Below are 66,590 nucleotides of genomic sequence, written 5' to 3' on the forward strand. Positions count from 1 at the left end.
CAGTTACCGGGTGCTTTCACACAGAGGTGTAATAGCTGAGCGCATCCTGCTCCAGGGAGGAAGGGTGGCAGGTTTGGGAGTTTCCTGAGGGTGCTTATGTTACAACAAGGGCAGAAGTGCTACTGTCCTCCCAGCTGGGCGTGCAAGGGCAGCATGGAAATGTCCGCTATGACAGGAACCGCAGGAACCAGAACAGGTGCCGTAAACCTGTTTCCCATTAAGCTGCATATGCTTGTTGCTTCTGAACTCATGTAGCAGGCAGCCTCAGCTGGACAACCCTTCTGCATGACCTGAGAGGCCGTTCCTCTAGTTGGGGTCTGCAGAAAAGAGGTAGCAATAGGCCGTTTCCCTTTTGGCACTTTTAAAGGCAGAGCTGGCCAAACCAGCGTACTTTTCTTGGAGCCTGATAGGTGCTTTTTATCCAAATAATGTTGTCTGCTTCATCACACACACGGGCTGTTGTGACAAAGTCAAAGCTGGGACCTTGCACCGAATCTCAGCTTCTGTACGCGAGGACTTTCTCTGGCTGCAGCGTAACCTTTCGTATCCCCCATCCCTAGCAGCAGACAGTGCATTCATTTCAAGCACAAGCACTGGTTCCTGCTGCTGCTTTTCCTTTCCCTGGTAATTCTTTTTTCTTCCTGTAAGTGTTTTCTTAAGCTGTGGATTTGTACTGCCTTGGGACTTATTGAACAGCAACAATAGCAGCTGCAGAAGCGGCAGTTCGTGGCCGGGTGAGACCGCACGGCGAGTCAGCAGGCTCGCTGCCTTGTTTGTGGGGCAGGTGATTCAAAGAAACGTGAGCCAGGAGGAAAAGCAGGAAGGAGAGAACTGCAAACTCCCAAATCCTACCAAATAATCCTACTTCCTTCTGCCTTCCTTTTCCCCCTACTGCTTCCCTGCTACTATATAGTTTGTCTGCACAACTGGAGTTAGAGTTTTTTTCCCCATCTTCAAAGCTTCCAGTGTTTCTGTGCTTCCTCTCTCTCTAGGCGGTAGCGCACACTGGTGCTTCCCAGGGTCCGATTACGTATTTCCACTCACTTGGTCTCAGTCTGCTTACCTGATAGAAGCTTTATATCTTCTAGGATGATTGCAGGTCTTAGAAATGTTTCAGGAGTGGCTTACCCCTTCTTGAAACAGCAACAACTTGTATTTAAATAAGCCTCTGGTCACTACTTGGTTAAAATGAGATCCTGTTTTCTCAAGGGAACGTTTTTGATCACATTCAGAAGTTCAGCATGTTCCTCTAGGTCCTAACTGCAGCTCCACTTAGCTCTGCTTGGAAATAACATTGCTCTTGTCAACTCTCTGTTGGCATCCTTCAGCTGAATCACTGCCGTCCCTGGAAAACCAAAGGAACGGATGTGATGAGGATTCCAGGGCCACATTGGGGCAAAGGCTCAGCTGTCCTGGACAATACCTGGGAGCAGATATTCTTGCACGTGGGCCGAGGTCAGGTAACTTTTACAGCCCTTCCAGGTATTTGCTAAGCAAGTGAGCACGTGCCCCTGGCTTAGCATTCTGCATGAAATAAATTTGGACAAGAGAAGGCTGGCAGCTCTCTGATTTCAGTCCTTCAAAAATGCAGGAGAAAAGCAACAGGAAAAGTCCGACCCGGAGCCTTTCAGCTGAGGGTGATGGCTGCTCTGTAAGGCTTAGCCTTCGCTGAGTCCTTTCTGCTACAGGAAAAAATACAGGTCACGAGAGAGAGTGGTGTAACTTAGCTGTCAGCCACACTTTCATTTTCTAAAATGGGGACCTTGTGTTTCTGGTCCTGGCAAATATTCATTTCTTTTGGTGGGAGAAATACACATTATGGAGCATTTGCTCCGAGAAGGTGAGGAGTCCTATACTGGGGTCTAGTATCACTATAAGTGTTTGTCCTGTGACATGTAAGGAGAGAATAAGTAGCTGAGAGAGAAAGCATCTTTCTCGGAGAAGTGTATCTCTGGTCACTTTAAATATTTGGAAAAGACCACCTGTTTTGCAGCTGGTTTGCTGAGCAGCTTCCTACAGCTTTGCAAAGGTAGACCTTGGGGTTCAAGCAGGATTCAATATTGCTTTTCCAGAAGGCATCTTGCCAACCAGTCTCTTCTCAGGAGAGAGAAGTAAAAAGTTGCCTCAACCTTGTCCAATTCTGTCATTGCATGGTCTGGGCTTTCTGCACGTGAAGTCCTGCTTCTAGCCACCCCTTCCTTTCGCCTCTTTCCCAGAATCAAGGCAGGGAGTGAAAGTGTTTCCAAGCAGCACAGTTTCTCTTCCATGGAAACTTTTTTACAAGAACAGTGCAGACTGGTTTGTTTTTCATAAGACCTTGTTTTTTTTATTAAGCACTTATCTATATTTAAACTTTTCTACTTGTAAAAGGATGGTGGAGATAGGAGGGGAGAAGTGGTTGATGCCAGGAGAAAATTGCTCTCCTTCTGAAGGCACTTTAATTTGCCATGCTTGTTTTCAGAGTGCAGCTGCTTAAATGCACGTCTGAAAAGCTTGGTGGCATGGTCCCAGCTGGGAGGGGAAGATGAATGGCTCTGAAATGAGGATTTCTCTCCGGAGTATTTTACGTGATTTTTAGGTAGGAACAATGTCTCTGCTCCTGTGCCATCGCCGTCAGGCTGAGCGGTGCCACAGTCTGCAGGAGCAGCGGCAGCGCTGTTTGCTTGCTGTCTCGCCAGGGGACAGTATGCTCAGACCAAAGTCGTCTTCCGCACGCAGGTACGTGTAGGGGACAACCTGGCTGTGGCAGGAAGGGTGGCACCAAGGGCTCTTTGTGGTGGCCAGTCGATGTAGCACGTTCCAGCTGCATGGTGGTATCCTGTTGCCCCAAAGCCTCCTTTCGCACAGATTGCTATGTAGCCAGGCTCAGTATTGACTTTGGCCAAAAGCCAATTTTCTCCTCCTGTTTCCTCTGGCTGGGTCAGGCACGGTGACCTGGGAGTTGAAAGGAAAAGGAAGAGGGCAGTGATAGTTCCTGGGCACCCATACACCCTGCAGGGAAGGACTCAAATGTGGTCAGCACAGCCCCTTCCTCTGCTGTTTAAATATTTTGTGAGATCTGCCTTCTCTTGTGTGGGAGCAGGGGGGCTGATGGAAAAACAGGTATTCGATCAGCTCCATCAGCCTCCACCCTCCCACATAACTCCTCACCCTCTCCCCTCCCATGGTCTTGCAGGAACAAAGAGGATTTGATGGATAAGGATGCTGCCACAGGCAGAAGAACTGTTGAACCTTGGGGTGGAGGAAGTAAAAGCTGGATGGGAGCCTGAGGTCATCTGCTGTGCAAGTAACTGTCCCCTTTTCAGTGCTACAGTGTTGTCCCCAGCCTCATTTGCCTCATGCAAAGTTGGTTACTGCATGTCTAAAGAGGAAGTAAATGCACAAATAAAAAGGCCTAATTGCGTAGGGATAATGCAGCAGATGATGATCTTTGTGCTTCTAATAATCCCAAATTCAACACAGCTCTAAACTGTGTTGCCAAAAAAGGCAACTCTTGCTCCAGGAGGACAAGTTAGCGTGTCTTGAGATTGCACGCTTAACAAATCCATGCACTCTGGCATCAACGAGGGTTACGGCAGCCTTAAAGTTGGGCTAAAACTGGAAATTCCAGAAGCAAAAACATCTGGGGCTTTGAAAATGTGGCCTTTGAGGAAAGCTTGAAAGAACAGGGCTTGTTTAGTCCAGAAAAGAGATGATGATGTCATCCCAGGCACCAAATGCAGAATGTTTATGAAAATAAGCCCTTCTTACGTCTTTCCTCATCATCAGGACAGGAACAGCTTAATTTTCAGTAAAGGAGACTAGCGTGGTGATAGAAAGAAAGACAGCAGGGAGAGATGCCAAGGGCAGTCTACTGCTTCTGTTCCAGCACAGCATGTCTGCTCTTACTATAACTGCTCGTAGCCTGACTTTGTGTTTTTCCCCAAGCACCTGTCTCATGTCATGCCTTTCAGCCCAGCTACTGGAGCAGGACTGCAGCACACGTGTGTGTGCTAGGTCCTCGTGAACTGAGCTGTGTGCTTCTCGGGGTGTTCTCCAGTTGATGCGCAAAGTACATCTGTGGCCAAGAGTTTCTTTCTTGGCGACATCTCATGTTTTGCTGTTAGCTCCCAGCCTAAAGCCAGGCTCTCTCAGCTCTTGGCATTCTCCAGAGCTACTGCCTTCTCCATCCCTGCCTCAGTGGTAGCTACAGTTCATCACTGACTGCAGCAGCTCCTGAAAACACGGACATGGGGAAGGAGATGGGCACAGCATGGAGTCCAGCAGCTGGGGCTTGGGGCCAAGGCTGCTTTGTGAACAGTCGGACAGGCTGGAGGCTCATGAAGGACACGACCAGGGGAGGCTGATCTTGTGATGATCTGTGGGAGCTGATGTATGAAAGGTTTTTCCCCAGGAGGAAGGGGAGGGGGGAAGGATGTGGGGACCACATGTTCCTGCTCGACTCCGTTGGTGAGACGAGAACATGCTGACTGCATTTCAAGCACCCAGGATACGTAAATCCACAGATCAGTAGTCTGCCTTCCCTGTAACTCAAGCCTTGTGTGCCGCAGATGCTATCCTAATCTCTGAGTCAGGGCCTGAGGAAAAGAGTTTGATCTCTGAGCAAGTGTTTTTAATGATAGCATGTACTGCCCATGGAAAGGAGTTTGGAAGAGATTATCCATTCCCATTACATTGGTTCCAAGTTGAGCAGAGCTAAGGAGCAAACCCTTAGCCACAGCAAGCGCCATAAAACACCAGCACATGCAAGTGCTTTGGTTAAACCCCTCCTGGGATATGTACAGAGGGGAAGAGGAAATTCAGTTAATAGTATGCTGGCATCATCTTACTCACTAGAACAACATACTGTCTTCAATGCTGGGCATCTTATCTCAACAGTTATCTAAAATAAAGATAGCAGAGCTGAGGGATGGAAACTGTTTGGCATGTGGAAGAAAAACCTCACACAGCAATCAATATATAAAACTCAGGATTGTTTGCTTTAGCAAGATGTTGCTCATGGGGCTTGATAAAGCTCTCCAAAGGAATGCATGCGGTTGGTTTGCCCTTCAGCAGAAAGCAAAAACCAAAGAGCAAATTGAAAACATCTCTCATTTGATAGGATGCGTAGTTAAGTGTTGGCACTAGTCCCGAGATATAATGGATGTCGGAAGCATGGCCAAATTTGGAAAAGCTCAGGCCATGGACGTGGATACCAGCTGCCAAAGAGATGGTAAATATTTAGGTAGTGCTTTGGAAGAAACCCAGATTGCAGCTGCAGCCGGTGATTCCCCCCCACCACCACCACCTTGGGGACCAGGCAGCCATGATGTGGCCACAGCATGCTGCAACGCTGCTCAGCAAGGAGGGAATCTGCAGCCTGGTGGGGAGGAAAGGTGTTGTGGGGTTGAAGGAAAGAGCATATTATTGCAGTAATCCTTCCTTTTGCTCTCTGCTGTTGTACCTCTATTTGATGCAGGTGCTATCGCCACCAGAGAAGAGGCCCTGGGATACAGGGATGGCTGTTTTGGGATGGGTTTTTCATGGTCATGGTTCTGGACAGGAATGTTGTAGAAAGTTTGGATAAAGTCTATCACACCTTTTGCTGTCCTTTTCCATCCTTTGGTGCTCCCATGGTCCAAATGTTGCTACTTATCAAGCAGCATTGCAGATTGCATTTTGCAGGTGCATGGAAGCCTGTGTCCAGGCAATGGAGAGCTGGTAGGCCATGGTTTGGCATGGGGACAACAGATCCTAGCAAGCGATGCTGGGAAGAGACCAGCTCTGGACTAGTCAGTGCTGGTTGTGACCACTCTCAAAGGCTCAAGAAGGCAGCAGCAAAGTCAGTTCACCTTCCAAAGCGTGACAATGCAGCCGCTTTCTGGAGCACTTTCCTTCTGCTCTGGTCAGGCAAGCTCAGGGGCCCAACAGACAGGAAAAAGGCTTTCCCAGAGCTGTTTAAAGTAGAGACTTCCTAATCTGTCCAAAAGATGACGCATTTCAAAAGCAAGAAGCAAAACAAGCCCCGGTGTTCCAGAAGCTCCGGTTTCTCCTGCCTGAGAGCACCCCAGGCAGCAGCTCTGCTGAAGCCCACGTCAAACAGCATGCTCCCGACCGGAGCCCACTGTGTGCGTCCCACCTCCTGCTCAGCTGATTTGGGGGACCGCGAGGCAGGGCAGGGTACAGAGCAGGTCTTCTGCCCTGCTGTGACAGAGCACCTCTGACTAGATGGGTGAATCACCCAGATGCAATCCAAAGCTGCTGGTCTGCAGAGAGGGTTGGTTGAACCCACCTCAACTGCGGCAGCTCCTAGCTGGGTCTGATTTTCTATAGAGGTAGGGCTGGCTCCTCTCTGCATTGAGACAGCAAGGAGGAATCCTGCCCTGGCTCCGTCCTTATTTCCCGGTGCGGAATCGCATTGCAAAGTCTTAGTGTGTTGCCCCTGTTTGCTGTTGCTCTCCCATGGGTGCGATACTCTGCTGCCCAAATGAGAGCAAGGAGATGCAGCACAGGGAGGCCTCAGCAGGAGAACTGCTCTGGTAAAACGTGCAGTGCTCAGGACAGCAGCATGAAATCTCTTCTGGCACTAGCGTAAGAAGAGCAGGTGCTCCGGAGGCTTTTGGGAGCCCAAGGGCCAGAGAAACCTCTGAGGCTGCTGGTCCTGCAGCTCTGTTTGCGCACACCACCAACGCCCCAGCGTTAGAGAGCCAAAAGCAGAGGCCTACAGGGACGTGAATGTGGCAGTCTCTCCCTGCTGCAAGTGGGTAACAAGTGTTTTCTCTTGGAGAGATGTAGGGATTGCAAGGCTAAGCTGACCTTCAGAGCAAGCACCCCATCTCCCAACGCCTGCGGCAAGGACCCCACAGCCCCGCAGAGCTTGGCACGTAGCAGGGGTATCAACAAAGCCACGTGTTGAGATGCTGAGCAATGACATTCATATGTTTTATTGTCACTGTTTTGATTCCTCTTAAATCTTGGCCGGCATTTCTATTTCGCAAATGAAGCCACTAAAGGGTGGAGAGAGCTGTGGTTCCATCCCTGACGGACCCAGCTAGGGAAGAGCGAACGCGTTGCTCTGGTGGAGGAGTCGGCTGGCTCCAGCGATGGACTCTGGCCAGGGTGACCTGGCAGCTTGAGCAGATGAAATGTGGTCTTTTGAAACCTTTTCCCAACTCCCTTGTTGCAGACACCGCTATGTCATCTTCCCATCCCATTTCAATCATGTGTTTCTTTTCCCCGGCCCACCCTTTCTTTTTGTTGGTTGCTTTGACCAAGAGGAAAGGATATTTAGAAATAAAGGAGCTGGAAATTAAAGCAGGAGAGCTCCTTGCCCCATGGCCTCCCCACCTTCAGTGCCCAGAGCTACGTGGTCCTCTGCAGGCAAAGCGAGCTGCAGCCGGGCAGCGTTGGTGCGTCCAGCCCTCGCGTTGGCAGAGAAAAGCACCACGTGCTGTTAGGCTCAAGGTTTTGTAATAGGCAAAAGGGCAGAAAGGGCCAAGAGTTTCTTACGAGCATAATCTGGACAGTCCAGTCAAAGATGCACCGTTAATTCAGATCTAGTTATTAAGGAAAAGAAGAGAAATGAAACAAAGCCTATTGCGCAGAGGAAGTAGTTTCGTGCCTTGGGGTTTCTGGCGTCAGCCCGTGCCCCGGTGCTGCTCTGCACCGGGGCTGGTGGCCCCCCTTCCGGAGGCCTCTGCTGCCCTCCCAGGCCTGCGTTGCTCCAGGCCACAGCTTTATAAGCGGGTCAGAAACCCGCTCGTTCTGTGCGCAAAATCTAGCATCGGTTGATGCTATTTCTACTCCACTTCGGTGGCGCCAAGCAAAGATGAGGGAAAGGGAAACAAATCAAGCATTGGCACCTGCTCAGTAGAAAAACCTCCTTGGCGGCGAAGCCAAGCGCAAGCGAAGCCGCGAGGCGGGCCCGAACAAACTCGGACAGCGCCGCCGGCCTGGCGAGCCTCCGTCCCGAGGCTCTGCAAACTCGGTACGTAGCTTGCGGCCCGATACCGGCCGCGGCCTGCGACAGGCCTGCAAGCGCGGCAGCGAAATGAAACCTCCCCAGGTTCAGTAGTCGTGCCACGACGCCCGGCGGCTCCCGCCGAGCCTGGCACGCCGGGGTATCCCGGCGAGCCCCGAGCGTGCTGCGCCAAGGCCACCGGTGCTGGCAGAGGGGCACCGGGTCCTCCGGCAGGGGCACCGTCCCCGGGGCCAGCCGGGACGGTCCGTCGGAGCCGGGGGCGGCGCGGCGAAGTCGGCAGCGGCGGCGGGAGGGCCGCGGCCGGGCAGCAGGCGTCCCTTGCCGAGCGCGGCAGCGGTGCCCTGCTGCCGCGGGGCGATGCGGGGTCCGTCCCCGGGCGCCGGCGGGGCGGCTGCGCCGGCCGCTAGCAGCTCCCGCCGGTGCACAAGAAGATGCCCGTGGCCATGCCCACCAGGGCGAAAGCTCCCAAGGTCAGGCCCAGCACCAGCGGGGTGTGCGACCGGCTGCTCTGCTTTCCTGCGGGAGAAAAACACTGCTGGGGGCGAGGCCACAGGGCCGGGAAGGCCCCCGCGACCCTCCCGTCCCCCCTGCCCTCGGCGTGCAGCGGCGGCCGCCCCACGCCCGGCGTCGTACGAACCCGTGCTGACGCTCTGAGCCCTGAGGACATCCACGCAGGAGGTATTAAGGAAGTGCTGGAGGTCCTTGGTGGTCTCGGGGTACTTCATGAGCTCCTTGCGGGCGAAGGCGGCCACCATGTCCCGCCGGGGCCAGAGCTGCTTCCAGGTGGCGGTGGGCACGTGGAAGCTGAGGAAGTCCGTGCCGTTGAGGGTCACCTCGTAGAAGCTGTGGGCCGTGCCGTTGGGGAAGAGGAGGCAGCCCAGGTGGCAGCGCAGGCTCTGGGTGTCTGTGGCGAGGCGGAGAGGGAAGGCAGGTCAGGCACAGGCCGGGAAGGGCTGGCTCTGCCGCACACGGATCAGATCGGACCGGACCGGCTGGCCTGGAGGAGAGCGCTCCCTCCCGCTGCTCCCTCCCCCCGGTAGCCCTGGAGCCCCCTGAACCCGGACCACCGTCCCCAACGTCAGGCCACAAGCTACGTACCGAGTTTGCAAGGCCTCGGGACGGAGGCTTGCCAGGCTTGAACTGAAATCGCAACGGTTCTGCGATTAAAACACCCAGGCTTCGATCATACCGCCACGAAGCTCCCGTCTCGGTACGTGGGGCACGTTTCCATGCCGCCACCCGCTCCCCCCGCTCGGGAGCGGGGTGCCCGGCCACCCGCCCGGCCCCGCGCCCCCAGCCTCTCCCGCGTCCCCGCGCCGGCGGGGCCTCGCTACGCCCGGCACTCGCTCACAGTTGATGGGCCTCTCCATGCTGATGAGCCGCACCATGCTGGTAAAGTAGTGCAGGTAGGTGGCCACGTCCTCCTTCCTCCTGGCCCAGGCGGCCGGCGGCTCCAGCGGCAGCACCTGGCTGAGGTTGAGCCCCTCCAGGCGGTGGCTCAGCCGCCCGTCGAGCGTGGCGTTGCCCCAGAAGTCGGAGCGGCCGTCGGAGACGCGCGTCAGCTGCAGCATGGTGAAGGCCAGCGGGGCTGCGGGAGAGGCGAGCAGTCACCCGGCGCCGCTGCCCTCCCCACCGCCGCCCGCCCCCCCGGCTCCGAGGCCGGGAGCCGGGGCCCGCGGGGCGCCGGGGACCCCCCTTACCCGCCTGGTCGGCCCCGCAGGCCAGGGCGCCGCAGAGGAGCAGGAGGCAGAGCATCCCGCGCGGCCAGGGGCCTGGCTGCGGATGGGACTGGGACAGCAGTGGTGGCCCGGTGGCCTGGCGGGCACTTAAGCGCTCCCATGCCGGAGGTGGGGCTCCGGGAGGCGGAGGGTGGGAGTCCGGCCAGGTCTCTCCCATTTCCTCAGCCGGAGCCACCCGCACCCCTTCCCTGCCGGACGCGGCCCGGGGGCCGGCGGCAGAGCCCGCGCCCGTCCCCGAGGCCGGGGCCGTCGCCTGCCCGGGCCATCCGGCGGCGTGTGCAGGGCGAAGCAGCCGGACGAGGGTCCCGAGGCGCTGCGAGCCCGGCGGGCACCGCGGGCCGGGCAGCAGCGCGGAGCCCAGCGGCTCCTGCCTCAGTTTCCCCTCCCGGGGCCGGCCAGCCTGGGGGGCGGGGCCTGGGGGCGGGGGCGGGTGCCGGGCCGTGGGGCGGGGCCGGGTGCCGGGGGCGGGGCCTCGGGGCGGGGAAGGGGAAGGGGCGGGGCGGCGCCGGGGGCGGGGCGGCGCCGGCGGCCGGAGCCGGGGAAGCGCAGCGATGGCGGCGGCGGCGCTGGACCTGGAGAAGCTGCGCATGGCGGGGGCCGGCATGGCCATCGCCGTCCTCACGAGCGGCGGCGACGCGCAAGGTGGGACCGCGACCCTCCCCCTGCACGCCACCCCCCAACTCCCCCCCCGCCTCGGCCTGGCCCCCGCGACCCCCTTCCTTCCTCCCCCCCGACCCCCGTCCCGGTCCCGTCCGTGCCGCTGCCCGCGGCGGTGTCCCCGGGCCCCACGCGTGCGCGGCCCACGCGTGCTGCATCGCCTGCGCCTGTGTCCCGCGCGGCCCGGAGCTCTTCTGCAGAACCCTGCAGCAGCCGCACGCGTGGACGGACACACGGACGGACAGACGGACGGACGGGCCGACCCCTTTGCAGCCCGGCCTCGAGGGCGCCCACGCGGCCCGGGCCGCCGCCGCTGGAGCCCGGCGCCCGCCGCGGCGCTTGCGGCCGAGGCAGAGCGCCCCGCGGCCCGGCCGCCCGGCGGATCGGCCCGCTTGCCCTGCCGCAGGTCGGCCCGTCCCGCCGCACGGATCGGCCGGGGGCGGCGGCGGCGGGGCCTGCTGGGCGCCGGGGCCTGAGGATGCGCCCGCAGGGAGATCCTTCCGCAGCGCCTCAGGGCAGCGCGGCAGCGCTTACGGCTTACGTAACCCGGCCGGGCCGGGGCAGCGCCGGGCGCGCAGGAGTGCCAGGTCACCCGGCCCGGGGGAGCTTCAGGCCGCCGAGCGTGGAGCTTGGGGCCGCAGCTGGGCCATTCGCAAGAGCTGAGGGAAACATGGAGCGGGAAACTCGCTTTCGTTTCGGCCATTCAAAGCCTCCTGTCGGCCTTGGAGCGAGCGCGGCACCCACGGACGCCGGGCGGGCGACTCACGCGGCCCCTGGAAGCGGCCCCGGGCGTTGGGGAGCTTGCAGGGGAGCCACCGCTCCTCGCCCACCGGAGCACGCGGCGCCGAGCCGTGACTGCAGCCCGGCCGGGCCGGGAGCGAGGCCCGCTCGCGACCTCGTCCCTTCGCTCGCCTCCTCGGCAAAGCCGCCGCGCTTTGTCCTCTGCACCGGGCCGCAGCAGCTTCGCTGCTCTATGTTGCAATAGGAACTAGGGGGAAAAAAAAACAACCAAACAAACAAAAAAAAATAACCTGTCCATGGAGTCCGGCCTGGGGCTGTCAGGTGTGAGAGTCGTCGCTGCCCGGCTCTTGCTCGTGCCGCGCGAGGCTGGTTTCCCTGCCTGTGGCTGCTGCGCCGAGGCCCCTTCCCTTTCCCCTCTCTCCTTCCCGCACTGGGAGGTGAAAACCAGAAGGCCTTCAGGCGTGACGCTGCCTTGCGACCTTTCCTCTGCCTCCCGGGCCCGTGGCAGCAGCTGCAAAAAGGTTTATTTCCCCCTTTCTGCTCCGAAGAGCGACTGGGGCCTGGGCTCCCAGCCCGCTTCCTCCCGAGGGGCGGCGCTGGCCCCGCAGCCCTCCGACCGCGCTCCCCCTTCCTTCCTCTCCCCCTTGGCTGGGTCGCGACGCCGTGCCCTGGGGCACTCCTACAGGTTTTCCCAGGGCACAAGTGGTGGTAACGTGTAGGGAAAGCCAAAAAGTGGACGTTTTCACCATGCAAGGAGGGATCCAGGACGAGGGTGCTGCGATGCTCTTGGACTTAGCCCCGGATGGGAGGGAATAAGTAGCTATTTACAATGAATTATGCTCAAGGCATAAAACAAGCTTTCCCGTGTTTAGCTTCTTCGCAGGTGTTGAGTTTCCACAGTCACGTGCTAAGTAATCAGAAGTAGCAATATGCGTGTATTCCTCCCCGGACTTGGCTGCTCCTCCCTCGAGAGCTTGTCCAAGGGGAAGCGTTGGCTTAGCAGTCGTTTGTCTGTCTGTCTGTCCTGCGTTTGAGATGCTGGTCCCGTGGAGGTGCCGCTGCGGGTAGGCGGCATCGCTGAGGCGCTGCCTGCGTGGGGCCGCTCTTTATCGTGTCTTGCCTTTCCAGGTATGAATGCCGCTGTCCGTGCTGTGACCCGCATGGGAATATACGTGGGAGCCAAGGTTTTCCTGATCTATGAGGTTCGATCATCCGTTGTTCTATTTTGGGAGCCTCTCAAAAGCTGAGGCTCCTTCTTGGGAGGAGGCACAAGTGGTGTGTGGTGCTCTGCAACCCGTCCCTGTGTGCCCAAGTAGGGCAATACTTGGGGCCGGGGAACCCAGGCAGGCCTGGGGAGCCCCTGAAGAGCAGCACCTCCTACCTCTGCCTCCGCTTTTTTTATTGCAGGGTTACGAGGGGCTGGTGGAAGGAGGAGAGAATATCAAGCAAGCAAACTGGCTGAGCGTCTCCAACATCATCCAGCTGGTAAGGCTCGGCGGCTGTTGCTTTGCCTGCTGCCTGCATGTGTAAACTCTTCTTAGTCTCTCCGTTGTTGCCTGTGCAGCATACCTCCATCTCTGCTTTTGCTTGCATGGTGTTTTCCTTCTCCTGGTGCTTCAAACCCAGTCTTTTTACCCGTTCTCCGTTGCTTAATTTATGACCCTCCTAGTGACTCTCCCTTTGCAGACATCCTCGCCTGCAGTCTTGCATCCGTCATCAGCTCTTCCGCAGGCCTCTGCGAGCTGGGATGCCTCGGTGACCTTGGTCTCGGACACGGGGCCGGAGCACGCTGGTGGGGCAAGCTGTGCTTGCGGCCCCGTGGGCTGGGGCGGGCTGTAGCGTGAGGACATCGGCTGCTGTCTTGCGCCGGCAACCGGTAGAGATACGTGTGCGAGGAGCGCGGCAGAGAGGGCAGCCGCGCAGCAGTCCTTGCTGCAGCGCTTGCGCCATCTAACAGCGCTAGCAGCGCTGCGTCTCCAGTATGGAGGGCGTCTGGGCGCGGGGGCCTCCTGGCCTGTGCTTGAAACGCGGTCAGGAGCTCGCTGCATCGCAGCTTAGGGCCAGCCGGGGCTGGAAGCGCTGCTTTTTCTCAGTCCGTGTTTTTGTAGCTAGCGAGCTTACGGGGATCTGCCAGAGGGCTGCGTCTTGTCAGAAAGGATGCACCTTTCTGAGCCCGCAGGGAAGAGGGTACGTGGTGGCCCTTCGTCAGGGACCCAGCACCAGCTGGTGCTTCTGAGAGGAGACACCCAAATAGAACGACGGATAAGCAAACCTCATAGATCAGGAAAACCCAAGAGGAGCGGGTGAGCTCCGCTTGGGAGCTGTTTACGATGCAGCCGCCTCCACGAGCCTCGGCGGGCTCCGGCGAGGCAGGTACGTCCAACCCGCTGATGGCCATGAGAAAAAAAAAAGCCGGAGTCAGGCAGTCTCCTGCCAACACAGGACCTGGAGCCGCTTTCCTGGCTGGGACGTGACCCAGAACAAAGTCTGAACAAATGGTTCCCTGGGGACGTGGCGGGGCCGGGCTGCCGGAACGATCGAACGCGCTTCTCTGCAGGGGTGGATGTTGCGTCAGCCGGCGTTGAGCGCGGAGGGGATGGAGGGGACGTCTGGCGCAGCAGAGCTGGAGGCAGGCTCCAGCCCGCTTGGTCGTCCCCGCAGGGAAGCAACCGCGGTCGGCAACGCGTCCGAGCCGCTTCGCCGGGAGCAGGGCAGGGTGCCGCGGCGTGCGGGGCAGGTGGCACCGCGGGCAGCTGCGGGTTCCTCCTCTCTGCCCCACGTTGGCTGCTCGAGCTGATTGAGTCGCGTTTCCTGTCTCTCCTGGTCTGCAGGGCGGCACGATCATCGGCAGTGCCCGCTGCAAGGCTTTCACCACGCGCGAGGGCCGCCTCCGGGCCGCCTACAACCTCGTGCAACACGGCATCACCAACCTGTGCGTCATCGGGGGAGACGGCAGCCTGACGGGAGCCAACATCTTCCGGACGGAGTGGGGTGGCCTGCTCGAGGAGCTGGTTAAAGACGGTGCGTGCAGCGTGGGGCCGGTGCCGGACTGGTAACCCCCGCCGGGTACAGCCGGAGGGGGTAGGACCCCCACGCAGCCGACTGTTTCGGCATGGTGTGGCTGGGAAGTCAACGGGCTCCCTGCGTGCTCAGAGGGCACCAAGCCGCGAGGGAGCGTTTGTGGACCTGCGTAGCGTAAGGCAGGGATCCCCCACTGCGACTGAGACCAAGCTTTGCTTTGGCTGGAGATTTTACCTCCAAGGGTAACTTGTCTGCGTAGGGAAACAGCAAAAAATGGCAAATTTCCACTTCTCTTGGGAGTTTCTTTCAGTAAACATCCCTCTCCCTCCCCCCATATTAAATTAAAATAGATTTATTTAGTTTTTAATCAGCCCCCTGTTTCCAGCTACTGGCTGCCACTCTGCCTTTTTGATGTGCTCAAAATCTCACATGCTTAGGTGATCTTTTAGTCTGAGGTCTGAATTGCTGAAGTTTCCGTCGCATCCAAGAAACGGGCCTGGGAGGCAGGAAGTGCAGCTGCGTGCTTGATCCAAAGGGGAAGCTGTTCCTCAGGGCTTGACAGTGCAGTTGGCTTGTTGACATCTTCAAAGGGTTCGACTTCTCAAAGGAAATTAGAGAGCAATTAGAAATGGTTCAACAGCAGTCAGAAGGTCAAGTGAAGAGCTGGGCTTTGTTATTAGGCAAAGAATAGAAAGCGTAGTCAAAAATACCCATCTTGTGGTCTGTAAATCCAGAGAAGACTTTCCTCTCTGGTACTGTGCATGGTCCTGGCTGCCAGCGGAGAGCCGGGGCTGTGCTAGGACGGAGCTGCAAAGGCAGAGAGCGATCTGGAACGGCCTGAGGAAGGAGGGGGAGACCGTGGCAGCGAGGCCTGTGAAGGCAGGGCCACTGCGGCAATGAGCAGGGAGCGAAGACCTACGAACCGAGAGGTGTTTAGCACGGTCCGTGGGCAGCGAGTTTGAAGCGTGCAAAGGAAGGGCTGGATGCGCTGTCAGGGCTGCTGCGCGTGTGTTGGAAGGGAGGAACGGTGGACTTGGTTTTAGAAATCCTTTGGTGGCCAGTCTGTGCTGTGGTCCCGCTGCAGCCTCCAGGCCTGGGCAGGAAACGGACTCGCTGTGCTGGCTCGTGTGCTGTCACCGCTTGTCCCATCGCAGCTCTGTCGCTGGAGCACCCAGTTTTCCCTTGCCTGAGCACCGCCTTGCCCTGACGGAGACTCTCGCAGGGCAAGACTTGCCCCTCCTAGAAAGCACCTGCCGTGTCACCCCCAGGGCAGATCAGCGAGGACGTGGCGAAGGAGTACTGTCACCTGAACATCGTTGGCCTGGTGGGCTCCATCGACAATGACTTCTGCGGCACTGACATGACCATCGGCACCGACTCGGCGCTGCACCGCATCATGGAGGTGATAGACGCGATCACCACCACGGCCCAGAGGTGAGCGAGCCCTCGCTGCCAGCCAGGCGTGCCCTGTCTGTGGGAGCTTGTGGAGAGAGCGCTGATGCCCCTTCTCTCCCCTTGGTCTCTCTGCAGCCATCAGAGGACGTTCGTGCTGGAAGTGATGGGCAGGCACTGTGGGTAAGAGCTCTGGGAGATGGAGAAGATCTTCGGCAAGTGTTGGTTGGGCTGGGGCAGAGGAAGGGAGAGGCTGGGAGGGTGCCCAGCGTCTCCGCTCTGCTGCACAGCCCCGTGTCATGTCCTGGCCCAGGCATGACGCTGAGGATCGCCCGTGTTACCCTCCCCACCAGGATGCTGTCAGTCACCGGGTGCCAGCCGGCGCGATGCTAATGCCATCTGCCCCTCCAGGTACTTGGCCCTGGTGTCTGGCCTGGCCTCGGGGGCCGACTGGCTCTTCATCCCTGAATCGCCCCCGGAAGACGGCTGGGAGGACCTCATGTGCGAGAGGCTTGGGGAGGTGAGGTGGAGGCTCCTCTCCCTGCCGAGAGGGTCCTTTGTACTGTGCAGGCTTTCAGTGCCTGCTTTTGCTTCTGGACCAGAGGGCTCCTGCTAGATCCAGGCTGGAATAACTCAACGTTTTGCACTAAGTCCTGCCTGCTGCAGGGCTGGATCCCCAGGGAGTCTACGAGCCCCCTCTCTGATCGAGCCAGCGCACAACAGAGCAGCACTTGTCCGCTGCGAAGTTTCGGGAGCTCGTGTGGGAGCTATTGTCTCCATGAAACGGAGCGCTCAGCCGAACGCAAATTGGGCTGTCGCGTGCCAGTGGGCAGTCTGGAAAAGTCTGGCGTTGGAGGCCGGTTCACAAAGGCCGGGCGGTCCCCAGTTACCAGAGCTTGCCTGGAGGCAGAGGCTGGCGTCCCGGTGCTCAACGGGCGCCCACCATGGGATGTCCGGGGCCGGACGCATCTCTGTGCAGCTGAGGCCTCGACTGCAGGGTGGAGGGATGGTGGCTTTGGGGAGCTCTCACGTGGCCATGGCTTCCCCGCAGCCGAGCTCCCAGAAGCTTGGGTGGGTTTGTGGTGCCAGCGAGGGAAGAAGGTTCAGCCCGAGGCACGGACGTGCTCAGACACGAGTGATCTCTGTTAAGCCGAGCTGTCTGGTTTTCTTCCCTTGTATCAGACGCGCAGCAGAGGGTCACGGCTCAACATCATCATCATTGCAGAGGGTGCCATAGACCGGAACGGCAAACCCATTTCCTCCAACTACGTGAAGGACGTAAGCACCAACTTGAGTGCCCTCTCCCTTTTGCCATGGCCAGCAGCTGTTGCCGCCTCATCTTCCTGTCCTGATGGCCTCTTTCCTCTGCTGTGCAGCTAGTGGTCCAGCGCCTGGGCTTCGACACGCGGGTTACTGTCCTCGGCCACGTGCAGCGTGGAGGGACACCATCAGCCTTTGACCGTGTCCTGGTAGGTCTTGTCGGGGGAGGAAGGGGACTGTGCTCCTTGGTGTGAGCATGGTGGCAAGTCCCGGAACTGTAAGAGGGAGGGGGGTCAGGCCTGAACATGAGCTGAGAGTGTCATGGGCCTTGGACACTCTGTTCCTGGCTTCCCTCTGCCAGCTGTGAAGGACTTGTCAGCTCAGATGATGCTGACGTGCTCCCTGCAGCTTCTGCTGTGCCAGGCAGAACGATGCACCCGTTCCTCTAATCCACCACTACCTTCACTGCTCTTCGTTGCTCCAGCAACGCTCTGGCCATAAATCAGACTAATGGAGCTGTGCAAGCAGCCGCATGACTTCCAAGCATGTGTGCACTGAGCCGGGGAAGGTCTCACGTCAGCAGGTCTGACTGCTGAGGAGCTTTCCCCAGGCGCGTCTCCTGCTGGCAAGCATGGGCACCAGGAGAGCGTCAGGGCAGTGGGTTGGCAGTGGCATCATGGGCCTGCGGGTCCCCTTTGCAGAGCAGCAAGATGGGGATGGAAGCAGTGATGGCGCTCCTGGAGGCCACACCGGACACTCCTGCCTGCGTGGTGAGCCTGTCGGGGAACCAGTCGGTGCGGCTGCCTCTCATGGAGTGTGTCCAGGTGGTGAGTACACATGAGGCTGCGGTGGGCATGGTGTCCACAGGCGCAGCTTGGTCTCCCCAGCGTTCAAGAGAGTTGGGCATGTGACAGCAATTAGCTAGGTGAGGAGAGATTCCCATGTCCATCTGGGAAGATGTACATGGAGCCAGGATGTCCCTCTGCAGTTATCTGGCCCGTGCACTTGTGTAGTGTCATTGGTTTTGCCATCCTGCCCTGATTCCTTCTTCGGAAGGGCAGTGGCACCTGTAGCTGGGGTTTAGTGGTAGTGGGTTGTCCCAGTCCCCTCACGGTAAGCGTGTGCGTTACGTTGCTGTGTGTCTCTCCACAGACGAAGGACGTTCAGAAGGCCATGGATGAGAAGAGGTTTGAGGAGGCCATACAACTCCGTGGAAGGTGAGGAGAGGAGTCGCTGGGCTTTACGGAGCACTGAAATTCCCTGGTTGGATCAGACTGCCCTGCCGCATGCTGCCTCTGCTGAGGTGCAGGCACTTTCTGGGGGAGGTTTTGCTCCAGCGCCAATGTCTTCAGTTTTGAACGTAGTGTTCAAATATGCTTCCAAAGGGAGAAAACAAGGATCTTCACGCAGACCCTGACTGGACCGTAAGGTTTTCAGGGTAGCTAGCCTTGGGACAGTCAGGAGGAGAGGAGGGTATAGGGGGTCGGCCAGATGGAGCACCTTCGAGCTCTGTGCTCTTTGCTGGTGCCCAGTCACACAGGTGAAGTGATCCAAGTCCCCTGTCCTCACCAAGAGGTTTCTACCATTCCTGCCCGATGTGGGCTGCTCAGCTGTCCCCTTGCTCTGGGGTACATGGGGAAGGCACTGGGAGCGTGGAGCTGCACCTGGGGCTTGGGAGAGCCCAGTCGGGGGTCCAGCCCTTAGCGCAGAGAGGCCAGGGCAGCCCTAGATGGGAAATATTGCTGTAACTAGCTCCGCCAGACTGGAGGTCATCCACTGCCACGGAGCTCTCCAGGCTTTCCATGTCCCCAGGCGGCCACTGTCCCTGGACCCAGATGGGCCTTGGAGGCGCATACAGGGCTGCAAAGCAGCACAGCTCCCTCCCTCCTGAGAGCGAAGTGTTTCCTTTGCAGGAGCTTTGAAAACAACTGGAACATTTACAAGCTGTTGGCACACCAGAAACCAGCTCAGGAGAAGGTGAGTGGGGGGGAAGGAGACGCTGAGAGCTGTGGGCTGTCTCCCTGCTTCATGGCTTCTGCCATCACAGAAGCAAACATGCGCACGCAACGTAGACCTGGTCAAGGGCGCGAGTGCACCTGCGCTCTGCGGAGCTCCAAGCCCCTCCGTGTGCAGGGTGTGTGTGCAGCCTTGGCCTTGCTCACGTAGCCCCGGGGCATGATGAGGGCTGATGAAAATGCTGCAGAGGTCTTTGGGATCATCCTGATCCCTTCTGGCTTTGGAAATGAGGAGCACCGAGACAACAGATCCTGGCAGTCTATCACTGGAACCCCTTCCAGTGGGAGTCAGCCCCAGCTCGGTGTCCGGCGTGTAGTGTCTGAGCCCTCAGTCCTGACATGCCCTTCTCCCCTGTCCTGTCCCCACAGAGCCCCTTCAGCCTGGCCATCCTGAACGTGGGTGCCCCTGCCGCGGGCATGAACGCTGCCGTCAGGTCTGCCGTGCGGATCGGGATCTGCCAGGGGCACACCGTGTACGTGGTGAACGACGGCTTCGAGGGCTTATCCAAAGGGCAGGTAAACATGCTTCACTGGGGGTGGTCAAACACCTTGTGAATCCAACTTGGATGGATTCTTGGATGTGGCTAGGCTTCGGATGTGGGTGCAGATCTCTGCACCTTTCCACTTAGGTCTGTAGGGAGGTTTTGTCAGAGCGAGGGCTGTGCGTGGTGGGTGCCTGCATACAAACAGCTGGGGTCACCCAGACCATGATCAGAGTCGGTGGGTGAACGTGTGAGTGGGTATCCTGGTGGCATGGGTGGGCCCAGAGAGGGAAGGCTGGGCTGTCACCCACCTGGGGGACCTGCTCCTTGCAGATCCATGAGGTGGGCTGGCACGACGTGGCAGGCTGGCTGGGACGTGGCGGGTCCATGCTGGGCACCAAGCGGTAAGTGCACCTAGCGTTAGCCTCAGCAGGTGACGGGGCACATCTGTGGGCACCCATCGTGCCTGCGCTCTGCACGGTTCGCAGAGGGATCCGCACCCTGGCTGAGCGGAGGGAGGGGATCTGTGGGGAGCAAGCCTGTTTGCGGGGACCGGCTGTGCTGACCCTTCTGTCTCTTCCCCTCTGCAGAACCCTGCCCAAGACGTGCATGGAAAAGATTGTGGAGAACGTGCGGAAATTTAACATCCAGGCCCTCCTGGTCATTGGGGGGTTTGAGGTGCGAGGAAAAACATCAACCCTTTTTTTGGTGGAGTGTGCGAGTCGGGGGGGAGCTGGGAATTCTCCCAGCCCAAGCCCTTTCCTAGCAGCAGAGCCTTTCCCTGGCTGCTTCCCCAGCCGATTTGCAGGCCTGCGTACCAGTGTACGGCCCACCTGATGCTTGCGGTATCCTCCTAATTAAAATCCTGGTCAGTGTTCATTCCCTAATTAAACGGTCACTGGTAACTGTCAGTAGCAGGAACATGGACGCCTCCTCTCAGCTCAGACAAGCTTCCTTAAAAAATGTCAAGGTCCTTGGTGTGCAGCACGGCTCTGCTGGGGCCTTCTGGGCTTTTTTTTTTTCTCTGGGTGCAGTGCAGGGTCTGCCTGGGGCGGTCTGCCAACTTCCTTGCGTTAGTGGGAGACATGACCAGGCCACGAGACATAGATTTGGAGGCAGGTCCCTGGCACTGGTGCTCCAGGGCCAATGAATTTCCAACCCTCCTCCTCTTGCAGGCCTACGAAGGGGTGCTGCAGCTTGTCGAAGCGCGCGGACAGTACGAGGAGCTCTGCATCATCATGTGCGTGATCCCAGCCACCATCAGCAACAACGTGCCCGGGACCGACTTCAGCCTGGGCTCGGACACCGCCGTCAACGCCGCCATGGAGGTGAAGCGAGCAGGGGGCGGCCTTTGGGGTGGGAGGTGGGCCACGGCGCCATCGCGCTCTGCAGGGAGCAGAGTCCCGTCGCCGCAGCGGCTCCCGAGAGCGCGCAGGGCGGTGTGTCTGCAAACCCATGGACGCAGCTCTGGGAGACTACCATCAGCCAGTGCTGGTCCAGGAGGCACCTAGAGCATCCTGTCAGCCCTGTCACCTAGGCAGAGGTGGTCACAGATACCTGAGCGGGGAAGTGGTGAGACCCCTGAGATCCTGGACAGTCAGAGAGATCTTCCTTCTTCCAGCCCTGGCACTGCCAAGCCAGTGCAGGAGAAGAAGCATGGATGGGTGAAAATGCAGACTTATACCCACGTCCCATGCCAGCCCTGTCCCAGCTAATGGGCATGCAGGGTATCGCATGGCCTGGCAGGCGTTGCCCCTCAACCTGCCTCATCTGCGGATGCAGGCAACTCTGGGGAGGAAGCTGGAGAGGAGAATCTCCTAGTGGCCATTCCAGTCTGGGCAGGTAGCAACAAAAATGGGGGTCTCTGCATGTTTTACACCTGTGATCCAGACCCCTCTCTTCCCAGCCTCCGCACTAACGTTGCTCCTTTTCCTGGTGCTAGAGCTGTGACCGTATCAAGCAGTCAGCGTCGGGCACAAAGCGCCGTGTGTTCATCGTGGAGACGATGGGCGGCTACTGCGGGTACCTGTCGACCGTGACTGGCATCGCGGTGGGTGCAGACGCTGCCTACGTGTACGAGGACCCTTTCACCATTCATGACCTGAAGGTGAGCAGGGGAACGTGGGTCAAGCCGCAATGGTGCTGTACAACCCCAGCGTTGCCGACCTGTATTTTGGGTTTGCAGGAAGAAGCGCTTGGGAACAGAGTAGGATTTGGAGGAGTGCGTGTCAGTGTGGGGAGATTTTTAAGGCACCTCAGGGCAATGTCTGTGACACCGGGTGGGGATGTTAGTGCCTCTCTAGTCTGAAGTACAGGAAACGGATCAGAGGCACCTCTGAAGAGCTATCTCATCTCGCTAGGTTGACTGCAGAGGGGACGAGGCGCTGTTAAGATCACAGCCGAGGGTTTGTTTTGCAGGCCAACGTCGAACACTTGACTGACAAAATGAAGACGGATATCCAGAGGGGCCTGGTGCTGCGGTGAGTCCATCCTCTGTGCCACATTCTGTACCGCCAAAGACTGCGAGACAGTCCTGGGAACCAACCTGGGAACAAGCCCCATACCGGAGAGCAAGCCCAGAGCTGAGCTGGGCAAACCTCCGCTTTTGGGAAGGCGGAGAGGTGGGTGGTTGACTTTCTCCCACTGCCCAATGGCTGCATGCAGCCGGAGATGGGCCCCAGATGTGGGAGGGTTTGGTGCACCGGGTGCACAGCCTGCTCCCTGGATATGCAGCATTGGTACCAAAGGAGATTTCCACTCTGGATTCCTGTCTGCACCCCAGCCCCAGGCACTCCGCTCAGGAGATGGGGACTATCTGGTCTGGGCCTCCAAGGAGCCCCTGAGCTCAGAATGTAACAGGTCAGCCCTGCCCAAAACCGGTTAGAAAGCTGCGTGAGGGGTTGTAGGCGTGTATAGGGCAGCATGGAGGGACACCTCTAAGGACATCGAATTAAGGAGCAATCACCCACCACCACCTCCTCTCTGCTTCCCCAGCAACGAGAAGTGCCACGAACACTACACCACCGAGTTCCTCTACAACCTCTACTCCTCCGAGGGCAAGGGCATCTTCGACTGCAGGATTAACGTCCTTGGCCACCTCCAGCAGGTACGGGTGGCTGCAATGGGGGGCAGGACCTAGGGAGAGGGACCACCGGTGGGGCTGTTTCCGCTTTGCCCCAGCAGATGCCCTGAAGCAAGCAGCATTTAGTGCTGCTGCTGTCAGCTGGGCCAGTGCCGAAGGCACTGAGCGATTCTGCGTGCGGGCTTGATGCCAGCGTTTCTCTGCAACCAGGGAGGGGCCCCAACACCCTTTGACCGTAACTATGGCACCAAGCTGGGAGTGAAGGCCGTGCTGTGGATGTCGGAGAAGCTGCAGGAAGTCTACCGCAAGGGTGAGTAAACAGCTGAACTGCGGCACGCGTCCGGCCTGGGCCAACGTTCCTGTGCCAGAGCCAGGAGGAACTCCTGGGCAGTTTGTGCCAAACCAGGCTGGTGTTTTGCCAACCTGTGAGGCTATGAGAAGCCTTGCGCTGCCTGCCCCGGCCCTGTCTTTGGGCAAGCGGTGAGCAGAAGGCACGTCTCCCTGCTACGCACGTCTACCCAGCGGGTCTCCAAGCACATTCCTGCCTGCCTGCCAGCTGCTGCCACATCTCCTGTGCACTGGGACAGGGGGAGAATAGCCCACCGAGATCAGCAAATGGGCAGGAGAATTGGCCTATGGGGTGTTTTTATCTCCCAGGACACATCTACTAGCCATGAAGGAGAGAGGTCTTGCCCCTTCCTCGCTCACAGCACACGCCAGCCCCCGCTGGCAAGAGTGGGCTTCCCCTGTGGTCACCTTAGCAGCTCATGGCAGTGCTGGTGGAGCCGGGCAGCCCGTGCTGCTGTGCTCTGCGCTAGTCAGGTTGGCTCCTAACCATTCTGGCACGCAGTAATGGCTGGCTGTGTCCCCACAGGGCGTGTGTTTGCCAACTCAGCTGACTCTGCCTGTGTGATCGGGCTCAGGAAGAAGGTGGTGGCCTTCAGCCCTGTGACAGAGCTCAAGAAAGTCACTGATTTTGAGTAAGTTCCTGTTCTGATGCCCCTTCTCTCCCTACGGTTCACCCATCTCCAGGATGGTGAGTCCAGAGGGGACCTTTCTGGATCAGGGTGATGCTTGCTGCAAAGGTCTGTCCACTCCTGGCTGTCCTGCGGGCTGTTTGAGAGCTCTGTCCCTCTCTTGCAGACACAGGCTGCCCCAGGAGCAGTGGTGGCTGAACCTGCGGCTCATGCTGAAGATGCTCGCCAACTACCAGATCAGCTTGACGGAGTACATCTCCGGGAAGATGGAGCACGTCACCCGGCGCACGCTCAGCATCGAGAAGGGCTTCTAGTCCTGCCAGCCCGAGCTGTAGCTCCCTGCTCTCTCTCCCTCCCATCTAAAACCTCCAGAGTGCCGCATGGCCCGGGACCACGTGCTTGCTTGGAGCACCACACCAGTGAGTGGGCTGCAGACCTGTGGGATATCTCAGCCTTCCCCAAGCATGCGCCCCCTTCCCCAGGTGCTGCTCATGGGGCACAGGGACCCATGTTTTCAAGAGCCAGTACTTTCACTCCAAACTCTTTAAAGCAGGCAGAGCCTGGCCCTGGTTCCTAAAACAGCACAATCATGCCTGAAAATGCTGGCCCAGGGTCTGGTCCCTGAGCAGCTGGGGGAAGAAATAATATTCCTAGAGCCCAGCTGCACAGCCAAGACCCTTAACCTTCCCTTTTTAGTTTATTCTTACTATTTAATGATCAAGGATCCAGATTCCTTACTTAGCAGCTTGACCGTATGAGCCAGTTGCTGCTTTTAGTTCCCTGCCCTCCGAACTGGGAGGGGGGCTGAGAAGGAGAGCTGAGGAAGACACTGTACTGTTCCAGAGCAAGTAGGGGCAGAGCCTGGGGGCTCGCTGCTGCCACTTGGGCCCCCAGTAAAGCTCCTTCCGTTTCTCACGGCCTTGCTGTGCGTGTTGTCTGCACGTTGCCCGCTGGCTACATCCCAGGTGTTTGCCTAGTGGGATGTCTCGAGGACCTAGCACAGAACAGTGGTTCTGGCAAGCCCCACTCCCCAACCACCTTGCATGACGCTTAGCTCCGACCGCTGCCGCGTGGCATTTGGTGCTGGTACTTTTCCAGCCCCAGAGCCGTGCCCCTTTATGCCAGGTACTCTTGCCACGAGCAGGGCCGTGCCCATCATGTCGCCGTTGCTCTGTGAATCCCATGTCTTGTACTGTTCATGGCACTGCTTGTGTCTTCTAGAGATAAAATCTGCTGGAGCCAAATTATGTTTCTGGAAACTGGTCATTGCGTGCTGAGTGCCAATAAGGGAGGAGAGGGCCTGTGTCTCCCAGGGGGAGTGCAAATGTATCGTGGTCCTGTTCCTCTGCTGCTGCCAAGTGAACCCAAGTAGTTCCTGTCCCACAGCCTCAGGCCTGTGCAGGGCCATGCCATTGCCAGGACCAGGAGAAAACATTAGGATGAGCAGACGGTCCCGTGCTGGGCTGGGACAGTTAGCGCAGGCTCGGCAGGAGTGCTGATTTCTGGGAAGCAGTTGTGGGAAAGCAGGCACTGTCCACAGTGAGAAAATCCAGGAGGCATTAAGACATGCTTGCTGAAGCATGGGGCTTTCTCTGGAGTTGGATTAATGCAGAGCCAGGAGCTTTCCTAGGAGCATTGCTGTGTCTCTAAGACCCTCTCTGCTCTGCTCGGGTCTGGAGAGCAGGACCGCCAAGGGCCTCTCCGATGCCTGAGTTCACAGTGTGCCTTGGCTGGCAACCAGCGGGTGCAAAGCCAGCATCCCTCTGTGGGGAGACTTTGCAACCCTGGACAGAAATCATTTCTCCCAATGTTTTGTTTCCCACCTTCAAAGAAAGTTCAAAATTGATTTATCAACATGACATGTTTGTTTATAACAGAATTTCTCAGGGTGGCTGCCAAGCACTTCAGCCTCCACTTGCAGCGTTCAGGCCTGGCTCTGAGCTCAGATGCTTTGGCCAATGTCAGACATCTGAGCATAGCAGATTTCCCAGGGCTTCCACGCCAGCCTCTCCTCCTGGGGCCTGCAGCTGATGGCCTCTGGTCTGTGGGACGTCGTCAGCACAAGGACATGTCACAACCCTTTGGTTTGAACATGCTGTTATTCCCCCCCCACACACACACTCCACATGGAGGCTCCCCCTGTGGCGAGTCCCCCTTGGTTGCAGGAGCAGCGGTGTGGCCAATAGCACTGCCGCGTTACGTGTTTTGAGCTTTGGACAAAGGTTATAATCCTTCACAGCTTCTCTCCAGTGCATACCTGCTTTGGAGAGCCCAGGCAGCAGCACCACACAGCTCCTCACCAGTGCTGGTGCAGGGACTGTGGGAAAGTGGTAGGTAGGAAGCGGGCACGTTCACCCTCCGGATCGCTGATTTGTGGCCCTGTGCCAGTGCCTGACGCTGCTGAGCGACTCCATGGCCAGACTACCTCTGAGCTGCTGCGCCCCCATCCTGCTCTTCAGCATCAGCGGGGCCTTCATCAAGCCACCGAAACGCAGGCTGCAGTCAGCGTCAGCTCGTGCACAGCACTTGGGCCACGTGCCACCTCCCAGTGATCGCTGCGCAGTGGTGGTCCCGTGCATCCGACTCACCATGCTGGAAAGAGAGCTTTCCACCTGGGCCTGCCAAAAGTCCCTTTAACACAGGTTGTGCTGGATCAGCTTCCACGGGCAGCTGGCTGCTGACGAGAAATACTACTGGGAAACGGTCGTCTTCACTGCTCTATCACTCAGCCGAGGCAGGTCAGGACACAGGCAAACCCTGCTGCAAAGCTACGTTGTCATGCCACGTGCTCAGGTGGAGCCAGCAGGCCCCCCGACATGCTCAGCTCCTCTCCTGCACTCCTGCTTTCTGTAGCCTTGCTCTTTCAGCAGCAGCAGCAGCAGCCAGGGCCCTGGATGGGCTGGGAAAGCAGAGCAAGTCACCGTGCTCCAGCACCCAGCTTCTGCTCGGGCAGGGAGGGATGCAGGTCCCCCGGAGGCCATGCCATCCCTGATTTGTGGTGGGAATGGGAGAAGTCCCCAAGCACCCCCAACCAACTGCACAGCTGGAGGCATTTGAGGTCAGGGACACTCTGGCCCTAACTCCATGCTCCCCAAAACAGCCTGGTGTGCCAGATTCCTGGCGGTAGGTCAGTAGGTGCAGTCCCTCGCCTCTGCATCCTGTTCAAACCCAGGAGCGCACGGAGCATGAACACAGCTACCCTGAGCCCCTACAGGATGAAGCAAGGTCCCCCGTGCCCAGGCCTGCCTGCATATGCCACAGCCCTGGCTTCACGCTCTCTAGCACAAGTAACAACACAAAAGCATCAGCCCAGCAGCTGGACCAGACCTTTGCACCCTCCTCTCTGGTCCTTGGGGGCACAAATAGACCTTAACTGCCCTGGCTAGGCTTACCTGGGGCCCTCAGCCACACCTCTGCCCAGGGGCCCTGGGTCTTCTGTCCCCACCTGAGATGCACTGTAAGCCCCTGCCTGCAGCTGTTTTATCACGCTTGGCTCCCAGCTCCCTGTCTTTCAGGGAGCAGCTACCCTCACTCCTCCCTGACACCACCTAGTGCAAAAAAGCTGGGCCTGTCTGTGAGCAAAGCCAACCCAGCTCACGCCAGCCAAACACACAAGCACTGGTCGGCCATCTCCCTCGCGTGCTGGCAGAGCCCTGGAGCTGCCAAAGTACATCAAACAGCAGGACCTGCAAAATTTATTATCTAGCGGCTTCAGCCCCCCCCACCCACCCCCTCAAAGGAGGCTGTGCAGGGGAACCGGGGAGAACTTCTCTCTAGCAGGAAACAAGCGCTGGCAGCGATGAGTTGTCTCCTGCAGAGAATTGCTCCTGTTAACCAGTCTCCCATGCTCCTGTTCTAGCAGCGCTGCCAAACCAGAGCCATGAGCATCTGACAGCAAAAGGCAAGCTGCTAGGTCTCCAGAGTAAAAAGGGATGAGCCAAAGGGCCAAGCCTACTCCTTGGGCTGTTTGGAGAGCAAGTGGGAGGCTGCAGGGTCATCCCTGCAGCAGGAGGAAGGAGTAAAGATCAGCAAGGGCAGATTGCCTGGCAGCAAGAGCACCAGCACCAGCCAACTATGACAAGCATGGCACGTAGGCGAAGAACGCTGCTTGGGGACAGCTAGGCTGAAGCGGAGCAACAGCCCAATTTCTCAAGCTGAGGGTGCAGAGGAACTGTGCCAGAGCAGCCTCAGGCCTCAGCAGCTGCCAAATGAGCCACCAAGCTTCCTTGATGCAGACAAGCCCCAGACTATGCTTACTTTGTTCACATCCCTCCCAAGGAAGCTGGAGTCTCTGGGCCATGGGGTTGTCTAACTGTGGACAGATTGCAGCTCCTGCATTCCTCCCGTGCAGAAAGGCATGACTTTTGCCACCTCCCAGGCTATCCTGACAGCCTGCCAGAAGATATGCCCTCATCTCAAGGTCATGATGCAAACAAGGTGATGAAGTCTCTCCGGCCTTGGCTGCGAAGGAAAGTCCAGCATATCATAAATCACACTATTTAAGTGCAATTAGTTCTTGAATTCTGCATTAAAACCAAGTGGCAAGGCACAAATTCTGCCCCCTCATGACAAAACCAGCTAAGCAGGCTTGCACACACAGGGCTGTCAAAATCTGGGAAGTGTTCTTGCCCACCACTATCAAGCATGCAGAGGTTTGCATGCCTGCACCACCGTAAAGGAGTAGAGTCACAAAGGCCACGCTTGCCTGCACAGCTTGTGCTCTGGGGGCTCCAGCTGGGTGGCACCGCGGGCCCATGGTCTTACCTCACAGGTCCCAGAGGCCGTCGCGCTAGCCTGTGGCAGGCTTTGTACCCCGACGAAAGAAAATGAGTCGAGCTCTGCTCAAAAATCTCTTTTGTTTCCTCTATTTGGGCGGCCTTGCATCAGCAGAAGGTTCTCAAATAGTAAAGTTAGTGTCTTTGAAAAGCAGCTCAGCACCGGAGAGCTGCAATAGCTTTTCTAGTCATAAAACAGCAGCACGCTAAGGAATGCCATTGACAGGGTCCAGCGAAGCAGAAGAGAGCAAAGGCTAACAACCCTCCTCCCACTTTACAGGGGCTAACAATGCAAGCTGAGAACCACGCTTCATGGAGTAATGCCACAGTCGCAGTTCTCATCACATTTGTTGACTCCAGCCATAGCTTACACATCCTAGAGAGAAAATTATTTTTATTTAGCACGTTACAATGTTTTAGTTAGCAGCTAACAACTCTGTATAAATTCAGCTTCTTCAGATGAAGAGAAATCCCACCCTTGGTACCTGTGCAAACTGGCCAGTAACACTTGTCTTGTTTTCTCAACTGCAAAACGCACATGTGGTTTTTTATTCCGGACTTCAGCTGCTCTAAACCCTGCAGGGCATGTGAGGGATAAAGCAGACCTGAGCATTGAGCACATGGGAGAGAGAAACTTCTGTTTCAGCTAGGTTGCAGCAAGCTTTTCTTTAGGCCACTTCACCACCGACTCAGATGCCGCATATGCTAACCAAAAGCAGTTAAAAGTTTAAGATAAACTAAGAATTTGACACTGAGCTTCACAAACTGCCCCAAAGACAGTTCTTAGTAATTATCTGAGGCAGTGTCCTTTCTGACAAGTTTTATAAAAACAAGTGTTTGTGGTAGGAGCTGCCTTCAAAGCCTGCTGTGCACAAAGAGAGGCTGGTACCATGTCAGGCCCAGCTGAAGCTCAACGGAGAACAAGCAGTGACCTTTCGAGTCATCAGCAGGCTTTGCCATCCCCCTTTGGTAGCACAGCAGCAGGCACTAGCACCTCTCACTGTACTAGTTTTTGCGTGCTGATTCCTCCACAGCTCTGACCAAATGACCCCAGCCACATGAGATACAAACGTAACGGAGCCTGCTATGCAAGCAGGAAAGCTCCGGTGAGTCAGATCAGGTGCTGCCACTGTGATATGTACAGCCAAGGGCAATGTCAGGAACTAAAGGCACAACTGCTTTCGCAGTGTCCTGTCACAGCCTGCCCGCAGGGAAAGCACAGCAGGACACATTGAGGTATTGGCTGTAGCCTGAAATGTGTTGGCAGAATGGTGCTGCTGGTCCAGGGCTGGTTCCTCAGCCTGCAAAGCGCTCTGAGGAGCTTTGTAATGAGTACCATTACTCCTCCTGCAGTTCCTTCTTCCGAAAGGCCTGAAGCCTCCTCCCGGCTGTTTGCTGGATGATCTCCAGCCCCTCTGAATCCAATTCCTTCATGAGAAGCAAGATGGCATTCAGGACGTTATTCTGTTGGAACAAGACAGAGATTGCTTTATACAAGCATGCTAATGCTAGCCCTGAGAAGAACAGGATACTCAGTTTTTAAAGAACTGCTCCTTCTAGGAGCTCCTAAAACCTCAGCAGTGGTCTGGAACAGACACCTGCACCTAGAGCAACAGATCCAACCGGGCCCTTGGGACTGATTCTGGGCAGAGTCTGCATCTGACGAGTCTAACTGGAATGCAGGACAAACTTGTCTGTCCAGTTCTGCACAGATCCCCCCTGGGAGGGAGAGGGGGCCTCTGGCCACCCTTTGAACTGACTTCTGCAAGAAAAAGCATATTTGGCTGAGCAGTCACCCTCTCTCTCCTCTGTTGTCTATGTGTAGCATGGGAAAGGACAGGGACTCTGATCTGAAGATTAATAGCTGATAGAATCACAAAAGTGCTAGTTGGAAGAGATCCCTGGAGGTTCCCAGCCCAATGTCTCACCAAAGCAGGACTACTGCCAACACCAGACCATGGCTTTGTCAAGCCAAGACTTAAAAAATTCCATAGACAGAGATTCCACAGCCTCTCTACATAACTACACTCCCAGTGAACAGCTTTTCCCTAATGCCCAATCTGAACCTTCCAGGCTGCAATCTGTGACCATTTCCCCTTGTTATATGTTCTCTTTTCCTCAAGGCCAGAGCCTGCAGTAGTACTTAAGATACTGCAAAGGAATACACTCAAGTAAGCTTGAAACATGAATGAATGAGAGATTGCAGGTGACTAGTATAAGAATGAAGCAGAACACAGTCTAGGTCTCACTCCGGCCTTCCAAAACTCGTTGAAGTGATGGCTCTGAGCCCAGCATACAGCAGCTCCCAGCTGGACTCAGCTTAACACCTGACAGGTTCAGCTCAGGCTACACCACACAGGTGTCAGAGGAGCCGCCTAAACTCAGCAGCCTCTAGGCCAACAGCATTTCAGCCACTGCCCAGCCACCTTAGCACAACCCCAGTGTAAGGGACATGCACATGCTCCTGTGCAACCAGATCAAGAGCACAAACCCCATCAGGCTTTCTCCCCATTGGGAGGAAAAATATTACACCATGTCTTAAAGATGAAAAGCAACTTGGTCTTTAAGGACACTCACCCTCTTCTTTCTGCTGCAGTCTGTTTCTCGTGGTGAAAAGGAGGAAAATTTATCCCTGGGAACAGGCTTCATACCGAGCTGTTCTCGAATTTTGCTAAAGGGAGGAAGAGCAAGCATTATATGACCAGAAGTGAGCACCTGTGTTCATCCACCAAGACAATCCTTTACAACCACAAGTAATCATGCAAGAGGTATCTAGTTGAAGGGTTCATAGTGCACCTACCTCACACAACCCCACTGCCTACAGAGAACAACACCTCAAGCAAACCTCCCCTACGCAGTAAAAGCCTCACAGCAATAAAATGTAAATGAGCACAACACCATAAGGAGTCTGCTCCAGCCCTACCGGGGATGACAGACTCCCATGCCCAACGCTAGCCAGGACTGCAGACGGACCATGTAACACTGCACTGGAACAACACATACCACAGCACTAATGTGTGCCAAAGCATGTAGCAGAAGAGCTAAGCAAGAATGGACCAGAGCTCACAGCTCAGTGAAGATCCCTCTCTGTCCACACATGCAGCTGACACGCTTGAGAGCAAGTACCCACCTATGGAAGAGCCAGTTTTGCAGACAGAGAACCAGACCCACAAGTACTACTAAACCAGCACAGCTCCACCACGGTAACTGGAACAACAGGAATTTGCACCAGTTGCAGGTCTGGCTCACATAATACTGGGGCTGACTGGCAGGGTCCTTTCATGCTACATGAGTTCAGCCCTGAAATCCTAACAGCTCATGAGCAAGCCCTCACTTTGTCTCCTCCAGACTGAAGTTCAGCAGTTCACTCTCAGTCTCTGCTGTGGATTCAGCAGCACTGGATTCACTGGACTCAGGGCAGCCATTCTCCACGTTCTTCCTGGCTGGTGGGGCTGTTATCTCTTCACCATCAACCAGAGCCTGGGACAGTTCTTCCTCTGTCACAGCTGCAAAAGTCAAAACAAAAGCCTACAGGCACCTGCCACAATGCAGGAACTATAGCAGCTCAGGAAGACAGCATATGTAACCAGGAATGTAGCACTGCTGCAGAGCTATACCACCAGTTCTGTCCAACAATTGTACTTTGTATTGGCCTTCTGCTTTCATTCTCCTCCTGCAGTAAAACCCACGCAGGAGAGCACTAACAGCTGTCACCCATCTTGCAAAACTGAGAGAGACACCAAGGAGAGACGCAAAGACACCCTACCATTTCTTGTCTCAGGTTTTACAGGCTCCAAAGCCAGCAAATTCCTGCTACCAGGTAGAAAAGCTGTCCTATTTTTATGAAAGCAGATCCAGTTACAGAATCTTTGTTTTGCCAAAGCAAAGGAGAGAGCTCTAAAAAACATTAATTAGCAGCACAGTTTCAGCTATAAAGAGTCTCTCTAGCATCAACCCTGGTGTCACATATGTCAAAGGACATAATTCTAATAAGAGGAACCACAGATGGCGGCTTTCTAGTTCACCCAGACAAGACCCTGCACCAGGTTTAGGGCTGTTGAGGCCCCCATTTATCTGCAAACACCCACCTTGATTATCAAGCTTCTGTAGGTGGGGTAGGTTACGCAGCACGGTCATTCTGTAACGGTGGGGATCCGGCCCACAACAGGGATTTTCCGAAAGCCACAGGACCCTCAGCCGGGGCAGGTTTTTGAGGTAGAAGAGCTCACTTAGGCTTGCAATGTTGTTCTTCCTCAGATAGAGTTCACTCAGATTCTGGCACTGGTTCAGCGGCTCAAGATCCGAGATGCTATTCACACTGAACAGAGATCACCAGATCAGAGACCAGGGAGCCCATCCCTCCCTCGCTGCGCTGCACCATCCAGATGGGAGCAGGACCCTTGTACGGCAGCAGCTCTTCAGCCCCCTTTCCTACATCAGCTTAATATAGGAGCCTCATGCTGGCACGGCACAGCAGGGGAGGGTGCTGCGGGGCCTACATTGCCCAGAACACACTGGTAACATTCCATCTTCTCAAGCAGAGAAAAGAATTATAAAAGTAGGCTCACCTCTCTGCTGAACACGAGAAACAGCCTTTGCTTCCCCCAACCATCCATCACACTTATACCCTTTTCTGTAGCAGTTCCTCAGATGTACTGAAGCAGAACCCATGTAAGATTACCAAGCTACAAAGCTTAAATTCAAGGACAGCAGAAGCTCTGTGTGATCCCCAGAACACATGGAAAATGAATGTGTTGGGGGAAGCTTATGGAAATTAAAAGCCTTGCAAGATCTAAGAAGAGTTTCAACAACCATTCTGCTGACTGGCCCCATATCAAGGTCGACAAAATCCCATCTAAACTATGGAATATACCTTAGCCAGCAAAAATCCAAAAAGGTTTGACCACATCTAGAAATACCAACTCTTTCCCAACCACAAGCTGAGTAACAAAAGGAAAGGTGCAGAAAAAAAAGGTGCAGCTAGCAGAAAAATGAGATTTTCCTGCATCTCTGCCGCTTATGAAATCAGGCAAGAAGAGCCAGGCAGCTCAGCACACATTCACAGAAAGGCAGTAAAGAACCAAGTGCCAAGGCACAGCCCCAGCAGACATGCAATGGTCCCTGCCCTCGCCATGCCCAGGTGTCTGCTCTTTACCTGAACGTGATCACCTCGATGTTCGGCAAATCTCGGCATATCGATATCTAGGCAGGAAAAGACAGAAACAATAAGCTGCAATCTCAGGCGGGGGGGGGAGGAGGGGGAGAAAACTAGAAAGAAATTAACATTGTGCACAAAGAATTAACAGCAAGAACAGGAATTTAAGGTTACTCCAGTCTCACCCAAGCCTAACACAGACGTGGGGGGTTGCTGCCACACTCAGGAACCCCTCCACCTCTCCACTCGCACACCGACACAAGCCAACATCACACTGCTCTCCTGGCTCAGCAGCTCTGCACCTTCTGCGCTTCTTTCCAGCTGTTGCACTCCAGAAGGGACTTCTTCCACCCCAGAGAACCCTTCCACGCTAAGGGCACACGTCCGCAAGCAAGTCCCAAGCAGGCACATCAAGACTCGGGACTTCAGCGTCCCTCCCTCAAGGGCAAAAAGCCTCTTCCGCCCCCTTCCAGGCGCCTTTTCCAGGCGCTCTGAGCAACCCGTCTGCATGAGATGCTAAGCAGTCCCCACAAGCGCCGGAGCTCACTGCTCGCGGGCAGCCCGGACAGAGGCCCCCGCCTGCCCCCACGCCCTGCCGCCAGCTCCCCATCACCGCTCCGGCCAGCGGCCGGCACGAGGCTTTCCCGGTGGAGCCGAGCGGCCCGCGGGCCAGGGCCTGGGGCAGCAGGGTGGCGCCGCCGGTCGGGTCGTTCCGGATGCCCAGAGCCTGCGGGGAGGCCCCCGAGCGCTGCCCCTCCGTCGCGGGCCGGCCGGCGGCCCAGGGCAGCGAGGCCGCAGCGGTGCTTACGTCTGTGAGGCGGCTGCCCCTGCGGGACGAGAGCCAAGGGTCACGGCAGGGCCCCGCTCCCTCGCCAGCCTGCGGCTGCATCTTCGCCCCCGCCATGGCCCGCAGCCCCCTCTGCCACAGACCCCCACGGCCCACAGCCCCCCAGGTCCCCTCTGCCACAGACCCCCATGGCCAAGAGCCCCCCAGGCCCCGTCTGCCAGAGACCTCCATGGCCTGCAGCCCCCCAGATCCCCTCTGCCAGAGACCCCCATGGCCCGCAGCCCCCCAGGTCCCCTCTGCCACAGATCCCCACGGCCTGCAGCCCCCCAGGTCCCCTCTGCCACAGACCCTCACAGCCAACAGCCACCCAGGCCCCATCTGCCACAGACCCCCATCGCCCGCAGCCCCCCAGATCCCCTCTGCCAGAGACCCCCATGGCCCGCAGCCCCCCAGGCCCTGTCTGCCAGAGACCCCCATGGCCCGCAGCCCCCCGGCCCCCTTTGCCAGAGACCCCAACGGCCCGCAGCCCCCCCAGGCCCCTCTGCCACAGACCCCCCGGCTCACAGCCCCCCAGGCCCCTCTACCAGAGACCCCCACAGCCCGCTTGGTCCCCCTAGGCCCCCTCTGCCAGAGACCCCCCCGGCCCGCAGCCCCCCGGCCCCCTCTGCCACAGATCCCCATGGCCCACTTGGTCCCCCCAGGCCCTCTCTGCCACAGACCCCCATGGCCCACAGCCCCCCAGATCCCCTCTGCCAGACACCCCTACGGCCCTCAGCCCCCTGGGCCCCCTCTGCCAGACACCCCCATGGCCTGCAGTCGCCCAGGCCCCCTCTGCCAGAGACCCCCACGGCCTGCAGCCCCCCGGGCCCCCCTTCTGCCGGAGACCCCCATGGCCCACAGCCCCCTCTGCCCCCCTTCTGCCAGAGACCCCCATGGCCCACAGCCCCCCGGCCCCCTCTGCCAGAGACCCCAACGGCCCCCAGCCCCCTCTGCCAGAGAACCCCCCGGCCCACTTGGGCCCCCCGGCATGCAGGGTCCCTCCAGATCCTTCACCACCTGCTTGGCCCCCAGCGGCCCCCGGGGACCAACACATCCCCCTCCAGGCCCGGGCCCCCCACGGCCTCCACGGCCTCCACGGCCTCCCCGCCCCTCTCGGCCGCCCCCCGCCCGCTGCCCCCGGCCCGGCCCGGCCCCCACGGCCCCGCCCGGCCGCTGCCCACCAGCAGTTGAGGCGGCGGACGCCATCCAGGGCGGCGGCCTTGGCGCGGCCCAGCACGGCCGCCCGCGTCAGCCTCATGGCGGCGCCGCCGTTGCCGGGGCCGCGGCGGCCGCGCTCCGCCCCGCGCCGCCCGCGGCCCCGGCCCGGCCCCCGGCGGCCCCGCGGCGCCTCCCGCTCCGCCCGCCACGGCCGCTCGGCGGGCGGCAGCCGCGGCCCCGCGCCCGGGAGCCCCTCGGGCTCCTTCCCCGCGCTGCGACGCGGTCTGCGGGCCTGGGCGGGCCTGAGGGGAGCCGGGAGGCCCGCGCAGGGCTGCCGCCAGAGCCCCGCCACGACAGCCTCGCCCCGGGCCCTTCCCGTTCTCTGCCTCCGGGCCCTGCTGCCCCCCACTCCCTCCTGCCTGCGCTCACACCAGCACTGCTGCGGGCAGCACAGGGGCTCCGGAGCCCGCAGCCACGATGCCGAGCCCAGCTGCCCCACGGCACCCCCAGAGCAGCTCCAGCCACGGGCACCACCCGCCTTCCCACCCCGAAAGCGAGCTTATGGCAGCATTCGGGCAGGAGAAGTAGACGTAGTTTCTCAGTTCTTTCTAGGAAAGGTGTTGCAGCGTTTGGTCACCCTCTGAATGAAAATACTTTGTGTTTCAGTAGAATTTCCTGTAGCGAAGTATTGTGTGGCGCCTGGGTGTCCATTGCCTGTTCTCCTGTTACTGGGCAATGCTGAAAAGACTCCGAGTTTGTCGTCTTTATCCCCATGACATGGATAAGGAAACAAGGAGCAGATCCATGCTGCGGGACAGCAGCCCCACAGGGCCCAGAGCCCCAGAGTCAGCCAGGCAGAGATGCTGCCAGCCACAAAGCAAAGCCCCCTAAACGAAGCCAGGCCCCGGCCGGGCCCTGGCCGCCTCACGTGCCACACGGTGGGGAGCCTGGAGCTAAGTGAGGGGGTCCCGACCAGAGGCTGCTGCAGGCCATGGAGGCCTGGGAGCGCACACAAGGCCCTGGCCTGTCCTTCGCTGCAGCCTCTTTCTCCTGTCCCTGCAGAGAGGGGGGACAAGTAACCCAGCAAGTGTAAGCTTTGCACAGCCATGCAGCCCGCGACTGCCAGTGAAGGCCATGGCTGGATCTGGTGTGGGTGCAGTGGGGTATCTGGACTCAGTGGTATGGGTGCCCGTGGCTGGATGTGCTGTGGGTGCAGTGGGGCATCTGGACTCAGTGGCATGGGTGCCCATTGCTGGATCTCCTGTGGGTGCAGTGGGGCATGTGGACTCAGTGGTATGGGTGCCCATGGTTGGAGCTGCTCTGGGGGCAGTGGGGCATCTGGAATCAGTGGTACGGGTAACCGTGACTGGAGCTGCTGTGGGAGCAGTGGGGCATCTGGAATCACTGGTATCGGTGCCCATGGCTGGATGTGCTGTGGGTGCTGTGGGGTATCTGGACTCAGTGGTATGGGTGCCTGTGGCTGGATCTGCTGTGGGTGCAGTGGGGCATCTGGACTCCGTGATATGGGTGCCTGTGGATATGGATCTGTGGATGTCAGGCTTGCCCACAAGGTCTCTAATCCTCTCCTCCTCAACCAAAGGAAAGTCTTCCTTTCTCCAGGCTTTCTGCCTTGCCTCCAGGCTCTGGGGTTCTTGCGGGCTGCCCTTAGCAGTGAAGTCTGAAGCCAAGGCAGCACTCAGTAGCTCTACCTTCTCCGGAGCCCTTGTCACAAGCGCCCCATTCAGTAGTGGGCCCGTATTTTCCCCACTCCTCCTCTTGCTCCTGATGCATTTGAAGAAGCCCTTCCTGGTGTCCTGAACATCCCTTGCCAGACTCAATTCCAGCTGGGCCTTAGCCTTCCTCGCCGCATCCCTACATACTCGGACAACATTCCTATAATTCTCCCGGGTAGCCTGTGCCCTCTTCCACATTCTGTGTACTTTCCTCTGCTCTCTGAGTTTGGCCAGGAGCTCCTTGCTCGTCCTGGCAGGTCTCCTGCCCCCTTTGCTGGTCCACGGTGACCACATTCAGGCCACCAGACTGTCCTGGTGAAGTGCTCAGTGTTTTCTGCCCAGGAGAACAGGAACGCCTTCACTGTCTATCACTGTCTCTCCTCCACCCTTCACAACACCCCAAGAACCGGGACCATAGAAATGCATGTGCTCCTTTGAGGAGATGCGGCACTATTTCCACCATCACAGGGTCAGAGAATGGTTGAGGAAGGAAGGCACCTCTGGAGAGAGTGTAGTCCAAGGCCCCTGCTCAAGCAGACTCACCTAGAGCACGTTGCCCCGGAACCTCTCTAGGTGGCTTTTGAAGAGCTCCAAGCACGGAGACTGCCCAAGCTCTGAGGGCAAGCAGAGCTCAGTTAGCCTCCCAGGAGGACGCTTGTTGCTGATGGCCAGAGGGAACTGCCTGTGCTCCTGTTGGTGCCTGTTGCCTCTTGTCCTCTGCCTGGATGCGGTGAAAAGGGCCTGCGCCGTCCTCTTAACATCCTCCCTCAACAGTGCCAGCTCTCTCAGGCTGTCCTCAGAGGAGAGACGCTCAGGGGTCGAGCTGACATGGCCTCCAGGGCGCATGGGCAGGGTGTGGGGGAGGCCCCGGGTGAGGCTGCTGCAGGCCATGGAGGCCTGGGAGTGCACACAAGGCCCTGGCCTGTCCTTCGCTGCAGCCTCTTTCTCCTGTCCCTGCAGAGAGGGGGGACACATAACCCAGGAAGCGTGAGCCTTGCACAGCCATGCAGCCCGCGACTGCCAGTGAAGGCCGTGGCTGGATCTGGTGTGGGTGCAGTGGGGCATCTGGACTCAGTGGTATGGGTGCCAAGGCTATGGATCTGCTTTGGGGCATGTGGAGTCAGTGGTATGGATTCCCGTGGCGGAGGTGCTCTGGAGGGGTGCAGTGGGGCATGTGGACTCAGTGGTATGAGTGCCCATGCATGGAGCTGCTGTGGGTGCAGTGGGGCATCTGGACTCTGGTATGGGTTCCCGTGGCTGGAGGTGCTCTGGAGGGGTGCAGTGGGGCATCTGGACTCAGTGGTATGGGTGCCAAGGCTATGGATCTGCTTTGGGGCATCTGGAGTCAGTGGTATGGGTGCCTGTGGCTGGAGCAGCTCTGGGGGCAATGTGGCATCTGGACTCAGTGGTATGGGTGCCCATGCATGGAGGTGCTCTGGAGGGGTGCAGTGGGGCATGTGGACTCAGTGGTATGGGTGCCCATGCACGGAGCTGCTCTGGGGGGTGCAGTGGGGTATCTGGTCTCAGTGGTATGGGTGCCCATGCATGGAGCTGCTGTGGGTGCCATGGGGCATCTGGACTCTGGTATGGGTGCCCATGGCTGGAGCTGCTCTGGGGCGTGCCGTGGGGCATCTGGACTCTGTGGTATGGGTGCCCGTGGCTGGAGCTGCTCTGGGGGTGCCGTGGGGCAGCTGGGCTCGGCAGCGTGGCTGCGGGCTCCGGAGCCCCTGTGCTGCCCGCAGCAGTGCTGGTGTGAGCGCAGGCAGGAGGGAGCTGGGGGGCAGCAGGGCCCGGAGGCAGAGGATGGGAAGGGCGCGAGGGCGAGCAGGGATTTCTCCTCCCTGGCGGCGGGGCTCTGGCGGCGGGTGTGTGCCAGGGCTGTGTGCGTGGAGGGGAGGGGAGGCCTTGGGAGGCTGCTGCCCAGAGCCCTTGGGGCCGGGGCCTGGAGGTGGGGGGGGGGCCTTTGGAGGGCAAAGGTGCCCTTGCGGGAAGCCGCCCTGCATTTGCCCGGAGGTGGCAATACGTACACGGCGTTTGCTGTAGAGCAATACACAGCAGATAAGGTGAACATTTGCCCTGGAGGTGGCGTGTCCCGAGGCGCTCGGTGTGTGGGGCACCGGGCCGAGAGCGAAGGGGCCCCCGCTACTTGGGAGAGGTGTTGGGTCTCCTGCGAGAAGTCTGGCTCGTGGGCCCTTGGAGCCCTGGCCGAGTTTGCAGCCCCGTGCGCAGGCGCCGGCAGCTCTCTGCCAGCTCCTGCCGGGGGCTTTTGCAAGGCTCGTGGCTGTTGCCCGCCAGCTGCGGGCCGGACAGAGTGAGCCCCGAGACGCGGGTGGTGGTTGCAGGCAGTGGCTGCTCCCTGCCCTTTATTAAGCGCCCGGCCCAGCACACGAGGAGGCCCCAGAGGCTCCCAGGCACCCAGGCTGCCTGCCTGGCTCTGCTGCGTCCTTCCCGGTCTTCCTTTGCCCAGCCAAGGCAACGGCAGCTCCCGCGGCCCTCGTCCGAACGCGCCCTGCTGCCGCCTGCCCCGAGGCCCGGGCCGCTGCGGGGAGCAGGGGACTCTAGAGGAACGCGCTGAAGTGGGGCAGCAACAGGATGTTGCACAAGAACACGAGGAATAAGGCCACCACTTCCATTTCGGCGCTGGGAGCCGGGCTGTCCCTGGGAGCCGGGCTCCTCTGCCTCCCGCGCCGAGCCGGGCGCTCGCAGACCGCCACGACCGTGAGTCCGTCAGGGAGCTCGTCCCGTCGCCCGGGGGACCTGCTGCGGCGGCAGCCTCGCGAAGGTGCCTCCCGTCTCCTGGTGCTTCCAGTGCTGCGGGACCTCTGCCGTAACGGCCCGCGGGCTCGGGGTCCTGCCCGCCGGTGGGCGTGAGCAGTCGCCCGAGCCCTGCTTGGCCGTCGCCGGCTCCTCGCTGGAGAGTCGTAGCCCCTGTAGCGCAGGAGGCTGCTGGCGCCGTCACGGCCGCTCCTCGGGGACCTGCTTCGCGCCGTCCTCGCTGCAGAGCGGGAGCGACGCCTCCGTCCTGGGCGGCCCGCAGAAGAGCGCCTGGGGCGGTCCGCCCGGGAGCCGTGGTGCGGGGGGCGCGCGCGGCCGGAGCGGAAAGGCCGCTGGCAGAGCGGGCACTCGGCTCTGCTGGCTGACAGCTGCTGGACGCAGCCGAGGCAGAGCCTGTGCGAGCAGACGCTGACGTAGGCGGCGGCGTGCAGCGGGCGCAGGCAGACGGAGCAGCGCAGCTCCTCCGAGGCGTCCGGCGGCACGTGCTGCGGCAGCCAGCCGGCGCTGGCGCCGGGGGAGAAGCTGCCGTGCTCGCGGCAGTCCTCTTGCGCAGACCTCATGTCCTGCAAGGCAGAGAGACCCGGAGCTTGTGTGAGCTGTGCTTGCGGCCGAGGCAGGCGAAGGCAGAAAAGCCGGGTGAGCGGCGAGCCAAAGGGCTGCGCAGGCTTCTGGGGGGCTGCAAGGGAGCAGCACAAGCGCCGAGAGGTCCCCCCGAAAGACCCCCTTGCTGCCTGCCTTGCAGCAGCACAGCTCACCTGCGCACGTCGGTCCGTGCTCAGCGCGGAACACCCCGCGCACCTGCAGGGCTGCCCAACACGCCGGCAGCCTCTGGGCGGCCCAGGCGCGGGACAGCAGCCCCGCGGGGTGCGCAGCGCCTCGGTCAGCCAGGCAGAGATGCTGCTGGCCGCCGAGCAAAGCCCCACACGCAAAGCGGAGACCCTGCCGGGCCCTGGACGCCTCGCGTGCCACCCGGCGGGGAGCCTGGGGCTAAGTGAGGGGGTGCCGACCGGGCGGCTGCCTCCCAGCAGTGAGGTCGCGGGAGTCACAGGAACTCTCTGGTGACGTCACAGGGCTGCCGGGGCCGCGCCCAGGAGACCCCCCAGGCTGCGGGAGCAGCCCCGGGCTCGCAGAACACGTTGGAGAGCCGGCTTCAGCCGTGGGGCTTTGCCGGGGCTCTTTGTGCCTGGGGCTGTTGGTGCCGGGACTGGGCCAGGCTTTGCCTTGGCTTCCCTGGCAGTCAGAGAGCCAGAGAGTCAGAGAACCAGAGAATCAGGAAGGTTGGGGGGGAGACCTCCGGAGATCATCTAGTCCAACCTCCCTGCTCCAGCACGGTCACGTACAGCATGTTAGACAGGGTTGCATGCAGGCGGGCTTTGAGTATCTCCAGAGAAGGAGACTCCACAACCTCTCTGGGCAACCTGCTCCAGTGCTCCGTCCCTCTCACAGGGAAGACATTCCTCCTCACGTTCAGGTGGAACTTCCTGTGGTGCAGTTTTGGCCCATTGCCTCTTGTCCTGTTGCATGGGGCAACTGAAAAGCGTTTGTCCCCATCCCCTTGACCCCCTCCCTTCACATACTTAGACACATTGATAAGATCCCCCCTCAGTCTTCCCTTCCCCAGGCTGAAGAGGCCCTCCTCTCGCAGCCGTTCCTCAGAGGGCTGATGCTCCAGCCCTCTGATCATCTTCATAGCCCTACACTGGACTCTCTCCAGCAGCTCCATGTCTCTCTTGTCCTGGGGAGCCCAGAACTGGATGTAGTACTTGAGATGAGGTCTCAGCAGGGGCTGAGTAGAGGGACAGGATCACCTCCCTCAACCTGCTGGCCACACTCTTCCAAATGCAGCCCAGGAGACCATTGGCCTTCCTGGCCACAGGGCCACATTGCTGCCTCAGGGTCAACTTGTCATCCACCAGCACTCCCAGGTCCTCCTCTGCACAGCTGCTTTCTAGCAGCTCAGCCCCCAGCCTGTACTGGTGCCTGGGGTTATTTCTCCCTAGGTGCAGGACTCTGCACTTGCCCTTGTGGAACCTCAGGAGGTTCCTCTCTGCCCAGCTCTCCAGCCTGTCCATGTCTCTCTGAACGGCAGCACAGCCCTCCTGTGCCTCAGCCACTCCTCCCAGCTTGGTAGCATCAGCAAACTTGCTGAGGAGGCACTCTGTCCCTTTGTCCAGGTCGTTGATGAAGAAGTTGAACAGGATGGGAGCCAGTTCTGAGCCCTGGGGGACTCCACTAGCCACAGGCCTCCAACTAGACTCCACGCCAATGATGACAACCCTCTGAGGTCTGCCTTGCAGCTAGTTCTCAACCCACCTCACTGTCCACTCATCTATCCCACACTTGCTGAGCTTCTCTAGGAGGATGTTATGGGAGACAGCGTCAAAAGCCTTGCTGAAGTCAAGGTACCCAATGCCCACTGCTCTCCCCTCCCCTACCCAGGCAGTTGTTCCATCCTAGAAGGCGATCAGCTTGGTTAAGCAGGAGTTCCCCTTGGTGAAGCCATGCTGTCTACTCCCGATCACCTTCTTTCCCTCCATATGCTTGGAGATGACATTGAGAATGAGCTGTTCCATCCCTTTTCCAGGGATGGAGGTGAGGCTGAGCAGCCTAGAGTTGCCTGGGTCCTCCTTCTTGCCCTTTTTGAAGACTGGAGTGACACTGGCTTTCTCCCAGTCCTCAGGCACCTCTCCCGTTTTCCCAGGACCTTTCAAAGATGATGGAGAGCAGCCTGGCAACAACATCCGCCAGCTCCCTCAGTACCCATGGGTGCATCCCATCTGGGCCCACCGATCTGTGGATGTCAGGCTTGCCCACAAGGTCTCTAATCCTCTCCTCCTCAACCAAAGGGAAGTCTTCCTTTCTCCAGGCTTTCTGCCTTGCCTCCAGGCTCTGGGGTTCTTGCAGGCTGCCCTTAGCAGCGAAGCCTGAAGCCAAGGCAGCACTCAGTAACTCTGCCTTCTCCGGAGCCCTTGTCACCAGGGCCCCTGCCCCATTCAGTAGTGGGCCCACATTTTCCGCACTCCTCCTCTTGCTCCTGATGCATTTGAAGAAGCCCTTCCTGGTGTCCTGAACATCCCTTGCCAGACTCAATTCCAGCTGGGCCTTAGCCTTCCTCGCCGCATCCCTACATACTCGGACAACATTCCTATAATTCTCCCGGGTAGCCTGTGCCCTCTTCCACATTCTGTGTACTTTCCTCTTCTCTCTGAGTTTGGCCAGGAGCTCCTTGCTCGTCCTGGCAGGTCTCCTGCCCCCTTTGCTGGTCCACGGTGACCACATTCAGGCCACCAGACTGTGCTGGTGAAGTGCTCAGTGTTTTCTGCCCAGGAGAACAGGAACGCCTTCACTGTCTATCACTGTCTCTCCTCCACCCTTCACAACACCCCAAGAACCGGGACCATAGAAATGCACGTGCTCCTTTGAGGAGATGGGGCACTATTTCCACCGTCACAGGGTCAGAGAATGGTTGAGGAAGGAAGGCACCTCTGGAGAGAGTGTAGTCCAAGGCCCCTGCTCAAGCAGACTCACCTAGAGCACGTTGCCCCAGAACCTCTCTAGGTGGCTTTTGAAGAGCTCCAAGCACGGAGACTGCCCAAGCTCCGAGGGCAAGCAGAGCTCAGTTAGCCTCCCAGGAGGACGCTTGTTGCTGATGGCCAGAGGGAACTGCCTGTGCTCCTGTTGGTGCCTGTTACCTCTTGTCCTCTGCCTGGACGCGGTGAAAAGGGCCTGCGCCGTCCTCTTAACATCCTCCCTCAACAGTGCCAGCTCTCTCAGGCTGTCCTCAGAGGAGAGACGCTCAGGGGTCGAGCTGACATGGCCTCCAGGGCGCATGGGCAGGGTGTGGGGGAGGCCCCGGGTGAGGCTGCTGCAGGCCATGGAGGCCTGGGAGTGCACACAAGGCCCTGGCCTGTCCTTCGCTGCAGCCTCTTTCTCCTGTCCCTGCAGAGAGGGGGGACACATAACCCAGGAAGCGTGAGCCTTGCACAGCCATGCAGCCCGCGACTGCCAGTGAAGGCCGTGGCTGGATCTGGTGTGGGTGCAGTGGGGCATCTGGACTCAGTGGTATGGGTGCCAAGGCTATGGATCTGCTTTGGGGCATCTGGAGTCAGTGGTATGGGTGCCTGTGGCTGGAGTAGCTCTGGGGGCAATGTGGCATCTGGACTCAGTGGTATGGGTTCCCGTGGCTGGAGGTGCTCTGGAGGGGTGCAGTGGGGCATGTGGACTCAGTGGTATGGGTGCCCATGCACGGAGCTGCTCTGGGGGGTGCAGTGGGGCATCTGGACTCAGTGGTATGGGTGCCCATGCATGGAGCTGCTGTGGGTGCCATGGGGCATCTGGACTCTGGTATGGGTGCCCATGGCTGGAGCTGCTCTGGGGCGTGCTGTGGGGCATCTGGACTCTGTGGTATGGGTGCCCGTGGCTGGAGCTGCTCTGGGGGTGCCGTGGGGCAGCTGGGCTCGGCAGCGTGGCTGCGGGCTCCGGAGCCCCTGTGCTGCCCGCAGCAGTGCTGGTGTGAGCACAGGCAGGAGGGAGCTGGGGGGCAGCAGGGCCCGGAGGCAGAGGATGGGAAGGGCGCGAGGGCGAGCAGGGATTTCTCCTCCCTGGTGGCAGGGCTCTGGCGGCGGGTGTGTGCCAGGGCTGTGTGCGTGGAGGGGAGGGGAGGCCTTGGGAGGCTGCTGCCCAGAGCCCTTGGGGCCGGGGCCTGGAGGTTGGGGGGGGGGGGCCTTTGGAGGGCAAAGGTGCCCTTGCGGGAAGCCGCCCTGCATTTGCCCGGAGGTGGCAATACGTACACGGCGTTTGCTGTAGAGCAATACACAGCAGATAAGGTGAACATTTGCCCTGGAAGTGGCGTGTCCCGAGGCGCTCGGTGTGTGGGGCACCGGGCCGAGAGCGAAGGGGCCCCCGCTGCTTGGGAGAGGTGTTGGGTCTCCTGCGAGAAGTCTGGCTCGTGGGCCCTTGGAGCCCTGGCCGAGTTTGCAGCCCCGTGCGCAGGCGCCGGCAGCTCTCTGCCAGCTCCTGCTGGGGGCTTTTGCAAGGCTCGTGGCTGTTGCCTGCCAGCCGCGGGCCGGACAGAGTGAGCCCCGAGACGCGGGTGGTGGTTGCAGGCAGCGGCTGCTCCCTGCCCTTTATTAAGCGCCCGGCCCAGCACACGAGGAGGCCCCAGAGGCTCCCAGGCACCCAGGCTGCCTGCCTGGCTCTGCTGCGTCCTTCCCGGTCTTCCTTTGCCCAGCCAAGGCAACAGCAGCTCCCGCGGCCCTCGTCCGAACGCGCCCTGCTGCTGCCTGCCCCGAGGCCCGGGCCGCTGCGGGGAGCAGGGGACTCTAGAGGAACGCGCTGAAGTGGGGCAGCAACAGGATGTTGCACAAGAACACGAGGAATAAGGCCACCACTTCCATTTCGGCGCTGGGAGCCGGGCTGTCCCTGGGAGCCGGGCTCCTCTGCCTCCCGCGCCGAGCCGGGCGCTCGCAGACCGCCACGACCGTGAGTCCGTCGGGGAGCTCGTCCCGTCGCCCGGGGGACCTGCTGCGGCGGCAGCCTCGCGAAGGTGCCTCCCGTCTCCTGGTGCTTCCAGTGCTGCGGGACCTCTGCCGTAACGGCCCGCGGGCTCGGGGTCCTGCCCGCCGGTGGGCGTGAGCAGTCGCCCGAGCCCTGCTTGGCCATCGCCGGCTCCTCGCTGGAGAGTCGTAGCCCCTGTAGCGCAGGAGGCTGCTGGCGCCGTCACGGCCGCTCCTCGGGGACCTGCTTCGCACCGTCCTCGCTGCAGAGCGGGAGCGACACCTCCGTCCTGGGCGGCCCGCAGAAGAGCGCCTGGGGCGGTCCGTCCGGGAGCCGTGGTGCGGGGGGCGCGCGCGGCCGGAGCGGAAAGGCCGCTGGCAGAGCGGGCACTCGGCTCTGCTGGCTGACAGCTGCTGGACGCAGCCGAGGCAGAGCCTGTGCGAGCAGACGCTGACGTAGGCGGCGGCGTGCAGCGGGCGCAGGCAGACGGAGCAGCGCAGCTCCTCCGAGGCGTCCGGCGGCACGTGCTGCGGCAGCCAGCCGGCGCTGGCGCCGGTGGAGAAGCTGCCGTGCTCGCGGCAGTCCTCTTGCGCAGACCTCATGTCCTGCAAGGCAGAGAGACCCGGAGCTTGTGTGAGCTGTGCTTGCGGCCGAGGCAGGCGAAGGCAGAAAAGCCGGGCGAGCGGCGAGCCAAAGGGCTGCGCAGGCTTCTGGGGGGCTGCAAGGGAGCAGCACAAGCGCCGAGAGGCCCCCGCGAAAGACCCCCTTGCTGCCTGCCTTGCAGCAGCACAGCTCACCTGCGCACGTCGGTCCGTGCTCAGCGCGGAACACCCCGCGCACCTGCAGGGCTGCCCAACACGCCGGCAGCCTCTGGGCGGCCCAGGCGCGGGACAGCAGCCCCGCGGGGTGCGCAGCGCCTCGGTCAGCCAGGCAGAGATGCTGCTGGCCGCCGAGCAAAGCCCCACACGCAAAGCGGAGACCCTGCCGGGCCCTGGACGCCTCGCGTGCCACCCGGCGGGGAGCCTGGGGCTAAGTGAGGGGGTGCCGACCGGGCGGCTGCCTCCCAGCAGTGAGGTCGCGGGAGTCACAGGAACTCTCTGGTGACGTCACAGGGCTGCCGGGGCCGCGCCCAGGAGACCCCCCAGGCTGCGGGAGCAGCCCCGGGCTCGCAGAACACGTTGGAGAGCCGGCTTCAGCCGTGGGGCTTTGCCGGGGCTCTTTGTGCCTGGGGCTGTTGGTGCCGGGACTGGGCCAGGCTTTGCCTTGGCTTCCCTGGCAGTCAGAGAGCCAGAGAGTCAGAGAACCAGAGAATCAGGAAGGTTGGGGGGGAGACCTCCGGAGATCATCTAGTCCAACCTCCCTGCTCAAGCACGGTCACCTACAGCATGTTAGACAGGGTTGCATGCAGGCGGGCTTTGAGTATCTCCAGAGAAGGAGACTCCACAACCTCTCTGGGCAACCTGCTCCAGTGCTCCGTCCCTCTCACAGGGAAGACATTCCTCCTCACGTTCAGGTGGAACTTCCTGTGGTGCAGTTTTGGCCCATTGCCTCTTGTCCTGTTGCATGGGGCAACTGAAAAGCGTTTGTCCCCATCCCCTTGACCCCCTCCCTTCACATACTTAGACACATTGATAAGATCCCCCCTCAGTCTTCCCTTCCCCAGGCTGAAGAGGCCCTCCTCTCGCAGCCGTTCCTCAGAGGGCTGATGCTCCAGCCCTCTGATCATCTTCATAGCCCTACACTGGACTCTCTCCAGCAGCTCCATGTCTCTCTTGTCCTGGGGAGCCCAGAACTGGATGTAGTACTTGAGATGAGGTCTCAGCAGGGGCTGAGTAGAGGGACAGGATCACCTCCCTCAACCTGCTGGCCACACTCTTCCAAATGCAGCCCAGGAGACCATTGGCCTTCCTGGCCACAGGGCCACATTGCTGCCTCAGGGTCAACTTGTCATCCACCAGCACTCCCAGGTCCTCCTCTGCACAGCTGCTTTCTAGCAGCTCAGCCCCCAGCCTGTACTGGTGCCTGGGGTTATTTCTCCCTAGGTGCAGGACTCTGCACTTGCCCTTGTGGAACCTCAGGAGGTTCCTCTCTGCCCAGCTCTCCAGCCTGTCCATGTCTCTCTGAACGGCAGCACAGCCCTCCTGTGCCTCAGCCACTCCTCCCAGCTTGGTAGCATCAGCAAACTTGCTGAGGAGGCACTCTGTCCCTTTGTCCAGGTCGTTGATGAAGAAGTTGAACAGGATGGGAGCCAGTTCTGAGCCCTGGGGGACTCCACTAGCCACAGGCCTCCAACTAGACTCCACGCCAATGATGACAACCCTCTGAGGTCTGCCTTGCAGCTAGTTCTCAACCCACCTCACTGTCCACTCATCTATCCCACACTTGCTGAGCTTCTCTAGGAGGATGTTATGGGAGACAGCGTCAAAAGCCTTGCTGAAGTCAAGGTACCCAATGCCCACTGCTCTCCCCTCCCCTACCCAGGCAGTTGTTCCATCCTAGAAGGCGATCAGCTTGGTTAAGCAGGAGTTCCCCTTGGTGAAGCCATGCTGTCTACTCCCGATCACCTTCTTTCCCTCCATATGCTTGGAGATGACATTGAGAATGAGCTGTTCCATCCCTTTTCCAGGGATGGAGGTGAGGCTGAGCAGCCTAGAGTTGCCTGGGTCCTCCTTCTTGCCCTTTTTGAAGACTGGAGTGACACTGGCTTTCTCCCAGTCCTCAGGCACCTCTCCCGTTTTCCCAGGACCTTTCAAAGATGATGGAGAGCAGCCTGGCAACAACATCCGCCAGCTCCCTCAGTACCCATGGGTGCATCCCATCTGGGCCCACCGATCTGTGGATGTCAGGCTTGCCCACAAGGTCTCTAATCCTCTCCTCCTCAACCAAAGGGAAGTCTTCCTTTCTCCAGGCTTTCTGCCTTGCCTCCAGGCTCTGGGGTTCTTGCAGGCTGCCCTTAGCAGCGAAGCCTGAAGCCAAGGCAGCACTCAGTAACTCTGCCTTCTCCGGAGCCCTTGTCACCAGGGCCCCTGCCCCATTCAGTAGTGGGCCCACATTTTCCGCACTCCTCCTCTTGCTCCTGATGCATTTGAAGAAGCCCTTCCTGGTGTCCTGAACATCCCTTGCCAGACTCAATTCCAGCTGGGCCTTAGCCTTCCTCGCCGCATCCCTACATACTCGGACAACATTCCTATAATTCTCCCGGGTAGCCTGTGCCCTCTTCCACATTCTGTGTACTTTCCTCTTCTCTCTGAGTTTGGCCAGGAGCTCCTTGCTCGTCCTGGCAGGTCTCCTGCCCCCTTTGCTGGTCCACGGTGACCACATTCAGGCCACCAGACTGTCCTGGTGAAGTGCTCAGTGTTTTCTGCCCAGGAGAACAGGAACGCCTTCACTGTCTATCACTGTCTCTCCTCCACCCTTCACAACACCCCAAGAACCGGGACCATAGAAATGCACGTGCTCCTTTGAGGAGATGGGGCACTATTTCCACCGTCACAGGGTCAGAGAATGGTTGAGGAAGGAAGGCACCTCTGGAGAGAGTGTAGTCCAAGGCCCCTGCTCAAGCAGACTCACCTAGAGCACGTTGCCCCAGAACCTCTCTAGGTGGCTTTTGAAGAGCTCCAAGCACGGAGACTGCCCAAGCTCCGAGGGCAAGCAGAGCTCAGTTAGCCTCCCAGGAGGACGCTTGTTGCTGATGGCCAGAGGGAACTGCCTGTGCTCCTGTTGGTGCCTGTTACCTCTTGTCCTCTGCCTGGACGCGGTGAAAAGGGCCTGCGCCGTCCTCTTAACATCCTCCCTCAACAGTGCCAGCTCTCTCAGGCTGTCCTCAGAGGAGAGACGCTCAGGGGTCGAGCTGACATGGCCTCCAGGGCGCATGGGCAGGGTGTGGGGGAGGCCCCGGGTGAGGCTGCTGCAGGCCATGGAGGCCTGGGAGTGCACACAAGGCCCTGGCCTGTCCTTCGCTGCAGCCTCTTTCTCCTGTCCCTGCAGAGAGGGGGGACACATAACCCAGGAAGCGTGAGCCTTGCACAGCCATGCAGCCCGCGACTGCCAGTGAAGGCCGTGGCTGGATCTGGTGTGGGTGCAGTGGGGCATCTGGACTCAGTGGTATGGGTGCCAAGGCTATGGATCTGCTTTGGGGCATCTGGAGTCAGTGGTATGGGTGCCTGTGGCTGGAGTAGCTCTGGGGGCAATGTGGCATCTGGACTCAGTGGTATGGGTTCCCGTGGCTGGAGGTGCTCTGGAGGGGTGCAGTGGGGCATGTGGACTCAGTGGTATGGGTGCCTATGGCTGGAGCTGCTCTGGGGGGTGCAGTGGGGCATCTGGACTCAGTGGTATGGGTGCCCATGCATGGAGCTGCTGTGGGTGCCATGGGGCATCTGGACTCTGGTATGGGTGCCCATGGCTGGAGCTGCTCTGGGGCGTGCTGTGGGGCATCTGGACTCTGTGGTATGGGTGCCCGTGGCTGGAGCTGCTCTGGGGGTGCCGTGGGGCAGCTGGGCTCGGCAGCGTGGCTGCGGGCTCCGGAGCCCCTGTGCTGCCCGCAGCAGTGCTGGTGTGAGCACAGGCAGGAGGGAGCTGGGGGGCAGCAGGGCCCGGAGGCAGAGGATGGGAAGGGCGCGAGGGCGAGCAGGGATTTCTCCTCCCTGGTGGCAGGGCTCTGGCGGCGGGTGTGTGCCAGGGCTGTGTGCGTGGAGGGGAGGGGAGGCCTTGGGAGGCTGCTGCCCAGAGCCCTTGGGGCCGGGGCCTGGAGGTTGGGGGGGGGGGGCCTTTGGAGGGCAAAGGTGCCCTTGCGGGAAGCCGCCCTGCATTTGCCCGGAGGTGGCAATACGTACACGGCGTTTGCTGTAGAGCAATACACAGCAGATAAGGTGAACATTTGCCCTGGAGGTGGCGTGTCCCGAGGCGCTCGGTGTGTGGGGCACCGGGCCGAGAGCGAAGGGGCCCCCGCTGCTTGGGAGAGGTGTTGGGTCTCCTGCGAGAAGTCTGGCTCGTGGGCCCTTGGAGCCCTGGCCGAGTTTGCAGCCCCGTGCGCAGGCGCCGGCAGCTCTCTGCCAGCTCCTGCCGGGGGCTTTTGCAAGGCTCGTGGCTGTTGCCTGCCAGCCGCGGGCCGGACAGAGTGAGCCCCGAGACGCGGGTGGTGGTTGCAGGCAGCGGCTGCTCCCTGCCCTTTATTAAGCGCCCGGCCCAGCACACGAGGAGGCCCCAGAGGCTCCCAGGCACCCAGGCTGCCTGCCTGGCTCTGCTGCGTCCTTCCCGGTCTTCCTTTGCCCAGCCAAGGCAACAGCAGCTCCCGCGGCCCTCGTCCGAACGCGCCCTGCTGCTGCCTGCCCCGAGGCCCGGGCCGCTGCGGGGAGCAGGGGACTCTAGAGGAACGCGCTGAAGTGGGGCAGCAACAGGATGTTGCACAAGAACACGAGGAATAAGGCCACCACTTCCATTTCGGCGCTGGGAGCCGGGCTGTCCCTGGGAGCCGGGCTCCTCTGCCTCCCGCGCCGAGCCGGGCGCTCGCAGACCGCCACGACCGTGAGTCCGTCGGGGAGCTCGTCCCGTCGCCCGGGGGACCTGCTGCGGCGGCAGCCTCGCGAAGGTGCCTCCCGTCTCCTGGTGCTTCCAGTGCTGCGGGACCTCTGCCGTAACGGCCCGCGGGCTCGGGGTCCTGCCCGCCGGTGGGCGTGAGCAGTCGCCCGAGCCCTGCTTGGCCATCGCCGGCTCCTCGCTGGAGAGTCGTAGCCCCTGTAGCGCAGGAGGCTGACGGCGCCGTCACGGCCGCTCCTCGGGGACCTGCTTCGCGCCGTCCTCGCTGCAGAGCGGGAGCGACGCCTCCGTCCTGGGCGGCCCGCAGAAGAGCGCCTGGGGCGGTCCGCCCGGGAGCCATGGTGCGGGGGGCGCGCGCGGCCGGAGCGGAAAGGCCGCTGGCAGAGCGGGCACTCGGCTCTGCTGGCTGACAGCTGCTGGACGCAGCCGAGGCAGAGCCTGTGCGAGCAGACGCTGACGTAGGCGGCGGCGTGCAGCGGGCGCAGGCAGACGGAGCAGCGCAGCTCCTCCGAGGCGTCCGGCGGCACGTGCTGCGGCAGCCAGCCGGCGCTGGCGCCGGGGGAGAAGCTGCCGTGCTCGCGGCAGTCCTCTTGCGCAGACCTCATGTCCTGCAAGGCAGAGAGACCCGGAGCTTGTGTGAGCTGTGCTCGCGGCCGAGGCAGGCGAAGGCAGAAAAGCCGGGCGAGCGGCGAGCCAAAGGGCTGCGCAGGCTTCTGGGGGGCTGCAAGGGAGCAGCACAAGCGCCGAGAGGCCCCCGCGAAAGACCCCCTTGCTGCCTGCCTTGCAGCAGCACAGCTCACCTGCGCACGTCGGTCCGTGCTCAGCGCGGAACACCCCGCGCACCTGCAGGGCTGCCCAACACGCCGGCAGCCTCTGGGCGGCCCAGGCGCGGGACAGCAGCCCCGCGGGGTGCGCAGCGCCTCGGTCAGCCAGGCAGAGATGCTGCTGGCCGCCGAGCAAAGCCCCACACGCAAAGCGGAGACCCTGCCGGGCCCTGGACGCCTCGCGTGCCACCCGGCGGGGAGCCTGGGGCTAAGTGAGGGGGTGCCGACCGGGCGGCTGCCTCCCAGCAGTGAGGTCGCGGGAGTCACAGGAACTCTCTGGTGACGTCACAGGGCTGCCGGGGCCGCGCCCAGGAGACCCCCCAGGCTGCGGGAGCAGCCCCGGGCTCGCAGAACACGTTGGAGAGCCGGCTTCAGCCGTGGGGCTTTGCCGGGGCTCTTTGTGCCTGGGGCTGTTGGTGCCGGGACTGGGCCAGGCTTTGCCTTGGCTTCCCTGGCAGTCAGAGAGCCAGAGAGTCAGAGAACCAGAGAATCAGGAAGGTTGGGGGGGAGACCTCCGGAGATCATCTAGTCCAACCTCCCTGCTCCAGCACGGTCACGTACAGCATGTTAGACAGGGTTGCATGCAGGCGGGCTTTGAGTATCTCCAGAGAAGGAGACTCCACAACCTCTCTGGGCAACCTGCTCCAGTGCTCCGTCCCTCTCACAGGGAAGACATTCCTCCTCACGTTCAGGTGGAACTTCCTGTGGTGCAGTTTTGGCCCATTGCCTCTTGTCCTGTTGCATGGGGCAACTGAAAAGCGTTTGTCCCCATCCCCTTGACCCCCTCCCTTCACATACTTAGACACATTGATAAGATCCCCCCTCAGTCTTCCCTTCCCCAGGCTGAAGAGGCCCTCCTCTCGCAGCCGTTCCTCAGAGGGCTGATGCTCCAGCCCTCTGATCATCTTCATAGCCCTACACTGGACTCTCTCCAGCAGCTCCATGTCTCTCTTGTCCTGGGGAGCCCAGAACTGGATGTAGTACTTGAGATGAGGTCTCAGCAGGGGCTGAGTAGAGGGACAGGATCACCTCCCTCAACCTGCTGGCCACACTCTTCCAAATGCAGCCCAGGAGACCATTGGCCTTCCTGGCCACAGGGCCACATTGCTGCCTCAGGGTCAACTTGTCATCCACCAGCACTCCCAGGTCCTCCTCTGCACAGCTGCTTTCTAGCAGCTCAGCCCCCAGCCTGTACTGGTGCCTGGGGTTATTTCTCCCTAGGTGCAGGACTCTGCACTTGCCCTTGTGGAACCTCAGGAGGTTCCTCTCTGCCCAGCTCTCCAGCCTGTCCATGTCTCTCTGAACGGCAGCACAGCCCTCCTGTGCCTCAGCCACTCCTCCCAGCTTGGTAGCATCAGCAAACTTGCTGAGGAGGCACTCTGTCCCTTTGTCCAGGTCGTTGATGAAGAAGTTGAACAGGATGGGAGCCAGTTCTGAGCCCTGGGGGACTCCACTAGCCACAGGCCTCCAACTAGACTCCACGCCAATGATGACAACCCTCTGAGGTCTGCCTTGCAGCTAGTTCTCAACCCACCTCACTGTCCACTCATCTATCCCACACTTGCTGAGCTTCTCTAGGAGGATGTTATGGGAGACAGCGTCAAAAGCCTTGCTGAAGTCAAGGTACCCAATGCCCACTGCTCTCCCCTCCCCTACCCAGGCAGTTGTTCCATCCTAGAAGGCGATCAGCTTGGTTAAGCAGGAGTTCCCCTTGGTGAAGCCATGCTGTCTACTCCCGATCACCTTCTTTCCCTCCATATGCTTGGAGATGACATTGAGAATGAGCTGTTCCATCCCTTTTCCAGGGATGGAGGTGAGGCTGAGCAGCCTAGAGTTGCCTGGGTCCTCCTTCTTGCCCTTTTTGAAGACTGGAGTGACACTGGCTTTCTCCCAGTCCTCAGGCACCTCTCCCGTTTTCCCAGGACCTTTCAAAGATGATGGAGAGCAGCCTGGCAACAACATCCGCCAGCTCCCTCAGTACCCATGGGTGCATCCCATCTGGGCCCACCGATCTGTGGATGTCAGGCTTGCCCACAAGGTCTCTAATCCTCTCCTCCTCAACCAAAGGGAAGTCTTCCTTTCTCCAGGCTTTCTGCCTTGCCTCCAGGCTCTGGGGTTCTTGCAGGCTGCCCTTAGCAGCGAAGCCTGAAGCCAAGGCAGCACTCAGTAACTCTGCCTTCTCCGGAGCCCTTGTCACCAGGGCCCCTGCCCCATTCAGTAGTGGGCCCACATTTTCCGCACTCCTCCTCTTGCTCCTGATGCATTTGAAGAAGCCCTTCCTGGTGTCCTGAACATCCCTTGCCAGACTCAATTCCAGCTGGGCCTTAGCCTTCCTCGCCGCATCCCTACATACTCGGACAACATTCCTATAATTCTCCCGGGTAGCCTGTGCCCTCTTCCACATTCTGTGTACTTTCCTCTTCTCTCTGAGTTTGGCCAGGAGCTCCTTGCTCGTCCTGGCAGGTCTCCTGCCCCCTTTGCTGGTCCACGGTGACCACATTCAGGCCACCAGACTGTCCTGGTGAAGTGCTCAGTGTTTTCTGCCCAGGAGAACAGGAACGCCTTCACTGTCTATCACTGTCTCTCCTCCACCCTTCACAACACCCCAAGAACCGGGACCATAGAAATGCACGTGCTCCTTTGAGGAGATGGGGCACTATTTCCACCGTCACAGGGTCAGAGAATGGTTGAGGAAGGAAGGCACCTCTGGAGAGAGTGTAGTCCAAGGCCCCTGCTCAAGCAGACTCACCTAGAGCACGTTGCCCCAGAACCTCTCTAGGTGGCTTTTGAAGAGCTCCAAGCACGGAGACTGCCCAAGCTCCGAGGGCAAGCAGAGCTCAGTTAGCCTCCCAGGAGGACGCTTGTTGCTGATGGCCAGAGGGAACTGCCTGTGCTCCTGTTGGTGCCTGTTACCTCTTGTCCTCTGCCTGGACGCGGTGAAAAGGGCCTGCGCCGTCCTCTTAACATCCTCCCTCAACAGTGCCAGCTCTCTCAGGCTGTCCTCAGAGGAGAGACGCTCAGGGGTCGAGCTGACATGGCCTCCAGGGCGCATGGGCAGGGTGTGGGGGAGGCCCCGGGTGAGGCTGCTGCAGGCCATGGAGGCCTGGGAGTGCACACAAGGCCCTGGCCTGTCCTTCGCTGCAGCCTCTTTCTCCTGTCCCTGCAGAGAGGGGGGACACATAACCCAGGAAGCGTGAGCCTTGCACAGCCATGCAGCCCGCGACTGCCAGTGAAGGCCGTGGCTGGATCTGGTGTGGGTGCAGTGGGGCATCTAGACTCAGTGGTATGGGTGCCAAGGCTATGGATCTGCTTTGGGGCATCTGGAGTCAGTGGTATGGGTTCCTGTGGCTGGAGGTGCTCTGGAGGGGTGCAGTGGGGCATGTGGACTCAGTGGTATGAGTGCCCATGCATGGAGCTGCTGTGGGTGCAGTGGGGCATCTGGACTCAGTGGTATGGGTGCCAAGGCTATGGATCTGCTTTGGGGCATCTGGACTCAGTGGTATGGGTTCCCGTGGCTGGAGGTGCTCTGGAGGGGTGCAGTGGGGCATGTGGACTCAGTGGTATGGGTGCCCATGCATGGAGCTGCTCTGGGGCGTGCAGTGGGGCATCTGGACTCAGTGGTATGGGTGCCCATGCATGGAGCTGCTGTGGGTGCCATGGGGCATCTGGACTCTGGTATGGGTGCCCATGGCTGGAGCTGCTCTGGGGCGTGCCGTGGGGCATCTGGACTCTGTGGTATGGGTGCCCGTGGCTGGAGCTGCTCTGGGGGTGCCGTGGGGCAGCTGGGCTCGGCATCGTGGCTGCAGGCTCCGGAGCCCCTGTGCTGCCCGCAGCAGTGCTGGTGTGAGTGCAGGCAGGAGGGAGCTGGGGGGCAGCAGGGCTCGGAGGCAGAGGATGGGAAGGGTGCGAGGGCGAGCAGGGATTTCTCCTCCCTGGTGGCAGGGCTCTGGCGGCGGGTGTGTGCCAGGGCTGTGTGCGTGGAGGGGAGGGGAGGCCTTGGGAGGCTGCTGCCCAGAGCCCTTGGGGCCGGGGCCTGGAGGTGGGGGGGGGGGGGGTCTTTGGAGGGCAAAGGTGCCCTTGCGGGAAGCCGCCCTGCATTTGCCCGGAGGTGGCAATACGTACACGGCGTTTGCTGTAGAGCAATACACAGCAGATAAGGTGAACATTTGCCCTGGAGGTGGCGTGTCCCGAGGCGCTCGGTGTGTGGGGCACCGGGCCGAGAGCGAAGGGGCCCCCGCTACTTGGGAGAGGTGTTGGGTCTCCTGCGAGAAGTCTGGCTCGTGGGCCCTTGGAGCCCTGGCCGAGTTTGCAGCCCCGTGCGCAGGCGCCGGCAGCTCTCTGCCAGCTCCTGCTGGGGGCTTTTGCAAGGCTCGTGGCTGTTGCCCGCCAGCCGCGGGCCGGACAGAGTGAGCCCCGAGACGCGGGTGGTGGTTGCAGGCAGCGGCTGCTCCCTGCCCTTTATTAAGCGCCCGGCCCAGCACACGAGGAGGCCCCAGAGGCTCCCAGGCACCCAGGCTGCCTGCCTGGCTCTGCTGCGTCCTTCCCGGTCTTCCTTTGCCCAGCCAAGGCAACGGCAGCTCCCGCGGCCCTCGTCCGAACGCGCCCTGCTGCCGCCTGCCCCGAGGCCCGGGCCGCTGCGGGGAGCAGGGGACTCTAGAGGAACGCGCTGAAGTGGGGCAGCAACAGGATGTTGCACAAGAACACGAGGAATAAGGCCACCACTTCCATTTCGGCGCTGGGAGCCGGGCTGTCCCTGGGAGCCGGGCTCCTCTGCCTCCCGCGCCGAGCCGGGCGCTCGCAGACCGCCACGACCGTGAGTCCGTCGGGGAGCTCGTCCCGTCGCCCGGGGGACCTGCTGCGGCGGCAGCCTCGCGAAGGTGCCTCCCGTCTCCTGGTGCTTCCAGTGCTGCGGGACCTCTGCCGTAACGGCCCGCGGGCTCGGGGTCCTGCCCGCCGGTGGGCGTGAGCAGTCGCCCGAGCCCTGCTTGGCCGTCGCCGGCTCCTCGCTGGAGAGTCGTAGCCCCTGTAGCGCAGGAGGCTGACGGCGCCGTCACGGCCGCTCCTCGGGGACCTGCTTCGTGCCGTCCTCGCTGCAGAGCGGGAGCGACGCCTCCGTCCTGGGCGGCCCGCAGAAGAGCGCCTGGGGCGGTCCGCCCGGGAGCCATGGTGCGGGGGGCGCGCGCGGCCGGAGCGGAAAGGCCGCTGGCAGAGCGGGCACTCGGCTCTGCTGGCTGACAGCTGCTGGACGCAGCCGAGGCAGAGCCTGTGCGAGCAGACGCTGACGTAGGCGGCGGCGTGCAGCGGGCGCAGGCAGACGGAGCAGCGCAGCTCCTCCGAGGCGTCCGGCGGCACGTGCTGCGGCAGCCAGCCGGCGCTGGCGCCGGGGGAGAAGCTGCCGTGCTCGCGGCAGTCCTCTTGCGCAGACCTCATGTCCTGCAAGGCAGAGAGACCCGGAGCTTGTGTGAGCTGTGCTCGCGGCCGAGGCAGGCGAAGGCAGAAAAGCCGGGCGAGCGGCGAGCCAAAGGGCTGCGCAGGCTTCTGGGGGGCTGCAAGGGAGCAGCACAAGCGCCGAGAGGCCCCCGCGAAAGACCCCCTTGCTGCCTGCCTTGCAGCAGCACAGCTCACCTGCGCACGTCGGTCCGTGCTCAGCGCGGAACACCCCGCGCACCTGCAGGGCTGCCCAACACGCCGGCAGCCTCTGGGCGGCCCAGGCGCGGGACAGCAGCCCCGCGGGGTGCGCAGCGCCTCGGTCAGCCAGGCAGAGATGCTGCTGGCCGCCGAGCAAAGCCCCACACGCAAAGCGGAGACCCTGCCGGGCCCTGGACGCCTCGCGTGCCACCCGGCGGGGAGCCTGGGGCTAAGTGAGGGGGTGCCGACCGGGCGGCTGCCTCCCAGCAGTGAGGTCACGGGAGTCACAGGAACTCTCTGGTGACGTCACAGGGCTGCCGGGGCCGCGCCCAGGAGACCCCCCAGGCTGCGGGAGCAGCCCTGGGCTCGCAGAGCACTTTGGAGAGCCGGCTTCAGCCGTGGGGCTTTGCCGGGGCTCTTTGTGCCTGGGGCTGTGGGTGCCGGGACTGGGCCAGGCTTTGCCTTGGCTTCCCTGGCAGTCAGAGAGCCAGAGAGTCAGAGAACCAGAGAATCAGGAAGGTTGGGGGAGACCTCCGGAGATCATCTAGTCCAACCTCCCTGCTCCAGCACAGTCACCTAGAGCCTGTTAGACAGGGTTGCATGCAGGCGGGCTTTGAGTATCTCCAGAGAAGGAGACTCCACAACCTCTCTGGGCAACCTGCTCCAGTGCTCCGTCCCTCTCACAGGGAAGACATTCCTCCTCACGTTCAGGTGGAACTTCCTGTGGTGCAGTTTTGGCCCATTGCCTCTTGTCCTGTCGCATGGGGCAACTGAAAAGCGTTTGTCCCCATCCCCTTGACCCCCTCCCTTCACATACTTAGACACATTGATAAGATCCCCCCTCAGTCTTCCCTTCCCCAGGCTGAAGAGGCCAAGCTCTCACAGCTGTTCCTCAGAGGGCAGGTGCTCCAGCCCTCTGATCATCTTCATAGCCCTACACTGGACTCTCTCCAGCAGCTCCATGTCTCTCTTGTCCTGGGGAGCCCAGAACTGGATGTAGTACTTGAGAAGAGGCCTCAGCAGGGCTGAGTAGAGGGACAGGATCACCTCCCTCGACCTGCTGGCCACACTCTTCCAAATGCAGCCCAGGAGCATTAGCAAACTTGCTGAGGAGGCACTCTGTCCCTTTGTCCAGGTCGTTGATGAAGAAGTTGAACAGGATGGGAGCCAGTACTGAGCCCTGGGGGACTCCACTAGCCACAGGCCTCCAACTAGACTCCACGCCACTGATGACAACCCTCTGAGCTCTGCCTTTCAGCTAGTTCTCAACCCACCTCACTGTCCACTCATCTACCCCACACTTGCTGAGCTTCTCTAGGAGGATGTTATGGGAGACAGCGTCAAAAGCCTTGCTGAAGTCAAGGTACCCAATGCCCACTGCTCTCCCCTCCCCTACCCAGGCAGTTGTTCCATCCTAGAAGGCGATCAGCTTGGTTAAGCAGGAGTTCCCCTTGGTGAAGCCATGCTGTCTACTCCCGATCACCTTCTTTCCCTCCATATGCTTGGAGATGACATTGAGAATGAGCTGTTCCATCCCTTTTCCAGGGATGGAGGTGAGGCTGAGCAGCCTAGAGTTGCCTGGGTCCTCCTTCTTGCCCTTTTTGAAGACTGGAGTGACACTGGCTTTCTCCCAGTCCTCAGGCACCTCTCCCATTTTTCCAGGACCTTTCAAAGATGATGGAGAGCAGCCTGGCAACAACATCCGCCAGCTCCCTCAGTACCCATGGGTGCATCCCATCTGGGCCCACGGATCTGTGGATGTCAGGCTTGCCCACAAGGTCTCTAATCCTCTCCTCCTCAACCAAAGGAAAGTCTTCCTTTCTCCAGGCTTTCTGCCTTGCCTCCAGGCTCTGGGGTTCTTGCAGGCTGCCCTTAGCAGCGAAGCCTGAAGCCAAGGCAGCATTCGGTAACTCTGCCTTCTCCGGAGCCCTTGTCACCAGGGCCCCCGCCCCATTCAGTAGTGGGCCCACATTTTCCCCACTCCTCCTCTTGCTCCTGATGTATTTGAAGAAGCCCTTCCTGGTGTCCTGAACATCCCTTGCCAGACTCAATTCCAGCTGGGCCTTAGCCTTCCTCGCCGCATCCCTACATACTCGGACAACATTCCTATAATTCTCCCAGGTAGCCTGTGCCCTCTTCCACATTCTGTGTACTTTCCTCTTCTCTCTGAGTTAGGCCAGGAGCTCCTTGCTCGTCCTGGCAGGTCTCCTGCCCCCTTTGCTGGACTTCTTCCTCACAGGGATGGCTGCACGGTAGTGCCAAGCTCAGACTTGCCGAGTTCTTTTTGCTCCTCTCCTCTTTCAACACAGTTCCAGACAAATGCTGCCAAGCAGCACGGTGACCACTTTCAGGCCACCAGACTGTCCTGGTGAAGTGCTCAGTGTTTTCTGCCCAGGAGAACAGGAACGCCTTCACTGTCTATCACTGTCTCTCCTCCACCCTTCACAACACCCCAAGAACCGGGACCATAGAAATGCACGTGCTCCTTTGAGGAGATGGGGCACTATTTCCACCGTCACAGGGTCAGAGAATGGTTGAGGAAGGAAGGCACCTCTGGAGAGAGTGTAGTCCAAGGCCCCTGCTCAAGCAGACTCACCTAGAGCACGTTGCCCCGGAACCTGTCTAGGTGGCTTTTGAAGAGCTCCAAGCACGGAGACTGCCCAAGCTCCGAGGGCAAGCAGAGCTCAGTTAGCCTCCCAGGAGGACGCTTGTTGCTGATGGCCAGAGGGAACTGCCTGTGCTCCTGTTGGTGCCTCTTGCCTCTTGTCCTCTGCCTGGACGCGGTGAAAAGGGTCTGCGCCGTCCTCTTAACATCCTCCCTCAACAGTGCCAGCTCTCTCAGGCTGTCCTCAGAGGAGAGACGCTCAGGGGTCGAGCTGACATGGCCTCCAGGGCGCATGGGCAGGGTGTGGGGGAGGCCCCGGGTGAGGCTGCTGCAGGCCATGGAGGCCTGGGAGTGCACACAAGGCCCTGGCCTGTCCTTCGCTGCAGCCTCTTTCTCCTGTCCCTGCAGAGAGGGGGGACACATAACCCAGGAAGCGTGAGCCTTGCACAGCCATGCAGCCCGCGACTGCCAGTGAAGGCCGTGGCTGGATCTGGTGTGGGTGCAGTGGGGCATCTAGACTCAGTGGTATGGGTGCCAAGGCTATGGATCTGCTTTGGGGCATGTGGAGTCAGTGGTATGGGTTCCTGTGGCTGGAGGTGCTCTGGAGGGGTGCAGTGGGGCATGTGGACTCAGTGGTATGAGTGCCCATGCATGGAGCTGCTGTGGGTGCAGTGGGGCATCTGGACTCAGTGGTATGGGTGCCAAGGCTATGGATCTGCTTTGGGGCATCTGGACTCAGTGGTATGGGTTCCCGTGGCTGGAGGTGCTCTGGAGGGGTGCAGTGGGGCATGTGGACTCAGTGGTATGGGTGCCCATGCATGGAGCTGCTGTGGGTGCAGTGGGGCATCTGGACTCAGTGGTATGGGTGCCAAGGCTATGGATCTGCTTTGGGGCATCTGGACTCAGTAGTATGGGTTCCCGTGGCTGGAGCAGCTCTGGGGGCAATGTGGCATCTGGACTCAGTGGTATGGGTTCCCGTGGCTGGAAGTGCTCTGGAGGGGTGCAGTGGGGCATGTGGACTCAGTGGTATGGGTGCCCATGCACGGAGCTGCTCTGGGGGGTGCAGTGGGGCATCTGGACTCAGTTGAATTGGTGCCCATGCATGGAGCTGCTGTGGGTGCCATGGGGCATCTGGACTCTGGTATGGGTGCCCATGGCTGGAGCTGCTCTGGGGCGTGCCGTGGGGCATCTGGACTCTGTGGTATGGGTGCCCGTGGCTGGAGCTGCTCTGGGGGTGCCGTGGGGCAGCTGGGCTCGGCATCGTGGCTGCGGGCTCCGGAGCCCCTGTGCTGCCCGCAGCAGTGCTGGTGTGAGTGCAGGCAGGAGGGAGCTGGGGGGCAGCAGGGCCCGGAGGCAGAGGATGGGAAGGGTGCGAGGGCGAGCAGGGATTTCTCCTCCCTGGTGGCAGGGCTCTGGCGGCGGGTGTCTGCCAGGGCTGTGTGCGTGGAGGGGAGGGGAGGCCTTGGGAGGCTGCTGCCCAGAGCCCTTGGGGCCGGGGCCTGGAGGTGGGGGGGGGGTCTTTGGAGGGCAAAGGTGCCCTTGCGGGAAGCCGCCCTGCATTTGCCCGGAGGTGGCAATACGTACACGGCGTTTGCTGTAGAGCAATACACAGCAGATAAGGTGAACATTTGCCCTGGAGGTGGCGTGTCCCGAGGCGCTCGGTGTGTGGGGCACCGGGCCGAGAGCGAAGGGGCCCCCGCTACTTGGGAGAGGTGTTGGGTCTCCTGCGAGAAGTCTGGCTCGTGGGCCCTTGGAGCCCTGGCCGAGTTTGCAGCCCCGTGCGCAGGCGCCGGCAGCTCTCTGCCAGCTCCTGCCGGGGGCTTTTGCAAGGCTCGTGGCTGTTGCCCGCCAGCCGCGGGCCGGACAGAGTGAGCCCCGAGACGCGGGTGGTGGTTGCAGGCAGCGGCTGCTCCCTGCCCTTTATTAAGCGCCCGGCCCAGCACACGAGGAGGCCCCAGAGGCTCCCAGGCACCCAGGCTGCCTGCCTGGCTCTGCTGCGTCCTTCCCGGTCTTCCTTTGCCCAGCCAAGGCAACGGCAGCTCCCGCGGCCCTCGTCCGAACGCGCCCTGCTGCTGCCTGCCCCGAGGCCCGGGCCGCTGCGGGGAGCAGGGGACTCTAGAGGAACGCGCTGAAGTGGGGCAGCAACAGGATGTTGCACAAGAACACGAGGAATAAGGCCACCACTTCCATTTCGGCGCTGGGAGCCGGGCTGTCCCTGGGAGCCGGGCTCCTCTGCCTCCCGCGCCGAGCCGGGCGCTCGCAGACCGCCACGACCGTGAGTCCGTCGGGGAGCTCGTCCCGTCGCCCGGGGGACCTGCTGCGGCGGCAGCCTCGCGAAGGTGCCTCCCGTCTCCTGGTGCTTCCAGTGCTGCGGGACCTCTGCCGTAACGGCCCGCGGGCTCGGGGTCCTGCCCGCCGGTGGGCGTGAGCAGTCGCCCGAGCCCTGCTTGGCCGTCGCCGGCTCCTCGCTGGAGAGTCGTAGCCCCTGTAGCGCAGGAGGCTGACGGCGCCGTCACGGCCGCTCCTCGGGGACCTGCTTCGCGCCGTCCTCGCTGCAGAGCGGGAGCGACGCCTCCGTCCTGGGCGGCCCGCAGAAGAGCGCCTGGGGCGGTCCGCCCGGGAGCCATGGTGCGGGGGGCGCGCGCGGCCGGAGCGGAAAGGCCGCTGGCAGAGCGGGCACTCGGCTCTGCTGGCTGACAGCTGCTGGACGCAGCCGAGGCAGAGCCTGTGCGAGCAGACGCTGACGTAGGCGGCGGCGTGCAGCGGGCGCAGGCAGACGGAGCAGCGCAGCTCCTCCGAGGCGTCCGGCGGCACGTGCTGCGGCAGCCAGCCGGCGCTGGCGCCGGGGGAGAAGCTGCCGTGCTCGCGGCAGTCCTCTTGCGCAGACCTCATGTCCTGCAAGGCAGAGAGACCCGGAGCTTGTGTGAGCTGTGCTCGCGGCCGAGGCAGGCGAAGGCAGAAAAGCCGGGCGAGCGGCGAGCCAAAGGGCTGCGCAGGCTTCTGGGGGGCTGCAAGGGAGCAGCACAAGCGCCGAGAGGCCCCCGCGAAAGACCCCCTTGCTGCCTGCCTTGCAGCAGCACAGCTCACCTGCGCACGTCGGTCCGTGCTCAGCGCGGAACACCCCGCGCACCTGCAGGGCTGCCCAACACGCCGGCAGCCTCTGGGCGGCCCAGGCGCGGGACAGCAGCCCCGCGGGGTGCGCAGCGCCTCGGTCAGCCAGGCAGAGATGCTGCTGGCCGCCGAGCAAAGCCCCACACGCAAAGCGGAGACCCTGCCGGGCCCTGGACGCCTCGCGTGCCACCCGGCGGGGAGCCTGGGGCTAAGTGAGGGGGTGCCGACCGGGCGGCTGCCTCCCAGCAGTGAGGTCACGGGAGTCACAGGAACTCTCTGGTGACGTCACGGGGCTGCCGGGGCCGCGCCCAGGAGACCCCCCAGGCTGCGGGAGCAGCCCCGGGCTCGCAGAGCACTTTGGAGAGCCGGCTTCAGCCGTGGGGCTTTGCCGGGGCTCTTTGTGCCTGGGGCTGTGGGTGCCGGGACTGGGCCAGGCTTTGCCTTGGCTTCCCTGGCAGTCAGAGAGCCAGAGAGTCAGAGAACCAGAGAATCAGGAAGGTTGGGGGGGAGACCTCCGGAGATCATCTAGTCCAACCTCCCTGCTCAAGCACGGTCACGTACAGCATGTTAGACAGGGTTGCATGCAGGTGGGCTTTGAGTATCTCCAGAGAAGGAGACTCCACAACCTCTCTGGGCAACCTGCTCCAGTGCTCCGTCCCTCTCACAGGGAAGACATTCCTCCTCACGTTCAGGTGGAACTTCCTGTGGTGCAGTTTTGGCCCATTGCCTCTTGTCCTGTCGCATGGGGCAACTGAAAAGTGTTTGTCCCCATCCCCTTGACACCCTCCCTTCACGTACTTAGACACATTGGCGGCACTCGGTAACTCTGCCTTCTCTGGAGCCTTTATCACCAGGGCCCCTGCCCCATTCAGTAGTGGGCCCACATTTTCCGCACTCCTCCTCTTGCTCCTGATGCATTTGAAGAAGCCCTTCCTGGTGTCCTGAACATCCCTTGCCAGACTCAATTCCAGCTGGGCCTTAGCCTTCCTCGCCGCATCCCTACATACTCGGACAACATTCCTATAATTCTCCCGGGTAGCCTGTGCCCTCTTCCACATTCTGTGTACTTTCCTCTTCTCTCTGAGTTTGGCCAGGAGCTCCTTGCTCGTCCTGGCAGGTCTCCTGCCCCCTTTGCTGGTCCACGGTGACCACATTCAGGCCACCAAACTGTGCTGGTGAAGTGCTCAGTGTTTTCTGCCCAGGAGAACAGGAACGCCTTCACTGTCTATCACTGTCTCTCCTCCACCCTTCACAACACCCCAAGAACCGGGACCATAGAAATGCATGTGCTCCTTTGAGGAGATGGGGCACTATTTCCACCGTCACAGGGTCAGAGAATGGTTGAGGAAGGAAGGCACCTCTAGAGAGAGTGTAGTCCAAGGCCCCTGCTCAAGCAGACTCACCTAGAGCACGTTGCCCCGGAACCTCTCTAGGTGGCTTTTGAAGAGCTCCAAGCTCGGAGACTGCCCAAGCTCCGAGGGCAAGCAGAGCTCAGTTAGCCTCCCAGGAGGACGCTTGTTGCTGATGGCCAGAGGGAACTGCCTGTGCTCCTGTTGGTGCCTCTTGCCTCTTGTCCTCTGCCTGGACGCAGTGAGAAGGGCCTGCGCTGTCCTCTTAACATCCTCCCTCAACAGTGCCAGCTCTCTCAGGCTGTCCTCAGAGGAGAGACGCTCAGGGGTCGAGCTGACATGGCCTCCAGGGCGCATGGGCAGGGTGTGGGGGAGGCCCCGGGTGAGGCTGCTGCAGGCCATGGAGGCCTGGGAGTGCACACAAGGCCCTGGCCTGTCCTTCGCTGCAGCCTCTTTCTCCTGTCCCTGCAGAGAGGGGGGACACATAACCCAGGAAGCGTGAGCCTTGCACAGCCATGCAGCCCGCGACTGCCAGTGAAGGCCGTGGCTGGATCTGGTGTGGGTGCAGTGGGGCGTCTGGACTCAGTGGTATGGGTGCCAAGGCTATGGATCTGCTTTGGGGCATGTGGAGTCAGTGGTATGGGTTCCTGTGGCTGGAGGTGCTCTGGAGGGGTGCAGTGGGGCATGTGGACTCAGTGGTATGAGTGCCCATGCATGGAGCTGCTGTGGGTGCAGTGGGGCATCTGGACTCTGGTATGGGTGCCCATGGCTGGAGCTGCTCTGGGGGGTGCTGTGGGGCATCTGGACTCAGTGGTATGGGTTCCCGTGGCTGGAGCTGCTCTGGGGGGTGCTGTGGGGCATCTGGACTAGTGGTATGGGTGCCCGTGGCTGGAGCTGCTCTGGGGGGTGCTGTGGGGCATCTGGACTCAGTAGTATGGGTGCCCGTGGCTGGAGCTGCTCTGGGGGGTGCCGTGGGGCAGCTGGGCTCGGCAGCGTGGCTGCGGGCTCCGGAGCCCCTGTGCTGCCCGCAGCAGTGCTGGTGTGAGCGCAGGCAGGAGGAAGATGGGGGGCAGCAGGGCCCGGAGGCAGAGGATGGGAAGGGCGCGAGGGCGAGCAGGGATTTCTCCTCCCTGGCGGTGGGGCTCTGGCGGCGGGTGTGTGCCAGGGCTGTGTGCATGGAGGGGAGGGGAGGCCTTGGGAGGCTGCTGCCCAGAGCCCTTGGGGCCGGGGCCTGGAGGTGGGGGGGGGGGTCTTTGGAGGGCAAAGGTGCCCTTGCGGGAAGCCGCCCTGCATTTGCCCGGAGGTGGCAATACGTACACGGCGTTTGCTGTAGAGCAATACACAGCAGATAAGGTGAACATTTGCCCTGGAGGTGGTGTGTCCCGAGGCGCTCGGTGTGTGGGGCACCGGGCCGAGAGCGAAGGGGTCCCCGCTGCTTGGGAGAGGTGTTGGGTCTCCTGCGAGAAGTCTGGCTCGTGGGCCCTTGGAGCCCTGGCCGAGTTTGCAGCCCCGTGCGCAGGCGCCGGCAGCTCTCTGCCAGCTCCTGCTGGGGGCTTTTGCAAGGCTCGTGGCTGTTGCCCGCCAGCTGCGGGCCGGACAGAGTGAGCCCCGAGACGCGGGTGGTGGTTGCAGGCAGCGGCTGCTCCCTGCCCTTTATTAAGCGCCCGGCCCAGCACACGAGGAGGCCCCAGAGGCTCCCAGGCACCCAGGCTGCCTGCCTGGCTCTGCTGCGTCCTTCCCGGTCTTCCTTTGCCCAGCCAAGGCAACGGCAGCTCCCGCGGCCCTCGTCCGAACGCGCCCTGCTGCCGCCTGCCCCGAGGCCCGGGCCGCTGCGGGGAGCAGGGGACTCTAGAGGAACGCGCTGAAGTGGGGCAGCAACAGGATGTTGCACAAGAACACGAGGAACAAGGCCACCACTTCCATTTCGGCGCTGGGAGCCGGGCTGTCCCTGGGAGCCGGGCTCCTCTGCCTCCCGCGCCGAGCCGGGCGCTCGCAGACCGCCACGACCGTGAGTCCGTCGGGGAGCTCGTCCCGTCGCCCGGGGGACCTGCTGCGGCGGCAGCCTCGCGAAGGTGCCTCCCGTCTCCTGGTGCTTCCAGTGCTGCGGGACCTCTGCCGTAACGGCCCGCGGGCTCGGGGTCCTGCCCGCCGGTGGGCGTGAGCAGTCGCCCGAGCCCTGCTTGGCCGTCGCCGGCTCCTCGCTGGAGAGTCGTAGCCCCTGTAGCGCAGGAGGCTGCTGGCGCCGTCACGGCCGCTCCTCGGGGACCTGCTTCGCGCCGTCCTCGCTGCAGAGC

General features: G+C 60.6%; 3 protein-coding genes across 6 annotated transcripts; 1 reads left to right on the forward strand and 2 right to left on the reverse strand.

Moving 5' to 3' along the window:
• Positions 1-6,907: 6,907 nt before the first annotated feature.
• LOC134143847 (endothelial protein C receptor-like) lies at positions 6,908-10,089 on the reverse strand. 2 transcript variants are annotated; one of them, XM_062582195.1, is made up of 5 exons: positions 9,661-10,089; positions 9,312-9,548; positions 9,059-9,100; positions 8,598-8,864; positions 6,908-8,476 (listed from the first exon to the last, which is right to left on the reverse strand). In XM_062582195.1, exons 1-5 carry the CDS (start codon positions 9,854-9,856, stop codon positions 8,364-8,366), a joined length of 855 nt encoding a protein of 284 aa, XP_062438179.1. In that variant the 5' UTR covers positions 9,857-10,089; the 3' UTR covers positions 6,908-8,363. The 2 variants fall into 2 exon arrangements, with proteins under 2 accessions (XP_062438179.1, XP_062438180.1); XM_062582196.1 differs by lacking the exon at positions 9,059-9,100.
• Positions 10,090-10,226: 137 nt separating this feature from the next.
• PFKL (phosphofructokinase, liver type) lies at positions 10,227-24,570 on the forward strand. Of its 2 annotated transcripts, XM_062582194.1 has the most exons (22): positions 10,227-10,341; positions 12,226-12,299; positions 12,505-12,582; positions 13,929-14,118; positions 15,387-15,552; positions 15,649-15,693; positions 15,922-16,030; positions 16,693-16,788; positions 16,887-16,979; positions 17,472-17,597; positions 17,923-17,987; positions 18,684-18,747; positions 19,155-19,301; positions 19,601-19,671; positions 19,858-19,945; positions 20,443-20,595; positions 21,210-21,374; positions 21,686-21,747; positions 22,262-22,373; positions 22,560-22,659; positions 23,224-23,329; positions 23,493-24,570. In XM_062582194.1, exons 1-22 carry the CDS (start codon positions 10,251-10,253, stop codon positions 23,638-23,640), a joined length of 2,349 nt encoding a protein of 782 aa, XP_062438178.1. In that variant the 5' UTR covers positions 10,227-10,250; the 3' UTR covers positions 23,641-24,570. The 2 variants fall into 2 exon arrangements, 1 of the variants encoding a protein (XP_062438178.1); XR_009959208.1 differs by lacking the exons at positions 22,262-22,373; positions 22,560-22,659; positions 23,224-23,329; positions 23,493-24,570 and adding an exon at positions 20,889-21,109.
• A 3,908-nt stretch (positions 24,571-28,478) lies between these two features.
• Positions 28,479-35,361, reverse strand: CFAP410 (cilia and flagella associated protein 410). 2 transcript variants are annotated; one of them, XM_062583146.1, is made up of 7 exons: positions 35,264-35,361; positions 34,065-34,083; positions 33,257-33,303; positions 32,190-32,419; positions 31,436-31,607; positions 30,679-30,772; positions 28,479-29,565 (listed from the first exon to the last, which is right to left on the reverse strand). In XM_062583146.1, the coding sequence occupies exons 1-7, from the start codon at positions 35,338-35,340 to the stop codon at positions 29,440-29,442; spliced, it is 765 nt and encodes a 254-aa protein (XP_062439130.1). In that variant the 5' UTR covers positions 35,341-35,361; the 3' UTR covers positions 28,479-29,439. The 2 variants fall into 2 exon arrangements, with proteins under 2 accessions (XP_062439130.1, XP_062439129.1); XM_062583145.1 differs by having other exon boundaries at positions 33,804-34,083.
• Between the last annotated feature and the right edge of the window lie 31,229 nt (positions 35,362-66,590).

This window comes from Rhea pennata, chromosome 9, assembly GCF_028389875.1.
Source record: "Rhea pennata isolate bPtePen1 chromosome 9, bPtePen1.pri, whole genome shotgun sequence".
NCBI lineage: Eukaryota > Metazoa > Chordata > Aves > Rheiformes > Rheidae > Rhea > Rhea pennata.

Excerpts from the sequence above, each read along its gene's own strand:
- LOC134143847 (XM_062582195.1), bottom strand. The coding sequence starts at position 9,856 with ATGGGAGAGACCTGGCCGGACTCCCACCCTCCGCCTCCCGGAGCCCCA. Across the intron at positions 9,101-9,311 it reads CATGGAGAGGCCCATCAACT|TTCAAGCCTGGCAAGCCTCC; the intron begins GTGAGCGAGTGC and ends TTGCGATTTCAG. Across the intron at positions 8,477-8,597 it reads GGCTCAGAGCGTCAGCACGG|GAAAGCAGAGCAGCCGGTCG; the intron begins GTTCGTACGACG and ends TTTCTCCCGCAG.
- PFKL (XM_062582194.1), top strand. The coding sequence starts at position 10,251 with ATGGCGGCGGCGGCGCTGGACCTGGAGAAGCTGCGCATGGCGGGGGCC. Across the intron at positions 16,031-16,692 it reads TGTGCGAGAGGCTTGGGGAG|ACGCGCAGCAGAGGGTCACG; the intron begins GTGAGGTGGAGG and ends CCCTTGTATCAG. Across the intron at positions 21,748-22,261 it reads CAGAGGGGCCTGGTGCTGCG|CAACGAGAAGTGCCACGAAC; the intron begins GTGAGTCCATCC and ends CTGCTTCCCCAG.
- CFAP410 (XM_062583145.1), bottom strand. The coding sequence starts at position 35,340 with ATGAGGCTGACGCGGGCGGCCGTGCTGGGCCGCGCCAAGGCCGCCGCC. Across the intron at positions 33,304-33,803 it reads GTCCGGGCTGCCCGCGAGCA|ATATCGATATGCCGAGATTT; the intron begins GTGAGCTCCGGC and ends TTTCCTGCCTAG. Across the intron at positions 32,420-33,256 it reads ATCGAGGTGATCACGTTCAG|TGTGAATAGCATCTCGGATC; the intron begins GTAAAGAGCAGA and ends ATCTCTGTTCAG.